At 40.5% G+C, this 70786-nt stretch overlaps 6 protein-coding genes and 1 non-coding gene across 8 annotated transcripts in view; 4 read left to right on the top strand and 3 right to left on the bottom strand.

The window, feature by feature from the left end:
• LOC117820458 (immunoglobulin-like domain-containing receptor 1) overlaps positions 1–8952 on the top strand; it is a 10904-nt gene extending 1952 nt beyond the window's left edge. Inside the window, exons 2-8 of the mRNA XM_034694233.1 lie at positions 268–438; positions 2369–2518; positions 2868–2987; positions 3094–3240; positions 3746–3871; positions 5789–6666; positions 8342–8952. Of these exons, the coding sequence (XP_034550124.1) occupies positions 268–438; positions 2369–2518; positions 2868–2987; positions 3094–3240; positions 3746–3871; positions 5789–6666; positions 8342–8380 (1631 nt within the window). The 3' untranslated portion in view covers positions 8381–8952. The remainder of the gene's footprint in view (positions 1–267; positions 439–2368; positions 2519–2867; positions 2988–3093; positions 3241–3745; positions 3872–5788; positions 6667–8341) is intronic.
• Positions 8953–10647: 1695 nt separating this feature from the next.
• me3 (malic enzyme 3, NADP(+)-dependent, mitochondrial) lies at positions 10648–30381 on the top strand. Its single transcript, XM_034693712.1, is given in 17 exon segments — positions 10648–10844; positions 13666–13895; positions 18031–18164; positions 19341–19490; positions 21191–21266; positions 21357–21518; positions 21704–21807; positions 21881–21990; positions 23094–23191; positions 23333–23446; positions 23537–23642; positions 24247–24389; positions 26473–26497; positions 26500–26541; positions 26544–26644; positions 26769–26867; positions 29212–30381. Coding segments are annotated over 16 exon segments (1851 nt in total). The 5' UTR covers positions 10648–10844; positions 13666–13670; the 3' UTR covers positions 29374–30381.
• Positions 30382–39214: 8833 nt separating this feature from the next.
• Positions 39215–47701, bottom strand: nxpe3 (neurexophilin and PC-esterase domain family, member 3). The gene is given in 13 exon segments (XM_034694685.1): positions 39215–39931; positions 39934–40246; positions 40248–40358; positions 40361–40461; positions 40560–40781; positions 41436–41506; positions 42929–43094; positions 43097–43443; positions 43445–43499; positions 43502–43628; positions 43630–43706; positions 45572–45797; positions 47518–47701. Coding segments are annotated over 12 exon segments (1743 nt in total). The 5' UTR covers positions 45687–45797; positions 47518–47701; the 3' UTR covers positions 39215–39893.
• Positions 47702–50103: 2402 nt separating this feature from the next.
• cep97 (centrosomal protein 97) lies at positions 50104–58847 on the bottom strand. Of its 2 annotated transcripts, none has more exons than XM_034693811.1 (11): positions 58479–58847; positions 55609–55751; positions 55319–55477; positions 55105–55206; positions 54877–54990; positions 54605–54771; positions 54141–54305; positions 53879–54057; positions 53109–53757; positions 52910–52985; positions 50104–50998 (listed from the first exon to the last, which is right to left on the bottom strand). In XM_034693811.1, exons 1-11 carry the CDS (start codon positions 58558–58560, stop codon positions 50525–50527), a joined length of 2310 nt encoding a protein of 769 aa, XP_034549702.1. In that variant the 5' UTR covers positions 58561–58847; the 3' UTR covers positions 50104–50524. The 2 variants fall into 2 exon arrangements, with proteins under 2 accessions (XP_034549702.1, XP_034549703.1); XM_034693812.1 differs by lacking the exon at positions 58479–58847 and adding an exon at positions 57714–58147.
• rpl24 (ribosomal protein L24) lies at positions 58273–61898 on the top strand. The gene is made up of 6 exons (XM_034693813.1): positions 58273–58388; positions 58515–58590; positions 60080–60190; positions 60757–60893; positions 61426–61489; positions 61771–61898. The coding sequence occupies exons 1-6, from the start codon at positions 58384–58386 to the stop codon at positions 61849–61851; spliced, it is 474 nt and encodes a 157-aa protein (XP_034549704.1). The 5' UTR covers positions 58273–58383; the 3' UTR covers positions 61852–61898.
• Positions 60326–60506, top strand: LOC117820835. The gene has a single exon (XR_004632855.1). It is a non-coding gene; the product is annotated as a small nucleolar RNA SNORA23 (small nucleolar RNA).
• A 1417-nt stretch (positions 61899–63315) lies between the features above and the next one.
• On the bottom strand, positions 63316–70581 carry mpc2b (mitochondrial pyruvate carrier 2b). Its single transcript, XM_034694172.1, has 5 exons — positions 70210–70581; positions 67397–67437; positions 67122–67206; positions 66588–66699; positions 63316–64456 (listed from the first exon to the last, which is right to left on the bottom strand). The coding sequence occupies exons 1-5, from the start codon at positions 70301–70303 to the stop codon at positions 64408–64410; spliced, it is 381 nt and encodes a 126-aa protein (XP_034550063.1). The 5' UTR covers positions 70304–70581; the 3' UTR covers positions 63316–64407.
• Between the last annotated feature and the right edge of the window lie 205 nt (positions 70582–70786).

Here is a 70786-nt window from a genome sequence, read left to right as displayed (position 1 = left end):
CAGTGGTTGCCTGTCATCAGCTGCTTCACTGTTGATCATGATTGACAGCTGTTGCCACATGTAATGGTAGAGTACAATATGTGCACACTAAAGGAGTAAACTGCAAACCTGTCTGGTCAGATTCTTGTCAATGCTTCATTGGAAAGTGAAGCCGTGACACAAATACACACGTTTTGTTTGGCTGAGCTTCTTGATTTTGAATATGTGTCAGTAGTGCAGCTGTTTCACATGTTATCTCCTCTGTCATCTGATTCATGTTCCTGTCAGAGCTGCTGTCCATCCAGGTGTCTGTTCCGGAAGTCGAGAGGAGTACGACTCTTTTCGCTTCAGTTATCCTACGCTGTGATTACTCAACCTCAGCGAACCCTCAGGATGTCCTCGTCACTTGGAGGTTCAAGTCCTTCTGTAAGGACCCGGTGCTGGAGTTCTACTCAACAGGTGAGGGAAAGAGACTGTGATTTTAAAGTGCAACAAGGATGCTAGGCCATAGAAACTGATGATTTCAAAGATGGCGACGTACATGATAGATATGCATGGTGGTTACGTTTTTTAACTAGTTTAGTTTAGTGCATATTAGCTTACAAATTTCATGTTGTGTTGTCCATGTGATCAGATGTATGTTAACTTCCATTTACAAGAAGACTTGAACAGTTGCCTTTAACCGGTCATACACAACTTATTTACAACATCAAGTATGTTTTGAGATCAACAGGCAGCCACCAGAAACTATGTCGAGACAATAACCAAAGATCCTTTTAAGGATTAAGCAGACGCTGAGGTGGATCACTTCACCCATCAACCATAAACAAACTTCCTGGGACTCTTATACAATCAACACAATTCAGCCTGCCACCCTCATCAGGTTTCAAACCAGATGATTCAACACACATTGGGTAATGGGCGTGTTCTTTGTGCTGAGTCATGTTTACTTTCTATGGCATTATGTTATTTCCGAACAGAGAAGAGCCCTGCGCCAAACACTGGTTACAACAAAAGCACAATCTAATATTCTGAGCATTTTTTTTTTTTAATTATTGTTTTCAAACCAGACTTTGGAATATTAAATGCAGCAAATGACAAATATAAACATGAAATTTCACAGTCTGAAAAGGCCTGATGAGAAGTCTATTTTTACTGAATATATCCAGGAAACAGGTTTTGAAGATTTTAAACTAAAAAAAAACTAAAGTGCAAGAAAACATAAGCAAACATATGACTGGACTTATGAGACTGTTTAAGTTAGCTGAGTTATTAAAGACAATAAAGTGATGATGATAGTTTTTCAATTAATAATTATCAGATTGATTGTTAGTTCATTTAGCTTCATCATGTGGTAGAGAGGACCCACTGGAGTGAGCGTCTGTGGCTCAGTGGAAGAGTTACTTGTCGACCCTAGTTGAAGTGTTGCTGGGCAAGACGCCAAACCCCAAATTGCTCCTGGTGGCACAGCCAGCAGTGTGTGAATGGTAGTAGTTAATGCTTGTGGGCACTTTACATAGCAGCCTTTGCTGAATGGGTTGGCAATGGGTGAATGTTGCATGTAGGGTAAAGCACTTTTGAGTAGTCTCAAGATTAGAAAATAACTACAGTCCACTGACGGTTAATGACCAGAGTGCAGGAAATTAAACATTGTGTTTTATACATAGACTGTATAAATAATGGACGTAGTATCCGTGACGTCACCCATCTGTTCCTGAGCGCTGTTTTGAAGCCAATCGTTGGTGGGAGCCATATTGGAAATGCTGAACACAACCTAGCTTCTGTCAAACTAGTGTGAGGTATAGAGGTGGGCTTTGAACCTCCTAGCCCAGTGGTTTACAAAGTGGGGGCCACCAGGGAGCGCTAGGGGGGCCTCAGAAAATTGGAGGGACGGGGAAAAAAATAGAATCTATTTATTCTTTTTTAAATTTTGTTTACAACACGTTTGTTAATAATTTCCTATGCTAAACAAATATGATTATTATTGAAAAGTTTATGAAAGTAAGAAAATACATTCTAAAAGTTTATGTGTCTTTACATATTTATACACAAAGCCTGTGGGTTTGCTAATGCAGCTAATGCTGTTTTGGGGCCTTGGCATGGTACAGTTTGGGAACCCCTGTCCTAGTCAACTCCTACAGTGTTCCCGCCTATCAGTCAAGTCAGAAATTAGCTCTTCAGACCGAAGCTGTTTTTTGAACCAGGCTGTAAACATGTTTGTTAATGCTGTAAAGATCATCTTTTTTTAATTGGTGTGTTTATGGTTTCTGGTGTTTCTCAAGTGGACGCTCAACGAACTGTAGTCTATGACACTTCCGCGTAGGCTTCATATTTTGAGACCGGAGGTTGCTGCTTTGTTCTATAACTTGTCTTTCTTCTGATTTTGCAGCCTATCAGGCCGCTCTTCAGCTGGGTCAGGACCCGTCCAACGACTGCAGGGACAGCCAGCGCACAGTCCGCACAGTCGTCCAGAAAAGAGGCATTAATGAGCCCATACTGGGAGCAGAGTACAGAAACCGCAAAATCACCATCCAGAACAGTAAGTTGACATATTCTACATTTCAAGTCTGAACAGTTCCTCTGACTCCACTGATTTGTTGTCTTTTAGTAGTAACTGAATATACGTATCTCAAGTATTTACCAATCAGTGCAGTCCTTTTCCTATTTACTGAGTGTGTTAGCACAACAGGAGAAGTTGTACACCTGGAGTAAGATATTAAACAAACCTGGGGCGTATATAGAGCAAATACAGGGACTGAAACAAGATATTTGAATACCTGATTTTCATGCTGTCTCAAACATCTTATTGTTCCATAATTCCATTTTACTGCAACAGTTTGAACTTATCATTCCAATTTTTTAAGTGATGTGACGTTACTTGTCCACAGATGCTGATCTTGTCATCAATGAGGTAATGTGGTGGGATAATGGCGTCTATTTCTGCTCCATCGACGCTGCTGGTGACACAACAGGGGACTCTGATCGAGAAATCAAACTCATCGTGTACCGTAGGTTTCTTCATTTGATGTATTGGTTCTCAAAGTCACCTTGAGTTTCAGCTGTGTTGAGATGGTATGTAATAGAAATAATCACATATCTCCTGACCTGTTCCAGACTGGCTGACGGTCCTGTTGATCATCCTCGGTGCTCTCCTGCTCATCATGCTCTTTTGCATATGCTGCTGTCAGTGCTGCCCGCAGAAGTGCTGTTGCTACATCCGCTGCCCGTGTTGTCCAAGGACCTGCTGCTGCCCAGAGAAAGGTAAGAAGGAAGCCTTTAAGCCATGCAGTACATTTTACAGTATTAGAGGCATTTATTTTTTATCAATCATTGGGGGATGTAGGGATCTATTTTTACTTTACTTAAACTTGTGATAGCTGTTTCTGCAGGGTGTCTAGCTAATTTTTGAGCAGCTGTTAAGTTGTTCCTTTTAGACAACAGGCCTCTTTTCATGGAAGAAATTTGAACATATCATTGTAGGAAAAATCAGAGGTGTGAGTTTAAAGATTTAATGACGGCTGGATCTGTTTAACTTCCTCAGTTTTAGGGTCACACTGTTACGAGTAACTGGGACATCAGAACAGAAGAGAGCCGTTCTCAATGTTTCTAATAACAGCTTCAAGCTTTCTTCTGTAATGAGTTAGAATTAAATCTAGTACTTTTGTTTGTGGATCTCTACTCGTCAACATCTACCATGTCGAATCCAAAATCACTGAGACCTATCAACGCAAACTCTGACCTCCTCTTTCCTCTGCGCTGGTTTCAGCTGTGATGCAGCACAGGATGATTAAAGAGGCTCAGAAGGCGATGGTTCCGTGGATGAACGGTCAACCCATTTACGCTCCCATCAGCTCTCATCACTCCTCTCAGGGCGTTCCCATACTGTACTCAGGTGAGTGACACAAAGGTACACCAAGGCCTCTCTTTGATGCTTTGTAGTTTATTAATGTGCCCAAAACCAAGAGTGAATGGCGGTGGTTCTCAAAGGACAATGACAGAAAAATACAAAGAGAGCTTTTGAAAACTGGTTCTATATCTTCATTTCATATAAATACTTATAATAAGTGTATTACAAATTGTATTATAAATTACAATACCTATCTTTTTGTCTTTAAAAAATAATGTGCTTGAGGTTGATATTTAATTAAGTTGCATTTGTATTTTTATTTCACCTGCATTATAAGTAGTTTTGTTTCAAGAGCATTGGGTCTTTTATTTTGAAATCACACGTCAGTTGAAGTTCTCACAGTACAGGAGCAAGGAGCAGGGAGCAAGACGCAGGCTTTAAGCATGGAGTTTAGTCTTGAGAGTATTCCCTCTTTTTTTGTGGCATGCAGCCAACAAGTTTGCACGGAGGATTTGTAGAAAAAGCTGCAAATGAACCAGGAGTAAGAAAGCCACTTGTGTCTGTCTGTGCTTGGAGGGAATAACAGTTAGCAAACAGCCCATTATGATAAACCTGTCCTTTTAATAGCCACAACAATAGGCAAGGCAAGGCGAGGCAAGTTTATTTATAAAGAAGCATTCATACAAAGAGCAATTCAAAGTACTTTACAGAGTTAAAACAAAACGAAAACCAGAATAGTAAATATAAACAAAAACATACAGCAAACACCTAAACAACAATCCCTAACACAAGACGAGGCTTCATAAATTCCTACTGTTGATCTTAAAGCTTTTCTAAAAAGTCTTTAACAGCAGTGGAGAATCTTCACTGCTAATAAACATATTAATTTAATATTTTTTGGACTCAAGAACATGCTGATAATAGTTCAGGCAATAGTAGTTTTTTTTAAATCCTTCTGTGGATAGTTTGAGAGGCAAAATCTAGTGTAGAAATTTAAAAAAAAAACCACTAACTGCAGTCTTTTGTGTTGATTTTGTTCAGTAACATATGGGTAACTGAAAACTTGACTTACTTGGAGTCTGACTGCTGGAGAATAAGAGGTTCTTGAAAATACATTTTTAGTCCAACTCAAACTCTGTGACCACGACGAGATAAAAGAAACTATTTTTTGAAACTGTTTTTATATCTTCTTTTATTTGTTGGGGGGCTTTTACACCTTTATTTAGAAAGGATAGGATAGTGGATAGAGCAGGAAACTGGGAGAGACTGGGGGAATGACATTCGGGAAAGGGGCCACAGGCTGGAGTCGAACCCAGGCTGTCTGCTGTGTTGGTGTGCAACTTTACCATTAGGCTAAATCCACACCCACTCTACAATTGTTTTACTGGTCCCTCTAAATAAATATGCACTTTCCTGTATAAAAGCAACGAAAATCAACGCCTTGACACCGACAAGGATCTCATGGGTACTTATTTACATGGTAAATAAGGTGCTCATGGTGATGGAACAACAGAAAAACATTCTCTCAAAAAGTGTTAGTCCCTTTCAGTTCATTGTTATGGTTTTAGTTTAATCTCACTGCTCTCTTGTTATTTTCATTTCATTTCAAAAGGAAAAATACATTCTCAAAAACATACTTGAAGTTACCTGCCTAACATCAGTAAGATGGTTACTTGCTGAGTGAAACATAACATCTTTGAAGGGAGTGAATTTTGGATCTACATATATCAGATTTACACCAACGTGACATAAAATATGTGATCATGCAGATTTATTTCAGTCGATGTGTTGATGTAGAAATTTTGCTAACAAGAAGTTGTGCACTTTCACTTAAAAAAGATGAGAGTGAATAGAAGATGACAATGTATCGAATAACTTGTTTCTGCTGCCCTCCAAAGGCAGAATTAGACCATGCAGTTACACATAATTCATGTCTCACCAAAACACAAACTTGTGTTCCAGGCTCGTACTCTGACTACCCTGTCAAACAAAACTTTGCCATGGCCCCCATGCAGCAGCAGCCCGCTCCTCCTCCTCCTCCTCACCATCATATGAACAATAGTGTACGGAGCAGCATCCAGGGCACCAACCAGGTGCTGGACTACCTAGAGAACCAGGTGAGGGGGCTAGAAGCGGTGCCACCTCAACATGCTCAGTATGCTGTTCAAAATATGCCCCCGTTACAGCCTCAACCTCAGTACCACACAGCTCCTCTCGGGGTCCCCTACTCCCCCGGACCCCCAAGTATGTTGTCAGCCCTGGATGAGATGGGGGTGAGAGGGGTAGAGAGACGGGTAATCACTCTGGCCCCCATTATCCAGAACGCACCCAGTGTGTCTTCACGCAGGGGGCCTGGAGGGAGAGACGGAGCCAGAGGTGGTGCCAGAATATCCAGCCAGTCCAGTGGGAGTACAAACCGGTCTGGAGGAGGAGGTCTCCCCCGCAGCAGTCGAGGCCACAGAGACGTCTCTCCTCCTAGACGGGGGATCCTGCGGGAGTACAGCGATGACTCAGATTGGGATAACAGGCGAGGCAGAGCCCCACACAAGAGCTCCAGGAATGAAAGTAGAAGCTCGCCTCGCAGGGGAGGAAGCGGGTCAAGACCACGCGCTCGTAGTCGGGATGATCTGATCGACGAGCTGTACAGCAGAGCAGCTCGGAGGGAGAGGAGCTACTCGCCTCCTCAGCGCCGCAAAGGATCATGGAGCTCGGATGAGGAGGACAGCAGGAGGAGGAAAGGAGGGAAAGGGAAGGATTGGCCAGAGAAGCCCCCAAGCTACTTCTCCATTGAGAACCAGTCTGGACACAGCAACATCAGGAGGATCTACAACCGTCTCTCTGTAAGATCAACACACAATACTGACCTCTCATCGCTCTCTGTCTCTGATCACTTTCCTTATTTTTAATAGTAGTATTCTTCTTTATCACTTCTTATCTGAGCTAGTGCTAATGTTGGACTGTCCAGTGCTTTAATTTAGACTGAAATATCTTAAAAAAGACTTGATGAATCCTCCCTACCTTTCATTCAGACAGGCATGCTCAGCCATTGATGCTTTTGAAGACTTTTGTTGATCCTCTAAGATTTTTTTGTCATAAGCACCTTAAGGTCATCACAGATGGATTCACTGAATCAACACGTGAGAGGAGATAAGCGCTAGTAGCAAAGACGTTTTAACACGGCTTTAAAATCGTTTTTAAACCAAAAAGTCGTGGCAGAGATCGCCGGTGTTTTGGTTTAAACAGCGACCCTGTTAACTACCGACTTTCAGCCGGATCCATCCCTCATAAACGTCTTTAGACGATCATTAAATACTTATCTGATGAGGATATTGAATCTTAAAACCTCCTATGTTTTTCAACAGCTGTGTAAACTCCACAAACACTGTTACTTTCAGCTGAAGGTCTCCAGTTTACAGGGTCACTTTTAAAACCTTAACACCGGGAGAGACGCATTCACGGTGGGCTGAGAGAAGACTACTGTTACAAGCTGCTAAATCAAGTGAATCACAGCTTCATCTTTTGAAAAGTACACACACATACAAAGAATATAGAACAAAGTAAAGAAAGAGAATTCAAGTGAATCACAGATGTGTGTGATGTTATTGTGGACGACGGCGGAATAAAAAACACTGCTGTTAATCTACCAATCAGACACGTTCAGCAATCTAGGCCCTGCCCCAAAAAAGCCCCAGGGCTTTTTGAAAAGTACTACCCCCCTAGCAGGGTCTTTTTAGGGGGGAGATTATCTACCCCTGAACTAAATTTAGACCCTAGTTCTACCGGTCGAAACGCATGTAGTTCAGGGGTAAAGTCCCTAGTTCCGGGGTAAAGTTCCTCCGGTCGAAATGCCCCTTTACAAGAGGTTGCCTTCTCTAGCTTACAGTTTAAATGTATTTCAGAAAGTATTTCTGCCATGGAATTTGGTTAAGACATTAATTTCTCCCTTAGGATTAACATTTAAATCTGAGTTACTCCTTAGATTTTCATCAAGAGCCACCATCAAGTCAAATTTAACTTCCACCTTTGCTCTGTTTAGTAATGTACCCGTGATAAAAGTTTAATCAGCCTCGGCTGCCAGTTTTGTGTGGTAATTATATTGAATTTATTACAGGATAGCCCCTTGAGATGCAGTATCCCATTTCAAGGGGGTCCCAACAAAACACAAAGCAAAATACATACACAAGAAACAGCAAACCAAAACAAACACAGTTACACAGACAGACAGCTCTCCCGCACCCTTACTCACTCCTGGACCCACCCCAAACAAACCATGACAAGAAACAACATCAACAATAAAAAAGGCAGCAATAAAACACACTAACATACAAAGTCAGAAACAGGTACAGCTTGTTTTTAAATGTGTGAATATGTTTGAGTCATCAGCACATTTTGACCATTTCAAAAGAGGAATCCACATCCCTTTGTCTCTCGTTGCTCTTTTGCTGCATGAATGTTTTGATTCATGATCATTTCCTTTTTAACTAAACCTCATCTCTATCACTTTCTCTCTTTTAGGATAGAAGCTCCCGTAGCGGCACAAGCGTAGTCATCTGAAGCATTTCCATCTTTTTTTTAATTTAAAAAAAACTTTTTTTCCTGAATGTTTCCAGAACGGTGAAGATGAAGAGTAACAGCTGGTTATTTGGTCTGCTCAGTCAGCAAAGATGAAGTCATTGTTGTTGTTCTAATGTGTTTCAATGTGTTGTAATGTTTTGTAATGTACTGTACAGACACCTTTACTCTATATGAACTTTATTTTCTATCTCTTGTTGTTGAGATAACTGTGTGCAATTCTTGTCCTCACTGACTTCACGGTTGTAATTTCATGAATTTTCTCTGGTGATGGATGAAGTGTCTTTGTGTCGGTGTTTATGAAGAAAATATTGTATAGTTTCAACAAGCAAAATGTTGGATACTGAGAGACAGTCACTGTTTTTTTTAATTTAATTTCTTATTTTGTATTGTCAAGTGTTTTTTATATCATTTGAAGACGGTCAGGAAACTGATTGAAGATGGACACAGAGGATAAAGTGGATGTCTTTATTATAACGACAGGAAAAAATGTAATTTTTGATCACGTTTGCGTCTGTAATGTGTTTGTTTGAAATAAACCTTTTTAGATACAATGTGTGGTTTATGTTTTAAAAGATCTGTTCCGACCAGGCAACCATCTTTTAACTAAAAGACATGGATGTCTTGAACAGAAAACATCTTGTCAAAATGTAGTTTTAAAACAAATATAACTTTGGTTAATATTTTGTTTTAGAAGTATCCTAAAAATAGCAGTTCATCCTATAACCACAAACTAATTCACAACAACTGAATGGTAACATCTGTACGGTACCTTTTTGGGGTTTAGGTACTTTGTTTTTTTTTAACACACTTTCCCAGTTATTATATGATTTTATACGTAGTCATTTGAATGGTATATATATTTTAATACTAGTTATTTGACTACTTCAGGGACTAAAAACTAGCTGAAACATGACTGCACTCCCAAAATGCAATCTAGAAGCTTTTCTGTCCACGTTGCATCCAGCAGAGGTAGAGAGAAAGTCACTGTTTTTTTTAAACTTGATTTCTTATTTTGTATTGTCTAAAGTGTTTTTTATATCATTTAAAGACGGTCAGGAAACAGATTGAAGATGGATGAGTTATGCATCTCACACAGCTGTCTTGAAAAGATAACCTTGTGTCTAAATATAGATATGAAGCCACTTTAATTTTGGTTCATATTTTGTTTCATGGCAAGAGCCTGATCCCTGCTGTTATAGCGAGCCTGAACAAAAGGCCTCGCTGAATTATACAACTCTGTTTGAGTGTTGATGTCTTTGTGGACAGTTTGTTGAGCCTACAGTGTATGTTCTTGTGTTTGTCTATGTCTGTGGAATTGCAGAAATGTGCTGTGGAAAAGAATTTCCCTTAGGGGACAATAAAGTCTAAAGTCAAATAAGTATCCTAAATATAATAATAATAATAAAGTTTATTGATAAAGCACTTATCAAAACAGATGTTACAAATGTGCTTTACATCATAAAAACCCATAATAAAGAGAACAAAGCATGGGGGGGGTATATGAGCTGGCAAGACAATTTAAGAGGAACAGCTGAAAAAAAGAGTAAAAGAGAAACTACTGAAGGCAATTAAAATCAGGAAAACAGTGAGTGAATAAAAGAAAACCATGCATAAAAGTAGATTAAAAATAAATGTAACATCGTGGATATAACAATATCACAGGAAGGCCTGTTGATATAAATATATAAATGCTGCGGTTCATCCTAAAACTGAAATTTTTTTCACAAATACTAAATTGTAAAATTTGCAAGGTACTTTTTTTGGCTTTTGATACTTTTTTAACACACTTTCCCAGTTTTCATAATGTACTTTTATATATTTTAATAGTCTTCAAAGTGGCTGAAACATGACTGCACTCCCAAAATGAGAGCTGGAAGCTTTTCTGTCCATGTTGCATCCAGCAGAGGGAGCATAGCATATGAATATGATCCAAAGTGAACAGAATGAGTTTAAATCACTGCAGTGGGTCTGTGCATGACTAAGAGTTCAACAATGTGTGGTTTTTTAGGGGGTTCTTTGTTACTTCAGCTGCTTATGTTTTTAAGAAACAGTGCACCATTAAACTTCAACAGTGCACTGGATGTGTTGCAAGCAAAATGGCAACCTCTGTTTTATTAAGCCCTTTATTTAAGAAGAGTTTTTTTAGCACTTTTATACACATTGTTTGAAGATGGAGCTTGTGCCTATTGAATCAGGGGAGGGGGGTGGAGGGATGTAGGGGGGATGACCCTCCTCTAAACCCGCCATGCTGCAGTCTGATTGGTGGCTCCTCTGACTAGAGAAGCCGACTGACTGGGGGAGAAGTGAAACTGTCAATGTCAAAGGTTCCTGGATCAGCTGTGTGCCGTTGATCCGCCCAGACATCCACTGATAACAGCAGCGATCGTTAACAAGAGGAGAGATTTGAAGTCCGAGCTCTCCAGCAGCTTCTCGTCGGTCTCAGGTGAGGCTAACTGATCTTTAGCTGCATGGCTAGCTAGCTTTAGCAGCTGCGCAGATTGATCCATTAATAAGACAATGATTTTCATTACAGCAGCTAACAGCAGCTAGCTGGGCTGCAGGGGGGTTTCATATGAACACACTGGCTGCTCTGTATTCTCTTCCACTTCATTATCTCTAAAACATCCTTTTGTCAGGTTAATGTATTTGCTTTAAACATTAACGGTCATTTCTCCCGGTGCACCTGTTGTTTATATCACAGTGACTCATGCTGTGTGAAGCTAACGTTGAAGGCTCAGACACTTCAGGTTGTTTACAGCAGGGGTTCCCAAAGTGTGGGTCTGGACCCCCTGGGGGGTCACGAGACACAAATGGGGGGTCGTGAGATGTCTACCAGATTGTTTATTTTTTTAAAATGATCTAAAAATAGTCAATTTTACCCATTAAACTAAAGAATATCAACAAAAATAGACGCTAACCTTGGAAAAAAAAACTTTGAAAATATAAAATGTAATGAGTTTTCTGCCTTTCTTTGTAACCAGATGACTCCTAAGTTTAGGTTTAGTGAACAGTGAATTATCAAAAGCATCAGTAGCAGTAGGTTAATTCATAACGGCACAGGAAACACAGCCATATGCTCATATAGGTAGGCTCATTTTCTGCAGACCAGCTAAATGAAGCCGCATTAAATCACTTCGAGGAACAGTTGGGGTCACAAGTCTTTGGCACCTATATTTTGGGGGTCGCGGGCTGAAAAGTTTGGGAACCCCTGATTTAGACTTGTTCAAAAACCCTGCTTTAACATATGTATGCACCCTATATGGACACAAGTATTAGGACGCCTCACCTCACCTCACCTCTTTTTTACCAGATGACTCCTAGGTTTATGGTAAGTGAACAGTGAATTATCAAAAGCATCAGTAGCAGTAGGTTAGATAGATAGATAGACTTTATTTCAGACTCATAGGTCCATATCAGCACAAGAGTAATGTAAAAGACTAAAAATAAGTAAAATACATGTCCAGCAAGAAATAAAGAGATCATATGACCACAGTTTACACATTCATTTTGATCAGAGTATAAAAAGGTTTTTGTTCCAATGTTTCCAAAAGCAAGAAAAATACCTTGTGTCACTTAATGTGGGCTGATTGAGCTCCCTTAAAATTTCATTTTCTGAATCAGCTAAGCAACACATACATTTATACATCAAATTTCTCGGTACAGTATGAAACGTGGGGACATTGTTTGATACAAACATAAAACTTGCACTGGTCAATCTTAGTAGTTTAAGGAAAATTCGATATTCATCATTATGTGCTACCTGAAGCTTTTTCATTCAGGTTACTTCATAACAGCACAGGAAACACAGCCACATGCTCATATAGGGTAGGCAACTTTTCTGCAGACCAGCTAAATGAAGCCACATTAAATCACTTGGAGGGACAATGGGGGTCACAAAACTTTGGCACCTATATTTTGGGGGTTGCGGGCTGAAATGTTTGGGAACCCCTGGTTTACAGGAGCATAGACATGCTGAACTCATGTTATTCTTGGTATGTGTGGCGTCTCTAGGTTGTGCGTCCTCTCTTTGACCTGGTATTTGACTTCTAACTACGGTTGCCAACTGCCCCTATTATCCCATATATTATCCCGTATATTGGGCTATTTGGTTTGTTTAATACAGGACCTCAATCGTCCCGTATATTGACTATTAACTCTTGTAAATACAGCAGACTGCACTCTACAGATCCTATGTCAAATAAAATGGCAGTGGCAGATCATGTGCCAATCACACTGCCTGTCATCCAATCACAGGTCCCCTCAAATATGCCAAGTCCTGCAAAAAGTGTGGAGAGGATTTTCTCTCTGATGTTCATTAAATGGTCAGACTCAAGAACAGATGCAGCACAGAGCTGATCAAAAATGAACTTCAAATATCTGTTTACTTGTCATGTAAGGACTTCTCTCTGGCTGTGCAAAAGTAAGGATAAAAGGGAATATACATACTTCCTGCATTTCTAGTTGAATCAGAATATGGATATACTCACACCACCATTGCACCGTGCACCTGTCCCTTATTTAGTAGTGAGAAAGTTGGCAACCCTAGTTACAGAGATGTTGCTGTTATGTTCTCAGCAGGAAGTTTGCTTCGTGTTCAAAGAATGTTCTCTTGTAACATTCTCTAGAAACATTAATAAAATGTTTGGTAAACATTCTTAAAATGTTAAGTGACAACAGTGCCCTAATGTTCTTGAAACATTCTCGGCAGGAAGTTGTCTTTATGTTCACAATTCTCAGATAATGTACTCTAAAAACATTCAATAATCTGTGACCTAAAGAATGTTATCAAAACATCCTTTGAATTTTAAAGATGAAACATTCTGTCTTTGTTCTGATTAAATTTCACCAGAATATTCTTGAGGCATCAGAAACATCCTGAAAACAGTTTTTAAATGTTGCTTTGAGAATGTTGCTTCTTTGTTTTTAAGTAACATTATGGGAAAATTTTATAGAAAACATTCAATAATCTGTTCCCTGAAGAATATTTTCAAAACATCGTCTGAATGTTAAAGACAAAATGTTCTTCTGTCATTGATAGTTAACTAAAAAGGAACATTATTTAAATCGATAAACATTCTTAAGATGTTCTTTGAATATTACACTCAAAACCTTACTCGCTCAGAACTTACAGGAATGTTTGCCAGTGTGGTGAGAACATTCCCTGCTAGCTGGGTCCTCTTTGACCTGGTATTTGACTCCTAACACAAGCTGCAGGGTCTGTCAGGGTGCCACTGAAGGTGTTTGTGCCCCCTGGTTGTGTACAGGCAGCATGAACTCCCTCCCAGGAAGGGCCGCTTTGTCTCTGTGCAGGCGCACAGCAGCGGGCGGGATGAGGGTCCTCGCTGGTTCCCCAGGTCACCCTGCCAGTGGCATGCCGGTCGACAGGGCCTGCATCCAGGCAGTGCGGGTCTGCCACTCCGGGACAGGCGGCAAGGGCAGCGTCAGTACCAAGAAGAGGGGCTATGACATCACCAGAAACCCACACCTCAACAAGGTGAGCCCGCTGGCGGAGTCAGGAGGTATCTCTGCGTGTCACTCACATTTCTCAGAAGACAATGTAAACTCAGTATGTGCTCATTTGAATAGCCAAATAATCATTATAATTTATGTTCTGAAAAATCAAACGAAGTGGTGGCAAAGTGTACTCCAGTTAGCATACCCAGGTGTCAAATATCAGTCTAAGGGCGTATCCAGATTTCTGAAATTTGGATAGTTCTTGCCCCTCACACTCCATGGATTTATAGTTTGTGGCCTTGTACTACATGTGCAAGACTAGACTCTCACAGGCCTCATCTTACACCCTGTGGTCACATGACTGTTTCTACAGACAACACAGTGTCCCACATGCAACACATGGAATAGTGGTTGAACTTGTAATGACTATGTGAATACTGACTCTCCTCTCTGAGTCAGATATAGCTGGGTACACCTCTGGAGCTATAATTGGCCTCCCTGTAACATGTCGGTCCTGTCAGTGTCCTTTTTTATATGTCTTAGTAAAGCACAAAAAAATTAAGATAACTTCTAAAGTATTCCAAAGCACAGCATTAGCACTGCATGTAAGATCAATGCTTTTACAGAGCTTTTCCCAAGCCGAACCTGCTGCAGATGCATTGCCTGTGCCAGAGGAGATCTAAAACAAACATCAACTAAATGTGTTATCAGACGTATATCAACATTTTTTCTTCAAACTTAGCTTGAACAAGGACTAACTTCTGCAGCCGTGTTTGCCCTTCGAGGACAACAGGAAAGATTCTGGCACGTTTACTGCGTTTATTGCTTCGATTTCGATTTAATGGGAGGTCAGTCCCTGTTCCTTCCTCTGCTGGTGCTAAGTCAGCAGCTAAATGTTGACTCACAGGTCAGTTTATCTGTAAGAGTCAGCAAGTTCAGCCCTGCTTGAATAAGAAAGAGAAGATTTTTAATCAAAAGTACATCTTTTTTTCTCAAATACTTAAATCCATTTGGATTCCAAGGATTGAATAAATCCATCCACTATTATTCTACCACTTGTGGACTTCCTGCTCACTTCAGTAGCCCTTTATCTTCCATTCACTGATATTTAGCCACAGTGACAGTCTTTGGTGTAAAGCTGGTTGACACTGAGCCACAGTGTATTTCTTGTATTTAAGGAGGAAGATATCAGCACTAGCCTCTGTCTCTCTGAAAACCTGCCAAACTGACTCCAATGACCTCTCAGATATCAGACAATAACTGTTCATATAACCATATAAATGACTCCTCTCTTCCCTGTGTTAGGTCATGTGGCTCACACAGTCCTGTAATCTCATAGTAATCTTTGATAAGGTTGGATTGAAGTCAGTAAAATGTCCTGTTTAGTTTCACTCTCTCTCTGATGACAGAAAGTGTGTATTCCAGTCATTTGAAGCCACACACACAGCTTTGAGTATTACCTTAACAGGTTTACTCTAACCCGCTCTCTCTGATAGGTTTAGCTTAAATCTGTTAACCTGTGACTTTCTCTCTGGCAGGTACATTGTTGGGTCCACGTTATTTGTATTGTTAGACTGTCATGTTTGAAGCTTGCCCTGCACACTGACTCTTCTGTCCTAGTGGAGTGGAAATCTTGTTTGGTATTTAAGACATCAATGTGCGTTAGAGTGTCTCCTTTATATGACCTCTGGCTGGCAGAGCTGTGGTTGTTTGCAGCTGTGAAGTGTGTAGTGAGTACAGTATTCAGTCAATTGGAAAGCATGCAGCGTGTGGAAAAACTGCAGACGTAATGATTGTAAGATGAGAGAGGAGAGTGACAATTAAACCCACTCTAACATTTCACAAACGCCTCCTCATATAGAGAATAACCTTTTGAAATTAAAGACCAGTCCTTTTAGGTTTATTCTTTTTGTCTTCCAGGGTAGAAAACATCTTTCTCTTGATAAGATGTCTTGAAATAAACCAGTGACTACCAAACAGGGGGGCGTGACTCCACGAGGGGGCCTGTAGTTATGACAGTGGGGGCACGGCTAGATAAAAACAATGAACACAGAGTGCAATTTTGCAAAGCATGGCCAAATACTGACAGGTAAAAATAAGGCACAATGAATCTACACCAAATGTCACAGCTCCCAAAATAAAACCAAGACATTAAGATAAGTCATATCTTACTACCAGCTTCACCTCTTCGAACTGTGCAATGCCTACAGGTAAACATTTGGAATTTGAATCTCGAAGAATCCCTTTGAATATCCTCCTTTTGTAAATGTTGCAATTCTGTAGATAGTTTGCAGACAGCTTTTTGAATAATTCTAAGAATACATAAATTTTCTTTAGAAAGGACATGGAAAAAAAATGGGGAATGACTGAAATAAGCGACTTGGTAAAGTGAAGTTACTGAAAAACTGAGATTTCTTGCAAAAAACTGTGGTTCCTTGAAGGCATCAAATTGCTTCAAACAAGAACAGCACATCAAATTTTAAATCAAGATAACTTGATTGTATTGTATTTTATTTTAATTCTTTATTTTCCAAACTTGGGCTGGGGCTTGAGGGAGTGGGGTGTGGGAGGGCAGATGTGTGTGTTTGTTTAAAAACAGAAAAAGACCGTTAACTATTATACTGTATTGGCTGTACTGGAAGGATTTTGCAAAAACAAAAGAAAAAAATTCAACATAAGATGGAAAAAAATCAAGCAATTTAGTAAAGTCTAGTTTATTTTTTATTTTTTTATTTATGTTTTTGGGCATTTTTTGCCTTTGTTGGATTGGAAAGGTGGAGAGAGAGAGAGGAAATGTGAGGAGCAGAGAGCGGGGGAAGACGTGCAGCAAATGGAAGAGGCCATCAGTCAATCCTGCAACCCTGCTACAAGGACTACAGCCTATGTTTATGGGGCACGCACTTAGACCACCAGGCCAATGGTCCCCATGGTAAAGTCTAGTTAATTGAAAATAAGGATACTTTCACACACAACTAGGATGTGCTTTATCATCATGATACCGAATAAGTAGAGTAGAGCAACTAATCTTTAAATCAGAGCAAAATCAAAATTCAAACTATTGAGATGAGTCTAGTTTATTCAAAGGAAAGTCCTAATTCTGAAAAACTGGGAACTTTTGGCGTCAAAATACTGGAAAAAAAACAAAGAATTTGCACTCCAACATAAAAAGGAAACATGAGAACTCTTTGAGAAAAAGTTGTAAAACATGACTCATCAACTCAAAACTCGGGGATAGTTTTCCTCGGTAAGAATGAACTCTCCTACAGTAGATCAAACTGACCCTGGAAGGCCGGTTTATTCCTCATGTAGGTCAGTGTTTCCTCTGGCATGTGAGAATCGAGAGGAAGCGGAGTGAGGGATGAAGCAGGGCCCGATGAAAGAGAAGTTGAGCAGACAGGGGAGTGAGTTCAGGCTCCCATACTATTGGACAGAATAAATAGATTAAACCTCACACTCCCCTCAAATCACTCTATGGTGAGCGTGCCAGCTGAAGAGCAGCAGCAGCTCTAACCTAAACCAGATGGCAGAGGGGTGCAAGGAGGCTGCCTACCAAAATAAAAGCATGGCCTTGCGTTCTATAAGTTACAAAGACATGAATAGAACTGTTCCGTGTCCTCTTGCAGGTAGGTAGGAGTTTTTTGGTGCGAGTGATTCCTCTCTAGAGGACTCAAAATGGCCGCTAGTTCATAACATCTAGGGCAGATCAAAAAGACCACTGTATTTGGGCGCAGGGATGACTCATAACCACCGCTCTGATGACTCACACATGAGTCACTTGGGTTTCTTTTAATGTACTTTCCTGTTTTTGGACTTCACCCTGAGTGAACTCTTTTAGGGATCATCATAGAGCTGTATAACCGCTCCTTCTCTCTCTCTCTCTCTCTCTCTCTCTCTCTCTCTCTCTCTCTCTCTCTCTCTCTCTCTCTCTCTCTCTCTCTCTCTCTCTCTCTCTCTCTCTCTCTCTCTCTCTCTCTCTCTCTCTCTCTCTCTCTCTCTCTCTCTCTCTCTCTCTCTCTCTCTCTCTCTCTCTCTCTCTCTCTCTCTCTCTCTCTCCCCCCTCTCTCTCTCTCTCTCTCTCTCTCTTAAATTATTCAAATTATTCAAATTCAAGTAGCTTTATTGGCATGAAAGTTGAAACAATATTGCCAAATCTCTCACTCTCTCTCACCCTGCAGGGAATGGCATTCACCCTGGAGGAGCGCCTACAACTGGGCATCCACGGTCTGCTTCCCCCCTGCTTTCTCTCCCAGGACGTACAAGTGCTGCGGGTCATGAAGAGCTATGAAACACGCGTCAACCCTCTGGACAAGTGAGAGAACAGAGGGCTGTTCAGAGCTCAGCTGCAGATCTTAAATTAGATTTCAGAGAGATAACAAATTTGCACATCAAGGACTCGTAAAGCATCGCCCAGTGGCCCTGAATTTCATGCACAAGTCAAATGACTGCAGCATCACTGGTTTGACTCTTGCCCATGGCACTTGTTGCATGCCATTCACCTCTCTTATTTTTATGCAAATTTGAACAATGTCTCAAAATTAAAACTGATTAATCTTACAGAGTTCTTCTACATTCATCTCAGCTTGTCATACTGACACTGAACTCTGGACATCAGAACCTATCAACGTGACTCAAGTTATAAAAGTGTCCATGGCTCTGTGAGGCCGTACTTTGAGCTACATGCTAACGTCAGCACACTTTTATGCTCATAATGACTCTGCTATCATCCTGATGATTTATCACGTCTGCAGGATAATATGAAATATTAATATTGACGCAGTTCTTTAGAGAAGACATTTTTACTCTGTGAGGGCAGTGGATGTAATCCAAGCAGATTGAATTGATCATAAGTCATAATCTGAGAGAAGTGAAGTCTGCCATGTCATGAAAACCCATCCAATACTTTTTTAAATGCATTTAGCCTTTCTATAGGTGAATTTCGACCAAGAGTCCCGGGGTCTTTTAGCCCCCAGAACTACTTTCCCCGGAACTAAAAGGTTCCTGTGCCCCCATTGTTGTCTGCGTTTCGACTGCGGGCTGAAGTCCCGGGTAGATTGTGCAAATCAGGCCAGTGACATATGGAGGAAAAAAATTATATTAAATAATATTTTGAAATCTTAATACAAAACTAAACTAGTATGCATTCCCAGGAACTCCCTCTGTGTTTCAACAACTGTGTAAACTCCACAAACACTGTAACATTCAACCAAAAGTCCCTGGACCTTTGAAAAGTACTACCCCTCCAAGCAGGGGCTTTTCAGGGGGGACATCATCTACCCCTGAACCAAATTTAGACCCTGGTTCCTCCGGTCGAAACGCACATAGTTCAGGGGTAGTGTTCCTAGTTCCGGGGTAAAGTTCCTGCGGTCGAAAAACGGCTTAGATGATAGATATGTAAAAGTATTCAAGCTATAGTCACAGTTAACTATAGTAGGAGAGGATGTGGAATTCATGATGTCATGTTTAAAGGTGTCTGTCTCGGTCTCAGGTACATCCTGCTGATGACGCTGCAGGACAGGAACGAGAAGCTGTTCTACCGTTTGTTGACCTCTGACATCGAGGAGTTCATGCCCATCGTGTACACTCCCACCGTCGGCCTGGCCTGCCAACAGTACGGACTTGCCTTCAGAAGACCCAGGTAAGATAAATCACATGCAACCATCATTTTCTTTTAAAAAGCTGCTCTTATATTTTAACATTTAGTCTTACTCTAACATACTGTTGTTCACTCTCTTTCATTAATAACATATAGCTGAAATTTTTGTCCCTCCTCTCAGAGAGTTTTGGTTTTATTTTATTTTATTGTTGACATTTCAGACTCTAAAACCAACTTAACTTAAATCTTCACTGGCGCTTTGGTTAATGTGAACTAATGTTAACTTATACTGAGATAGCTAGACAAGGAAGAGAGTGTAATGTGTGCAGGTATGTTTTATCATATCTGTCCTTTAACTCTTATTAACATCAATGTAGTTCAAAGAACACATTATGTATTGATTGCCATCAGGACATTAAGATAATTTTAACCAGTATAACAAAAAGTGTATCTAAATCTGACTAACAACCCTAGCTTTAATATTTTACTTAGTTTACAAAATGAAGTATGGCATTGATATTTTAAGCAAAAACAGCCAGCATTGGGTGCCATTAGCTTAGCGGCTATAGTCCCTGTTGGAGCGGTTGCTAGTTCGACTCCCGGCCTTGGCCATTTACTGCATGTGTTCCCCCTCTCTCTATTCACTACATTTCCTGTCTCTCTTCAGCTGTCCTATCAAATAAAGACAGAAGTGCCCCATAAAAATAACTTTAAAAAAACATTCAGCATTGAAAGATGAAATCAATCTTCTGCTAAATATTCATAATATAAATTGTACTACTTTACTTTGTACCTGCATTTTAAAAAGCAGATACTTTCTATGTTACAAAACAGAAGCACAGCACTTGACATCCTCCAGGTTGTATGGTTGTAGTATTATTACTATTTAAATCTAATTTTATGTCAGTTTTTTTTTTTTTTGTATATCATTTGGTTTTCATTTATACATTAATTCTTTTTTTGTGTGTGTTAGTTTGAGGCATGGATAATAATGTCTGAGACTTTTGCAATTTGTATTTGGTAAAAGGAAAAACCCCAATAAAGAGATTTAAAAATAAAAAATAAAAAATGCATGCACAGAGCAGCAGCATCATCAGGCAGGATGTCATCCATACCATCGACCTCACTTACATTATACAGTCAATTATAGATTATTGAGAGCTATTATTAAATACTGTAGCTTGTATGCCATTAGGGGCGATAAAAGGGAACCAGCACCACCATAGGTCTTTCTAAATCTCATCTGTGAAGTCCATCCATCTCATGAATCTCTCTGATGGTGTTGAGCCAGTTTTGTGATATAGCTGCAGCAGCCTGTAGCTACATTTGAGTGATTGATATGTTTTCTCCTGCAGTGAATATTTTCAGGATCTGTTCATTCCTGTTCGTCCCTCTGGCAGATCGCCATAATACTCACACTGCCTGTCAATGGTGGCTGAGAATACACTGTATGACTGTTTAAATATTTACCCCCAATATTTGTAAAGTTAGGCAGAGCCAAAAAAGTAGTAGTGATTTGTGAAGTGAACTTTTTCCTGAGGTTTAATGTCATATTCCTACTAACAGTTGTAGTACTGCTTCATATAATCACCATTTCAAGGCTCCTGTGTTTAGTTTTTATGGCTCACTGTAGTTCATGAGAATGAGCAGGAAACTGATCCAGAAACAGACTAAATAATCAAAAGCTTAGTTTTGTTTCCTCACATACTGCTGCTTCATCCCTGGAACCTGTTTCTTTGCAGAGGACTCTTCATCACCATCCATGACCGAGGCCACATCGCCACTGTGCTCAACTCCTGGCCTGAAGAAGACATAAAGGTACCTGTCCCACGGTCACTCACAAAGAGCTGTGTCTGTCTGTGTCTATCACATATGATATATAAATGCTCATGTGTCTCTTCCTTTCAGGCCATAGTGGTGACAGATGGGGAGCGTATCCTCGGCCTGGGAGACCTGGGGGGTTATGGGATGGGGATCCCTGTGGGAAAGTTGGCCCTGTACACAGCCTGTGGTGGGGTTAAACCGCAGCAGTGTCTCCCTGTGCTGCTGGATGTCGGCACAGATAACCAGGTGATCACAGAGCAGCAGAGAGGTCGTCATAAAGTTTTATAAGCTGCTGCAGAACTTTATATCTGCATCTTATCAACCGTCACTACCATGTGTATCAGACTGGTTCAGATTACTGGTGTGCTCTGGTAATCATTAACATTACTGATGATGTCTCCTTATGAAAGTCTGATTGATTTTTTGTCCAGACTCTGCTCGATGACCCCCTTTACATCGGACTGAAACACAAGAGAATCAGAGGAAAGGAGTACGATGACCTGATTGATGAATTCATGCAGGCGGTGACAGACAAGTGAGTGAAAACAAAAAGCAACCAATGACATGAAAGTGATCCTGATGTCTGACTCCGCCTCTTTGTTCTTCAGGTACGGGATGAATTGTCTGATTCAGTTTGAGGATTTCGCCAACAGCAACGCGTTTCGCATCCTCAACAAATACAGGAACCGATACTGCAGCTTTAACGACGACATTCAAGGTACCCAGTTACAGCAGGACATCAATTAAATATTGTACCTCAGGAAAGTGGTAACATAATTGTAGTTTTTTTGAGTTTACTTAGAAATTAAAGACACTTTTTACCATCCATGCCTGTGGCATCACTTCTTCCCAAAACGCAAACATCACAAATTCTCAGAAGACAGACAAAAAAAAAAGAAGCTTCCTGTAAGAACAGATTCTGTGTCAGAATGATTCTCTTTTATTCCTTTAACCACTGATTCTAACTATTAAAACACCTGGGCTATACCATTTTTAAAAGAGCTTGTGTCTTCACAAACATTGATCTGGGTACACATTTGTAGATCTGAGTTCACATTTGAAGATCTGGGTTCACATTTGTAGATCTGGGTTCACATTTGTGGAACTGGGTTCACATTTGTGGATCTAGGTTCACATTTGTAGATCTGGGTTCACATTTGTGGATATGGGTTAACATTTGTAGATCTGGGTACACATTTGTAATTCTGAGTTCACATTTGTAGATCTGGGTTCACATTTGTAGATCTTAGTACACATTTGTGAATCTGGGTTCACATTTGCGGATCTTTGTTCACATTTGTAGATCTTAGTACACATTTGTAGATCTTAGTACACATTTGTAGATGTTAGTACACATTAGATGATATTAGTACACATTTGTAGATCTTAGTACACATTAGATGATATTAGTACACATTTGTAGATCTTAGTACACATTAGATGATATTAGTACACATTTGTAGATCTTAGTACACATTAGATGATATTAGTACACATTTGTAGATCTGAAAACACATTTGTGGATCTGAGTACACATTTGTAGATCTGAAAACACATTTGTAGATCTGAAAACACATTTGTGGATCTGAGTACACATTTGTAGATCTTAGTATACATTTGTTGATCTGGATACACATTTGTAGGTCTAGCTACACATTATTGGATATGAGTACAACCAACAACTTTTCTTTTTTTAGTTATTTCATGATATGAGGCATTCTTGGTTTATTCAGAACAAACCAAGGAGAAGTATATACTTTTTGAGAAGTCAAACATAAAAAAAAACACTAAGTGGTTTTTATTTCACTGTTTTTCTTTCAGGCACTGCATCAGTGGCTGTAGCTGGGGTCTTAGCTGCTCTGAAGCTCACCAAGAACAAGCTGTTAGATCACACTTTTGTTTTCCAAGGAGCTGGCGAGGTGAGAAGGTTTTCTCTTTCAGATTATATTCGTTTTTTTCAATTCGGTTTTATTTTTATTTGAAAACACAAAGTAAAGCAGCTAAGGTAGAAGACTGTGATGTAGAAGGATAAATTAAATTGTTTTTTTTATTTCTGCCAGGCTGCTCTGGGAATTGCTCATCTGCTCATCATGGCCATGGCCAAAGAGGGTCTGAGTAAAGAAGAAGCCGCCAAGAGAATCTGGATGGTGGACTCAAAAGGTCTCATCGTGAAGGTAACACTCTGTCTGTCTGACGAGAGATGCTTTTTGTTTAAAAATCAGCAAACAGCATCATGTAAACAGAGACACTATTCACAAATCTAGGGAAGGGGCAACCTAAACCACGAGAAGCAGGAGTTCGCTCACGATCACCCGCACCTGAAGACTTTGGAGGAGGTGGTGCAAACCATCAAACCCACCGCCATCATAGGTGAGTCTAGCTGGAGGGGTCAGTGCGGTAAAAAGACGGTCTATGGTTCAGTATTTTCTGCTCAGTTGTGGAAAAACAGAGACACATTTTAAAGGTGATCTTTGTTTCCTCTAGCTCTGTTTGTTAGAATCACAAATTTAAATCAGCTAACGCACTCTGTGAATGAAATCTGATTCCTCCGATGTTTAAGAAGTTAATGTTATTGTTGGTGTTAAATTAAGTCATCCAACAGTGAATGAAATGAAAGAAATGTAAAGGTTTTAATCAAAATGTTAATAAGAAGCCTTCACTGTTTGAAGTTAATGTTGTCTCTGTGTTTTATCAAAGATGGAATGATGACCATAAAATGAAAAGTATTGACAGTTGGTGTGTTGACAGTAAGAGTCCTCCAGATGGCATGATTCCACCAATAAGCTCAGAAAACTTGAACCCTGACTGCCAAATGTGATATAGCTTACCCACTTCATTGGGTAAACTCTATACCCCACATGGTATAGTCATTTTTTAGTGATGAAAAAATGAATGACCGCCCTGTTTTAAGTGGATCCTACTGTTTCCTTCCTGATGAAAAACCCTGACCCCGTTCTGTTTCCTGATCATGAAGGTGTGGCTGCTATCGCAGGAGCTTTTACTGAGAAGATTATCAAAGACATGGGGTCCTTCAATGAGAGGCCGATCATCTTTGCCCTGAGTAATCCAACCAGCAAGGCTGAGTGCACCGCAGAGCAGTGTTACCAGCTCACAGAGGTAATAATTCACATCACTGTACTGTGGTGCATGCAGGGAATATGTTTCTAAATGTTTCCAAATCAGGTTTGACGTCCTCTGTGGAGTTATTTAGTTTCTTTTCAGTGTTTCTGAAACAATAAACTCTTGTGAGGGTCTTTGAGACTTTTACATAAATACTAAAAGTAGATTATTTCTCATTTAAAGACATTTAAATGTTGTTCTCTCACACTGCCTATAGGTTTTTATCCTTTTTATGGCACCCTACTAACTAATTTATATATTTAGAAAAATGTTTATCTGATCCATGATTATATTTCATCAGCAGGGTGATGTTAGAATGCCACTTTCAGGTGGTTTCCACATCAGGTCCAATTTGATATTTTTAGGTCTGGCAAGAATTTTCTTCCAAAAAGACATGAAATAAAAAGTTGAGCTTCTCTCTTCAGCAAATCAATCAATCAATCAATCAATCAACCTTTATTTATACTCGAGAGAGCATTGAGGGGCAACCCTCATTTACAATGATATCAAGTCATTTACAGGATCTTTTTTTTATTTGGATATAAAAACAATTAAACGATCAAATAAAATAATACAAATAAAAGGAGGTGTTGGGGATTGACTATAAAAGCACTAAAATAAGAAGGGCCAGTGGTTAAAATGATACAATAAATATACACAGGTTAACCTAGCTAAAACAGTTGCAGAGTGGGGTCCAAAAGTCCAAAAGTGCATTTAATTCAAGACGCTGCTGCAACTTGTTCCAGGAGTCAGGAGCAGAGAAACAAAAAGCAGTTTTTCCCAGTTCTGACCGAACTCGAGGAACATGCTAGAGTAGCTGGTTTGAGGTGCGAGTCTGATATAAACGGTCTGGGTGTTTAAGAAGTTCAGTAAGGTAGGTTGGTAATTTTCCTAAAACAGCTTTATAGATAAAAAAGATTCCTATGGATATTGTGTCTTTCATGGAGAGAGGGCCAGCCAATCTTATTGTAAAGAATGCACCGATGTGTGTGAAAGGGGTCACCTGTGGTAAACCGTAATGCAGAGTGATAAATGGAGTCAAGGCGTTTGAGGGTTGAGGATGGTGCATTTCTGTACATTAGGTCCCCATAATCCAAGACTGACAGAAAAACAGCCTCCACAACCCTCTGTCTACAAAACATTGTAAACATAGATCTGTTTCTATAGAAAAAATTGATACAAATCATGGATTTTCTAGACAATGCCTGTAGCTGTCCATGAATAGAATTTAGTAAATCTGACCTCTTTTCTGGTGACGTCCTCCACATGGTACACTACCGCCCTCTGCTGTTACAAAAATGTTGGGATACTGCACCGATCTGTACAAAAAACAAACACTTTAATAAAACAGAAAGCAATGACTCCACTTTATCCACAGAATATACTCACTGCTTATAGTTTTTTTGGGGGGGGGGATTTGATAAGGTTAATTTGGTCTGTGTCAGCAATCAACACGTCCCTCCACAACATAGGAGCCATGTAAAAATGACATATAAAAGCAAAAAACTAAACAATCACTGAGGGATTCATCAAAAAAATATATATACATTTAGAGTCCAGCATATACATACACACACACACATATATATCTGTACATGCATACGTACACATACACATGCATACATACATCATGCATACATATAAACATATAAACATGCGTACATATCCACATATATTTTGGCCAATTCCATGCTGACCAAAAAAGGTGTAGGCTGAAGCCAAGGCTTATCCTGCCTACCCTTTAACATAACTTGCACCTTTTCGGCAACATTGTGCAGTAATCCTGTTATTTTATAACAAAGCACTCTTCAAACGTTTCATACAGAAACAAACTTACAAACAAAAAACAAATCCAAAAACATTTCAATCTCAACAAGCAGCAGTTCAGAAATCTTAGTGAAACCTAATTAAATTAAAGTTTATATTACATCCATATAATTTATTAATTTTTTTAAATACACATTTTTAATTCCTCATCACAACTGTTCCAAAAGTTACCCCTCTAACCGATACACACCTCTGTTTTATATTTGTCCTTGTTTAAAACAAATGTAATGTTTTTTCTCCTCTCTGTATTCAGGGCCGGGGTATCTTTGCGAGTGGAAGTCGTTCACAAAAGTCACACTGGCTGATGGACGCACTTTCTACCCGGTCAGGGCAACAATGCCTATGTCTTCCCCGGAGTTGCTTTGGGTGTCATAGCCTGCGGAGTGCGGCACATATCTGATGACGTTTTCCTCACAACAGCAGAGGTATTCACTGCAATTATCACACATTATTATTATTATTATTATTAGTATTATTATTATACTTATTAATCAACTTCTTTTTGAACTTCAAATCAACTCTCTTCTTCTCTCTCTCTGTTTCTCTCAGGCGATAGCTGACATGGTGACAGAGGAAAACCTAGCTGAAGGGAGACTTTATCCTCCTTTGAACTCCATCAGAGAGGTGTCGTTCAAGATCGCAGTGAAGGTGGGTTATCTTATCTTCACTTCTGTTTCAAATGTTGTGGATACTTTGCATATGGACATGTCTGACTCGGCTGCTACACCTACTACTATCCATCTCACCACTATTATCTCCCTCTATCCCTCCTACCAACCCCAACTCGGTGAAGGCAGATGGCTGTCTAACATGTGTCTGTGTCTGCTTCAAAGTGCTGGATTACAATGAGATCAGACTGAGTCCTGTCTGTAAGATGGGACTGGATCATATCCTGTCTTGATGTTGAGTCTTTATTAATTATATAACAGAGTATAATCTAGGCCTACTCTGTTTTTAAAGCATCTTGAGATATCATTTGTTGTGATTTGGCGCTACATTAATAAAGATGATTGATTGATTTCGTGAAAAAGTAGATACAAAGATTGAAAATGAAAACATGTTGATTGTGTCATAATCATTTACTCACTTTAAACTATACTTAGTATGCTTCCAGCTTAACTGAAAGTATTTATGTATTTTTTTTCTGGTAAATTCTGGTTTGTTTAAATGAATACAGATGTTAATAAGATATTAAAGTTGGTTATGTTTTCCACCAATCACATTGTGCTCAGAAGAATTTATTCTTTTTTTCAAACGTTCTCAAAGCTCCTGAATACCCTGTTATCCCTCTTCAAGTCAGAGTTAAATACACATGACTGAACAAATAAGAATAATTTCCATGTCAATCAATCATCTTTATTTATATAGCTCCAAATCACAACAAATGTTATCTCAAGATGCTTCACAAACAGAGGAGGTCTAGACCGCACTCTTACGTTATTATATTAACAAAGACCCAACATCAAGACCGGATAAGATCCAGTCCCATCTTACAGACAGGACTCAGTCTGATCTCATCTTAATCACCATGAGCAGAGCACTTAGAAAGTTACAGTGGCGAGGAAAAAACAGACTCATATTAGACAGCCATCTGCCTCGAGCGTGTTGTGGTTAGAGAGAGGGATAGAGAGAGATGATGGTTAGACGGATAGCAGTAGTCCAAATGTTTACTCTCATGTTTTATTCCTCAGCGGAGCAGTTGTGTAGTTGTTGATAAGATTTAACTCATGTTACCCAAATAGAACCACAGACTACATCATGTCTTGAGTCAGTTGTTGCTCATCTGATTGATGCACAGAAGTTCATGAAATCAATTCTTTATAACAGTCCACGCCTGGTGGAAAATGTAAATTTCTCTGGGGTCAATAGTCCTAAAAACAAACAAAAAAAGAGTTATTAAGGCCTTTGTAATGGCAATTTCTCATTCGGTTATGATGTCAGCATGATGGATGAAATAATCTTATGGGGAAACAAATGGTCGTCTTTAGTCAAGTCTTTATTATCAACACTCTTTGCAAGGAGGGAGAAAACAAGTGTAGTTCTCTCAGTCGAAGTCAGATGTGTTCTGCCCCAAAATGTGAGCTCAAACAGCATATATCAGAAGAAAACAGGTGTGGTACATTGACAGGAAGGGAATATTCTATGGTCTAACAACCATCATTGGTTAAGTTAAAAAACAGGACATATGAGAGCATAACAGGATACGTAAGCAAGCAACATGAGAAAGCTAACACTGAACTTCCACCAGATCCATGTCCGGTCCATCTCCGATCCGCTGCGGTACCGGCTCCGTGCGCTCTTGACCGTCAACGCCCACCGGTTGCGTCTTCGGAACGGAGCATGGAGCAGGACCGCCAGACAGCTGGAGTCATGTGACTGAGGTTTTCCCACGGCAATCACTGAATCAAGGATTCTCCTCCTCCACTCCTCGTCCATATTGTCTTTATCAGCCTCTGAAAACCTCTGACCTGTTGACTCCAGGCCTGCCTCCGCTCTAAATGACATTTTTTTAGTCATAGTTTAATTAAAACGACCTGGTGATAACACAGAGTGTTTTATTCTGAAAATTAACCGGGTTTTATTTGGTTTTGGTGCCTGACTTCCTGTTCACTCCATCTGCTCTGGGCTGAATTGATGCGTTGTGCTCCGGCATCTGGCAAAAATAGAAGTCACCAACATAGCTGATCCGTTGCGTTCCGACCTGCCAGATCAGAGATGCAGCTGGAGTGCAACGGAGTGGATCCAGTGGGGGTTAACACGTGACTAGAATAGAAACCTATCAGATCTGGTGCCGTGACGGATCAGAGACGGACCGGACACAGATCTGGTGGAATTTGGCCTTTACACAAACTTGAGAAAACATCTAACTCAGTAATTTTCCACCACAGCTTTAACAATTGAATTGTGTTGAATTCTTAGTATTTTGCTGTTCTACTTTTTTACTTTTCATCAACCCTTTTAACTCTCTCACTTCCTGTTTTCTCCTCTCCAGCTTGTCGACTATGCATACAAACACAACATTGCGTCACTGTACCCAGAGCCTAAAGACAAGGAGGCGTTTGTGCTGTCTCACATCTACAGTCCGGACTACGACTCGTTCACTCTGGACTCGTACAACTGGCCTCAGGAGGCCATGAACGTCCAGGATGTGTGATCCAGCACGCCTTGGTCACTAAACGAAATGATGCTGCTGTGGCTTCACGTATGACTTCTGCTTGGCCTCCTTTCAGAATGACATCTGTCGCCTTGTTCCTCTTTCTTTAGCTCATTTTCTGTCTTTGATATAGATTTGTCCCACGTCAAATTGACGGTTATGATATGATTACACGTCAAGCATACATTTCTGACTCTCCGTGTTAAACTGTTTATTTCACTCTTTCATGGCTGTATCAGATTTATCATTTTCATCATTTCTCAGTTCCCTGATTTAAAGTCTCAATGTTTTATAGCAACGCAACAGCATATCAGATATCATAAGGGCGACTTGTGTAATGTAAACAACACTCCTATAGTAAGCTAAGCTGCCTCAGTATTCAGCATCCGCAGTGACTCATCATTTTTTTGAGAGCTGAATCAAATTATATAAAATTACAAAAGAAGTCGCTCACAGGAACGCACAATGCTTCCTCTTGTCTCCACACAGACAAACAGGAAACATTTGACTCTCAGTGCCTCTTGCTGTGTGACCTCTTGACAGCACTGCTCCCATGTTCTGTACTTAAGTCTCTTCTGTTTGCCCCATGGGAAAAAAAAGCAGTCACAAAGGCCACATCTGGCTCCTCTTCTTCATATTTGACACTCCTTTCAGTCTGCACATGTTAAAAACATGCACACAGGACAGAAAACACTCCAGGATCCGTCATGTTTCTGTTGTTGTGAGTCTAATGCGAGGCACGCTGTGTCTTGAATGTGTTAAGAGTTTTGTTTGTTGGGGATTTAGTTTCAACATCAGGAGGTTTTTTGTATACGATGGGTGTGTTTCTCCTTCAGTTTTGTATAGAGCTCTGCCTGTTGTTGTATTTTTGCAAAGTACTGATGATGAACTGTATCTTATCTTTGACTCCTAGAGAACATGATGCTCTACCAGCTTTAGTACAGAGAGATATGCCTGAAGTTTTCAAAGGGAACATAAAGCTTTTTAAATAAAATGTATTAAAAATTATGAGAGTTTCTGGTTTTCTTTTGGTGTGTGACCATTGCTTTGTGTTAAAGTCACAGTATGCAACTCCTGAAAAACAATTATGCCAGGCATCAGAAAATACAGAGTATTTGTTGAAGAAAAAATTCCAATAATGTAATTTGAAATTTCGGGATCCACTTTTAAAATTCCATTTTAATTCCCCCCAATTTTTAGTACTCCAAACTTCCCATTAAAAATTCTTAGATGTTTTTATTAAAAGTCTTAAATTGTTTCCTAAACATTAACTTTAAAAGTCCAAGAAATTCTTTGAAGTATTACAAAAATTATGTTGAAATTCTCTCAAAGTATTTCATTGAAAAACCCCAAAATTGTCTCAGTCTTCAGATTACCATTATTTAGGCCAGGGGTTCCCAAAGTGTGGGTTGGGACACCCTGAGGGGTTGGGAGACACAAATGGGGGGTCGTGAGACGTCTTCCAGAATGTTTTTTTTTTTTTTTTGTAAGCTATCTAAAAAAAAGTTCATTTTACTGATTATAGTAAAAATATCTAATAAATAGTACCTAAACATGAAATAAAACCTTTGAAAATAGAAAATGTAACAAGTTTCTGCCTGTCTTTTTGCCAGATGACTCCTACGTTTAGGTTTAGTGAACAGTTGATTATCAAAAGTAGCCTAGTAGCAGTCGGTTTTAATTTCATATCGGCACAGGAAACACAGCCACATGCTCATACAGGTAGGCTCATTTCTGCAGACCAGCAACTGAAGCCACATTAAATCACTTTAAGGAACAGTTAAAAAACTGAAAAGGTTCAGAACCCCTGATTTAGACTGTTCAAAAACTCTGCTTTAGCACACTATATAGACACAGGTATTAGGAAGCTCTCATCATTCACTAACATTCACATACATATACTTTTACTATGGAGTGGTCCTCCTTTTGCAGCTATAACAGCTTCCACTCTTCTTGAACAGGCTTTCTTTCTGGCAGCTTGGACATGTTTCTGTGGGAATGTTTTACACCCTTCATGTTCTGCAGAGCATTTCGAGGTCAGGCACTTATGTCGGACAAGAAGGCTGGCTTAATATCTCCATTTCAGTCATCCCAAAGATGCTCAATGAACTTGAGGTCATGGAATGGACTTGTACTTATATAGCGGTTTCTAGTCGGTCTGACCACTCAAGCACTTTTACACGACATTCACCCATCATACCCATTCACTCACTGATGGTATAGGCTCTGATGGTATAGGCTGCTAATGTAAGGAACCATCAGTATTAAGCTAATCGCATTCGCACACATTCACACACCACTGACAACAGCGGGAGCAATTTGGGTTCAGTGTCTTGCTCAAGGGGACACTTCGGCATGGACTACTGGAGCTGGGATCGAACCACCAACCAAAGACGACTGACTCTACCCACTGAGCCCCACAGCCCCCAAATGCTCTTTGTGGGCCAGTCGAATTCTTCCACACTAAACTCATCAAACCATGTCTTTACAGTCCTTGCTTTGTGCACTGGAGCCTTTTACAGTCTATGACTGGAGCACAGTAATGTTGGAATAGAAAGGGGCTTTCCACAATCTGTCGCCCCAAAGTTGGAAGCGTTGCATTGTCCAGAGGGTCTTGGTTTGCTGCATTAAGATTGCCCTTCACTGGAGATACAGGGCTTGATTGAAACACCTGACTTCAATGATTAACAGGTGTGGCCAAATTCTTTTGTCTCTCTAGTGTGGGGCTCAGTGGGTAGGGTCGGTCATCTATCAATTGGAGGGTTGGCGGTTCGATCCCAGCTCCGGCAGTCACATGCCAAAGTGTCCTTGAGCAAGATACTAGACCCAAAATTGCTCCCTCTGTTGTTCAGAGGTGTGTGAATGTGTACAAATGAGATCAGCTAATACTGATGGTCCCTTACATTAGCAGCCTCTACCATAAGTGAGTGAATGGGTATGAATGGGTGTAAAATAATAATAATAATAATAATAATAATAATAATAATAATAATAATAATACATTTTAGTTATAAAAGTTCTTTAGAATTTTCTCTAAGACGCTTGAAAAAAAATACAATATATAAGCAAGGGAAAGCAAACCAAAAAAAAAACAGAAACAAACAGAAACAAAAAAGAAATGTATGTTAAAGGTCTTTGTAAATAGGTGGGTTTTGGGCCTGGATTTGAAGTTGTTGAGTGAGGGAGAGCGTCTGAGTTGCTGGGGGGAGAGTTCTAGAGGTTGGGGGCAGCGACAGAGAAGGCCCTGTCCCCCCAGGTTTGGTGCTTGGGTTTGGTGAGAGGGGGGAGGTTGGCATTGGTGGAATGGAGGTTGCGGGAGGAATTGTATGGCTGCAGAAGGTCGGTGAGGTAGGAGGGAGCTAGATTATGGAGGGCTTTGTAGGTGATGAGGAGGATCTTATACTGTATTCTGGAGGTGATGGGAAGCCAACGGAGGTTCTGGAGGAATGGGGTGATGTAGTCTCTGGAGCGGGAGTGAGTGAGGAGGCGTGCAGCTGAGTTTTGTATGTATTGTAATTTGTTGAGGAGGGTGTTGGGTGAACCGTAGAAGATGCTGTTGCAATAATCGAATGCGATGAGTAGTGTTTAAAAAATGCTTTGAGTAGTCAGACACACTAGAAAAGCGCTATATGAGCACAAGTCCATATACCATTTTACCATTTAGTGTATCTAAAATGTGAAATTACTTTGCATGTATATTTTCTCTCTTTTTTCTGCCATCAGGAATCTTCAGAAGAAAATGCTTATATACAGAAACATGAAAAAACAACTCCACAAACAAGAGAGCCATGTTTACTGAGCATGAATCCTTATGCCACCATCCTCACAGTTTATTGAACTTGCATCAAATATTTTCAGGTCACAAAAAGAGCATGATCAAAATCTTGATTAAATCTTACTGATTTAATCGATTTAATCTGTCGAAATTACAAAGCTTTAACATACAGCCATGATGCTCATCTTACAAGTTTTTAAAAAAGCAAACACTGGAGAAGAACAAGTACTGGCAAATATGACAGCAGCTCTTCTCTTATTAGTTATGACAGCCTCGTTGTAGTGAGCCTCTGATCACTCACAGTGACTAACACAGAAATAGGCACATTTTCTCTGACTTTAGACCACTCTCTCCTCCCCGGTCTTCCTCATCTTCCTACATTGAAAATTGGATGACACACTATTGATGCTCATGTTAAAATGAATGCCTGTAAAACGCATCTAGAATAAAATGTAACAATTACCTATACACATGATGGCAATGTCCATGCAAGATACACATATGCTAGCATTTAACAGCATCAGTGAGTGTTAAGCAGGGCTGAAAGGCAGAGAGGCGGATGACATAGTTAAAAAAAAAAGTAGTGCTGAAGAGACCTGGAATTTTTAGAGATAGAGTAAAACTGATACTTAAAGGGATATTTAATTTTTTTTTAAGTTGTATGAGTTACATGTAACTGTCAAGCAGCAAACCCCTGTCCACGAGAATTGAAGCCAATGCGGAAGTGTTAAAAACTGCAGTTCATCGAGTGTCCACTTGAGTCTGGCTTTGAAAGTACCAGAAACCACATACACACAAATTTGAAAAAGACAAACTTTACAGCAGAAATAAACATGTTTACAGCCTGGTACAAAAGACAAGTGTAGTCTGGATAGCTCATTTCTCGATCGGCACACACTGTGAGGGGGTGAATTTCTTCATAACGCTGCAATTTTGAAGATATTAAGATTACGATGATTAAGATGAGAGGCACAGCTGACTTGATTGACGGGCGGGAACACTGTAGCTGCTGGTTAGGAGGCTCAAACCCCACCTCTTTACCTCACGCCAGCTCGACAGAAGTCAGGTTGAGTTCAGCATTTCCAATATGGCAATATGAAGTCACAGATACTACGTCCGTTATTTATACAATCTATGGTCCCTGTACTAGCAATGCCACTCAGCTCGGCCTACCAAATGAGAAACTGCCAGGAGAAAGACAAAGCATGCAAGCTAGGCCACAGTTATCTGTACACAAGGCAGATTCTTCTACATTATTTAGCGAATTTTGAGAAGCTCTAATCCAAGTACTCATTCGGCTTTAGGTGTGCGCTCCACTGAGAATTTTTTCAGCACTTCACTCTGCCACTAGAAAGCCTATTTGTTTTGGCACTATATGCGTACGCAACACAGATGTGCTCTTCGGCCTGCAGCAGCATCCATTGTAGCTAGTACAATTATAAGCTTCATGTAGGCTAACTATGCTTAAAAAAACTGAAATATCCCTTTAAAGCGGTGTGTGAGGGTAAAATGTAGAAAAATGTCACTCAAAAGGTTTGATTAGTAGCCAAAAGAGCTTGAAGTCTTTAGTTGCAGGTTTTGCCTTTAAACATTCCTTAAGACACACGTGAAAAAGTACATTTAAATCTCTCCTGCTACCCAGGTATTGAAAAGTACTGACACCCCTAAGTCTCCAGAGCACACTTATTGCATGGGTTGAACTAGAAGCAAGTTGTTGAATAATGGGATACACATAGGCAGCCTTGTCACTATTTAAATGTTAAAATGGGATTCAGTGGTAATCATAATATCCCTGAAACAAAATCTAAGATTTGAAAAATGATGGATGTTGTATGGATACCTTTAACAAGTTGTATGGATACCTTTAACAAGAATGTACATTGAATCCAAAGAAAGCTACATTTCATTTGACATTTTAAATAATCTGACAGAAAAAAAGGTCAAGTAGAGATGGATCATGTGCTGATCATAAGAACACATTCTAAACATAACACAGCCTGAGAAACAAGAACTGAGTGTGCAGCTTTGGCAAAAAAAATTTCACATAATTAAAGAAATAAACTACAACTTTGAAAGAAAACCGTCAGTAAGCATGAACAAATAAAGCAGAGAAACTTCACTTATAAACACACTTTGGTAACAGAAACAGATGGGCAGTAACAGTCTGCCAAACTCTTTGGCATGTTGAAAATGAAACGTGTTCTTTGGGATTAAAATGGAAAATAACAGGAACGTAAGATGAGAGCCTGGAATTTATTGCAAAATGGCTTGAAACTCAAGAAACTGGTGTGTTATGTTTTAAATCTAAAATGAAAGACCTTTAAGCTGAATCTTTAGAATGTCAAACTTCCTCCTAGGTAACGGCTCTTTCTGCGACAAATGTGCTTGTAAAGTGTACTTCGCTTCTCTGTGTCTTTGTCTGTAACTTTGTGTTTTCTTGCTGCTGACTGTCTTGGCCAGGTCTCCCTTGAAAAAGAGATCTTTGATCTCAATGGGACCAAACAGGTTTCACCTTTTATTTTGTTGAGTTAAATTGAGTTATGTTACGTTGACCTCTTTTATAGGCATAGAATTTGGTTTGCAGCGGTAGGATCATTCAGTTGAGGACACAGGCTTTTTTTTTTTTTTTTTTTTTTTTTTTTTTCCCTCATTGGAAACTCAAAAGAAAAAGAAGGAATAAAATGCATCGAGGGGGAAAAAGTGGACTGAGTCGAGGAGGATCTGCAGCCCTACTGATTGCTCAGGGGAAGCAAGCCAGTGGTGACGAGGAGGAGGACAGTGGAGCTTCTGGAGTAGTTGAAAGCACTGAGGGTGAAGGTAAAGAACCATCTCTGTCGGACCTGATGTCCATTCTAAAAGGCCAACCCCGGCCCAGCACGGGCCCAAGAGGCCCGGGAAGCCAGGCAGATTGAGGTTTGCTGCAAGACAAGATCAACGTTTTAAAGCACTTCCACACCAGTTTCAGCTTTTGCAGTTAGAGATTCATACCAGGACAACTCCAATGCCAGAGCCTCAGTTTTCAGACTCTGACCCTTTAAATGTAGAGCCCCCAACACCAAATGTACAATATCCTCAGGCCTAGAGGCTAGAGGGGCATATGTGGACATGGATGTTGATGACTCTCTTGATTATGACCTGGTTAAGTCTGCCATTTCTGCTAAATATGACATTAACCCTGAGACCTACAGACGAAAGTTTCGCTCCCTTGAGGTGGACCCGGAGGAAAGCCCAAAGGAATTGTATGCAAGGCTCAAGGAGCTTTATGGCAAGTGGATCTGGCCTTAAGTTAAAACTATTCAAGAAATTGGTGGAATTATTATTTTGAAGCAATATTTGAGAATGCTGTCCCTTGTGCTTCGGGTCTGGATCAGGGAGCATACCCTGTTTCCTGCATTATAAGGCTACTAAACTAGCTGATGTCTTTGTGGTGGCCCGGAAAAAGGGGCAACCATGGAGCTACAACACATGGAAACGAGGGGCAGCCACAAACCAGTCCAACAGTGCCAGCAGGAGGCAACCAGTTTGGGTAAGCCTCCATGACAGAGAACAGCCCACCTGGCAGGTCGTCAAGCACACTAGTAAAAGGCCAGTTTGTTTTCTTGTGGACTTGAAGGCCACACTAAATCCATGTGCCCTAAAAACTCAGTTAAAATGACCCAGATGTGCTTGTACCACACCCTCATGCTGAACCTGATGTTAAGAATGACCGGTCTATTAAAATGACAAACATTGAAGTTATGGAACAACTTCAAGGGCCCTGCTTGACTCTGGGATCAGACTCTAGTGCACAGAACGTTTGCACCACCCATCATTATCAGCACCATGGAAACCATTCCTATCTGTTGTGTTCATGGAGATGAGAAGAGTTATGTAACAGCTGATATGTAAATAAAGGTATCAGGACAAACCTCTTGAATATTGGAGTTGCTGATAACTTACCCTTTGATACTGTGCTAGATGAGATCTCCCAGTTCTTTTGATTTGTTAGGAACCGCAGCAGAGCCGGAGCTGTAGTGCTGCTGTCACTAGATTGCAGGCTAAAACATGTGACAAACCCTCTGAGAGTCTCAGTGCCCTGTCCTTTTTCGAGGAAGAGTTGGAAGCCACACCTGGGAAGTCTCGCAAAACTCAAAGCAAGTCTGAGAAGGCTGGAGAAGTTCCAACAAACAGTGGTAACATCCCTGTGTGATACTGAGCTAGAATTGCATTTGGAGTTTCAAGTCCCACCCAATATCACTGAGATGCAGAAAACTGATCCATGTCTTGTGTCTTTTTTTCCAGAAAGCAAAAGAAAAGCAGCAAGGAGCCGAGAAGGACTCCGACAGAGATGAGTATATCCTGCGGAATGGCATTCTCTACCATCAGCAGGGGTCATTGTTGCAGCTATTGGTTCCCAAGCAGCTAGAAACACCATACTCAGCTTGGGGCATTCTGTTCCCTAGGCTGGCCACCTAGGTAAGCACAAAACTACAGCCTGCAGCAAACATCACTTCTACTGGCCTGGCCTTCACAGGGATGTTGCCCAATTCTGCAAAGTTGCCCTCAGTGCTAAATAACAGCTGCTAAGATACCCTCCAGAGCTCCCCTGCAGCCGCTACCCATAATTGGCACCCCATTTGAACGGCTCGGAATGGATATTGGTTGGTCCTGTAGAAAGAAGCAAGGCTGGAAATCGTTACATGCTGGTTATAAACGGACTATGCTACCAAGTACCCAGAGGTTTTTCCACTAAGTCTATCAAAGCAAAATCGGTTTGCATTCTGTCTGGTACAGTTTTCCCTCCAGAATAGTTATCCCCTGTTAAATATTAACTGATCATGGAAATAACTTCATTGTCAACTCTGCTGAAACAGGTGTACCAGTTACTCAGTATCAGGAGCCTGAGGCTACACCATATCATCCTCAAACTGATGGATTGACAGAGGGCTCTAACCAGACTTTGAAACAAATGCTCCAGAATTTGGTGAACAACACCGGAACAGACTGGATCAATGGCTGCCATACCTCCTATTTGCATACAGGAAGTACCCAGCCTCAACAGTTTCTCTCCTTTTGAACTTTTGTATGGGCATGAAGTCCGGAGGGCCCTTGCACTGCTGAGAGAGATCTGGGAGGGAGACAGGGGAGTGTTGGTCTATTAATGCTGTTTCCTATGTCGTCCAGATGAGGGATCTCTGGAGAAAATGAGTGAGCTTGCCCAGTCCACACATGGCGGAGGACCAGCATCAGCAGAAAACCTGGTCTGACAAGGTCGGCTAGACAGAGATCTACTTGTGCTACTCACAGCAATGACAACAAGTTGCTGGCAAAGTGGCAGAGAACGTTTGAAGTCCCAAGAAAACTTGGGCCAACTACGTACCAGGTATCAACCCAAGGGCAGCCACGCTCCAACAAGGTTCTGCACATAAATATTTTAAAAAGAGTTGGTGCAGTGGCCTGAAAAGAAAGTAGAAGTGGTGCTCATAAGAAGTGTGCTGGGAGGAGGAAGAAGTGAATGAACAATACTTTTTTCCTGCTAGTGACCTTCATCATTGGGAATGGAGTGATACATCCTCAGGTCAGCATGTCGTGTCCATTGCCACAAACAAGGAAGTGGCTCAGATCCTTTTTGGGCATGGCAGGCTTCAACCATCGCTTCATTCCCCAATTCTCTGCCAGGGCAGCCCTACTAACTGATCTGACTTGATCCCAGAGTACAACCAGATCCAGTGGACAGAGGAGGCTGTGGCAGCCTGCCTGACCTCCAGAAGTCATTAAGTAAGCAGCCTGTTTATACAGTCCAGATTTTGATGAACATTTCGAGGAGCTGTGCTAATTTAGAGACCACCAAATGATCAGCATCCAGTTGCCTACATCAGGTATTCTGTACCCTCAGCCTGGAATTTATTGCAGAATGGCTTGAAACCAAGCGGCAACCTCCGGTCTAAAAATATGATTCCAATGCCGAAGTGCTTAAAGCAGCAGTTCATCGAGAATCCGCTTGAGGCTGGCTCCGGAAGTACCGGAAGTCACATACACATGAATGGGAAAAAGCTGATCTTACAGCAGAAATAAACATGTTACATCCTGTACAAAAGACGAGTGTAGTCTGGATATCTCACACACTGTACAGGGGGTGAATTTTTTCTAACGCGGCAATTTGAAGATATTGAGAAATCAAAGGCCTTGAAGCTGAATCTTTAGAATATTGTTGTTTTAGTGTATCTTGTTACAACTTCCTCCTAGTGACAGCTCTATCTGCAACAAATGTGCTTGTTAAGTGTACTTCGGTTCTCTGTGTGTCTATGTCTGTTACTTTGAGTTTTGTTGCTGCTGACTGTCTTGGCCGGTCTCCCTTGAAAAAGAAAACTTTGATCTCAATGGGACAGCCTGGTTAAATAAAGTTTGGTCTGTTTGTTAGTTCACAACCTTTTTTATTGTGTTAATTGAGTTATGTTACATTGACCTCCGTTATAGGCCTAGTTCTTATAATTTTGGCTTGTGAATTGGTTCGCCTAATTTTGGGTAAAATAAAACCCACTTTTCTTTAAAAATGACACCTGTGTCTTGTGCTTTGCTGCTTGCTCCATAACAGTTTGGCACGTCTCTCAGTACAGATGGTATTTAAAGGGTTTGGCAGCTTGAGAGCATACTTCCATTTTTAACACAGCTTTACCTGTGCTGGTATTGTGAACAGAGGAACTAAAAGGTTAGCTCAATGAGGACATTTCTGTAACATTAGGGTCCACTTCACATCACTGCTCTTCTATGTCTTTTGGCTTTTTTTCTTCTCAGGGCAAATATTGACAAAAGCACATCTATCATGTTCTTAACAATACTAGGAGGTGGGTGGAGGGCGTGTGGGAGTGGTGGGGCTGCACTCATCTGCCAAGCATCCACCAGCATAACGTTCAGTCCCTTGAACATGGCCCTGAGCACCTCGTCCAGCTGCAGGGAGAACCAGTCGCTGTTGTACAGGCTCACCTCCTGATCCAGAGCCTGCAGGTTAGCAGATCGGATCACAACCGTTGTGCCTGGTGCTCTGTCCAGAAGTCTTAACACAGCCCGTCTGATGTGACGGAGCCGCCGTATGTACACCTCCACGGGAAAGGTGCTGAAAATGGGCCCAAATGCTGAGGACCACAACGGTGTCAGGACCCCCGGCAAGGCCGTCCAGCTCGTTTGAAATGTACCGCAACTCGCTGGCTATGACGGTGGAGAATCGGATTGGGTGGGCCCGTGGCATCGGTACTTCAAGAGAATATTGTGGGTTGCTGTCAACCGCCAAGAAGGCCCAACATTCTTAGGACTGTGCAGGTTGAATTCACTTAATTCTAAAGAGGAGAGAATAAACAGATGTTAAAGTGGGATGAACACATGAGGCAAAATGTAGAGTGTTAAAGTAAAGCTGAGGCCAAAAGCCAACACTGACCTGGCACTGAAGTGATGAGGTACTCAAACCACTGCCTCACAGTCGAGTCTCCGTACATGTTGATGACTTTGTTCTTTAAACAATGAGTGATGGCAGATGATTCATTGAACCGACGCATCGGCAGGCCCCCTAATGGCCGCCATGAATCCTCGTAGTAATATCCAGAAGCTCCTGGCTTGAAGAGATCTGGCTTTGCACTGCTGCTTTCTTCAAACATTGTGTCTGATAGAAAGAAACAAATGTTACATTATTGGAACACCAAGTCAGTGAGTGCATCAACCCTATCTGATCTGCTCATGACCCCCATGGCCCCAGTTCTCTCTGACACCTCGCTGGATGCCCAGGTTGACTGTTACAATGCTGCCTTATCCCTCAGCTTGGACTCTCTGGCTCCCCTTAAGAGCTGGATTGTGTCCTTTTCCTGCCCCGCCCCATGGTTCACCTCCGACCTTTGTACCATGAAGGCCACAGGTTGTCGCCTGGAGCGGCTCTCCAAGCAAACTGGCCTCACTGTTCACAGTCTGGCCTTTGCTGACAATGTGAGGTCCTACAAGGAGGCACTCTCCAAGACCAAAACCTCCTATTACTCCACCCTCATTGCCTCACAACAAATCAATCTCAACATCCGCAGTGCCCCACCCTGGACAGTTTTAAGAAAGCAATCAAAATGCACATTTTCCTCAAGGCCTTTCCCCATTAGATATCCCCACTTACCCCCCAGGCCCCCTACCTGACCCTGTGAAGCGACCTCGGGTTTCTTGAAAGGCGCTATATAAATATCAGTTATTGTATCTATATATGTATGTATATAATGAAAGCAAGCTTACAGTTCTGCATGATGCACAAACTATAAATGTCACAGCAGGTGTACTGTACCTTCCCTGGGAGGCAGCACCTTGATTCTGTCAGCTCCTGAAGCGTGTATAGGAACTTTGATGTTTACACCACTGAAATGAAAAAAATGAACACCATTAATCACATTTTTAATCACATGTTGAACTCCAGTTTTAACAAAAAAATAGTTATTTTTTTATAATAATCTTGATCTAATAATCAAATGAATGCAATACAATCTACTGTATGATCTAACATATATATATCAAACCAGCGACCTCTGCGAGGAGGACTAAGCCTTTGTATATGGGATACGCTCAGACCGCTAGGCCACCGGCGCCCCTGACTCATTCACATACCACTATTATCTAATTGATTGCTATGACACTATCTGGTCCTCAGATGATGAATCCTCATTATCAAGTCAACATCTTTATTTCCTGCAAATAACCAACAGTATCCCCATCAGTGATAGCTGTAATTTGTGTAATTTAAACAACAGAGATTTCCAATCATTACCTGCAAGTTTAACTTTTTAATGTTTGTAACAACAGGCAGACTATTGTCATAATTTAGCTCTAAGCATTGTTTCGGTAAACAGCCTACAGAGCTCCAAACAGGGCGTGAGCTCGTAATTTTTAAAAAAAGGTTCCCTACTGCAGATGGGAACTGTAGTTCTTAGAAACGACTCAAACAGGAGAAAATATTTTGGTTTTTGGACATAATTGTTGATGTGAAATGGTTGAACTCATGAATATTTACTGTAGAAGCTACAGTGGCCAAAGGAAACTTCAAACTGCGCTATTATCGATTTGTTTCCTGTTTAGTTCTTGGAGGTCTTGGCACCGATGAAGAGCATGCAGCAGGCTAAATGGACAATACTTCTTAACCCTCCTGTTATGTTGCGGGTCAAATTGACCCATTTTATAATTCATAATCTAAAAAAAGTGTTAAAGTATTATTTTGCATTTCTAATGCCACAGTGAATGAAGGCTAGAGGCATTCAAAAGTTCCTTCCATCTTAGGTAATATATGCCTTCCAAACCAGCTAAATACAGCATAAAAATCTGAGCAGCATGTGACTGAAGAGGTGTCTCGGGTTCATATATCAACATCACTACATAAAAAAAAAAATGAAAAATGAAAATAAAATAAACAAAAAGCTATGTCATGTAAACTGTTTATTTATATTTAGGGCTTTTCAATGTACATTTAAAAATGTTTTAAACGTGAATTTAATAAAACGAGTGAGTTATCCTCATTGAACCATGATCTGTGAGGATTAAAGAACACCATTGCACTAAATATTGAGTTAAATGGTTAGTAATGAAGTAAAAATGAGAGTAAAAACACGTTTTTGGATCAATGAATATGCCCCGAGTCAAGTTGACCCAGGACATTATTGCTGTCCCTAAGAAACGAACATACAGGAGGGTTAATCAAGTTGATCGATTGCTTTTGGGTGAAATGAAGAACAATGACTCGCTTCACTATAGCACAAACCCTCCCACACCCTGTTACAGTTTAGCACAAACCTCTGAAAGAGCAGCGCTTCCCTGTTGGTGATGAGGTGTTTCAGATAGCCTCCTTTGGCATGGTTAATTCTGGTGTCACAGCTGAGCATCTTCGGCTTGTAGCAGTACCATGGCTCCCCCGTGTAAAGGTCTGTGTAGTTGCACAGAGGTTGCTGGTCAGGGGGAGACACATGTTGCACAAAGTAGTTTCAGACAGGAAACCGAGGCGGAACAGGCTCTTAAAATACACTCGGTCGGGCCGTTCTTCTCTCAACCGTCGCAGCACACCCACAGCCTCGCTCGAATGCACCAGGGTTATCTCCACTTGTGCAGACCCCACCCAGAGGAGCGGGAACAGAGCAGAGTAGAATCCATTCTTGTGGTCCAGCACCTGACCTGCTACACCTGCTTCAAGCTCTGGGGTGTGAAGCCTGGCCAATATGAAATCCCCGCCGTAGTGCTTGGGTCGACCCTGGTAGTCGTGCATTTGGACGAGGACCTCCAGCTGCTCACCCACATGCCATTCTCTCCCTCCTTAGATGGAAGATGGCAAACAAGCTGTGCACGGGGTCACTGGTCAACCGCAGGGCGGGTGGTGTGAGCGAGGCAGGGGGCCAGGCCACGAAATAGAGTCCAACAGGTAACGCTCCTCCAGCTCATCTTCAGGGGAGGGTTTCTGGCCCAGCTGGGCGCAGAAGGTGCTGTTGTGATTAAATGTGGGGGAGATTGGTAGGGATAAAGGATGACTGGATCCTGCTCTGGAGCTGGTAGAGGGCTGAAGCAGTGCGGCAGTTCAGTTCTGGAGAGAAAGGGAGCAGAGTTTAGGGAAGAGACGGAAGAGAGAAGCACTTGTCAACATTTGGCAACAGTTGTGAGAAAAATGCTTCCATGGACAGGTAGAGACCTCAAGCAGAACCAGACTCACTGGTGGAACAGCTGACTGAGTGGGCAGATAAAAATATATGATAAGAGGACTGTGAAAGTCATCCAATACTGAGAATGACTCAGGCTTATTTTGGAAGCCAATTAAACCTCAAATCACGACGTTATGGTTTGCCTGCACAAAGTAGCTGTGTCTGAATGCATCTCTCTCTGTCTCTCTCTCTCTCTGCATCTCTGTCTTTATGTCCCCTGCAGAGCAGTGAGCACATAGGCGCTCCTCTCCGGGCAGCCATGTCTGTCTGTGTCTCCATGTCTCTACAGCTAGCTGGTGGTCACTCAGTCTGTATTTGGTCAGGATACGTCTTTGTTTTGTATCTCTGACACTGTACAGATATTCAGATAATTTATAATCACGGTTTAGGGTCAAATTCTACTTGGGTCTTTGTTTGGTTTTCTCCAGTGTTCTAAATACAGATCTTTGGAGTGCTTCATGATGAGTTTAATTTGGTTGTGTTTTGGATCAGTGCTGACTGGAGTCTGGCTGATAAGCTTCCTCACCAGCTGACTAAGGGGACAGTTTTCAGGGTTCAGCTCTTGGGTTTTTAGTGCTTTATATTAAAGTGAGTCTTTTGGGCTCTCTCTCTCTTCCTCTCTATCTCTCTCCTTCTCTCCTGGCGTTTCACTAAGCTTGGCAATCTGACAGGCAACAGGAATGTCCCTCCCTCGTCTGTTGTTGACCTATAACAGATGTTTGATTCTGTTTTTTTTTTTTTTTTTACTCCGGAGGAACTTGTGTCTCTGACTCTCATTTAATGCTTTTGAACTTACGGGGTTAAGATTTTACTCTTCCTCTTGTGAATCTGTGTAGTCTCTCCTATTCCAGGTCTCTATAATATGTTACAGTTTTGGTTGAAGTTGTTTATTGTCTAACTGAAACCTTTCAACCTAGATGTTGCACCTTAATACTGCTCTATTCTATACTTCCTGGAATGTGTTATGGGGTGCTGCTCTGTTGTCATTCCTTGTGTTTTCTCCATTTTTCCCATAAATTGGAGCTGTACCTAGTCGGAGTTGAAAGTCTGGGAATGTTGACCGACTGTAGAGACCCTTGAGACAACTTTTTGATTTGTGACATGAGAATACATTTCCTTTCATGTGTTTACATGATTGTGATATTTATTGATAGAGTAGTGATAATAGAAGCTGTGCTGGTAGCTGGTAGAAAACATTTCAGACACAGGTGTTGCAACATTCTGTACATCTTTAACGTGGCATCACAGATGATCTAAAAGCTGTATCAATGTCATCACCTCTGCCTCAGATCAAATCTGAAATACAGCCTGTATCATCTCCTCTGGCAAAAAAACAGAGTTTTCCCACGTCATTAGTGATGTAAAGAGTAAACTTGACCTCTGACTTTTTGTCCTTTTATAATGCTTTAAATCTGGCCCTGATATGAATGTGAGCTCTTCAGTTAGGAAGAAAGAAATTCCCACAAGGCTCCTTATGAATATGGCATTAATGAGAACGGGAGAACAGACCGACACAAAACAGAAAACATGATACCTCGAGCCATGAGTGTTGTGTAATACTAAGAAACACAATCTCTCTGTACAGAAAAGCTCTATATAAGCTCTTTGTGCTTTATGCAGACTCAGTACAGAAAAGCTCCATACTGTTACTGTTCTCACAAGCCATAGTATAATTTCAAAAGCTCCAACAGTAAAACATAAGGTCTATGATTGATGTATTAATTTACATTTCAATGTAACAGAGAAAAACACCAACCAACATCTTTCCTTACCTCCACAGTGAGGATGTTGCGCAGCAGGAAGATGAGGCCAGAGAGGGCTAGGAAGAAGAAGATGAGGGCATAATTGGGGAGATTTCGGCACATGGTGACCTCCTTCTGTCTCCCATGATCAGACCCTGTTCCTCTCTGTGTGGTCACCACAGGGATGATGGCATCACTTTGTCCTCAGCACATGATGCTACCGAATGAATGCTGCTATTCAAAGGGAAAAAGTCACACAAAAAGACATTTTTATTTAAAAACACAGCAAAACAAAACAAAAATAAAGAAGTGAATAAGGATTAATAATAATATTTCCCTTATAAATAAATTGGGACACTGCAAAATGTTGATAAGAACAGATTTTGCTGGTTTAAATCCTAGATTTAATTGACAATTGAGCAAAGACAACATGTTATATGTTGAAACTGTCCAACTACATTATTTTATGAAAAATATTTGCTCATGTGAAATTGGATGCTAGTAACATTTTTTTTAAGTTGGGATTTGGACAAGATAACACTGAAAAAGTTCTATAAATAAAAGAATAGTACAACAATGTCAGAATATTGTTCTTGTGCTTAAAATGCCAAATAATATGGGGATTTCATCATCTGCAGTACACATTACAATATCATTAAAAAGATTGTAGTCCAAAGACAAGGCCCAAAACCATTACTGAATGGCTGTGATCTCCAGGCACTTCGGCAGTACTGCATTAAAAACAGACATGACTCTGTAGTGGAAATCACTGCATTTGGAAGGTTTTATTTGAAATTTAATTAATATTTATGTTGATATTTTGGCAATAATAAGTAAAGTAAAATATCAAATTTTAGATTACTTGGAAAAAAAAGAAAACCTGACAGACAACTCGGGACCCCCACTTTGGGAACCCCTGATCTAAAAAACCACTGAAGAAATCAACTCGAAATCTCTTGGAAAAAAACACTTAATGCTGCTGTTGGTCGTCACACAGTAAACATCTGTTCAGAGAGAGGGACTTCAAATGTCAAAACTATTCCTCCCAACCAGATTTCCCCTTAGCCCCCAACACAGATCCGCGTGTGCAGTCATGATAGTGCCGGACTCATAACCAAATCGGAGGACGTAGTATGGGCCGCCCCTTAACCAATCAGGACAGAGGACTGGAGATTAGCTATGATTGGCCCATCATAACGGGAACGGGGGAATAATGACGTTGCTTGATACAAAGGCATTGGAAAACGCAGAGATTTCGTAATAGTCTCAAATTACTCCACTTATCGATGAGTACCGATAGGTATTATGAGCTTTTCTCCAAACCCAGCAGAAAAAAAAGCACCGTTTTTTTACACCATTCCTACCAACAGCAGCTTTAATTCACTTATTAGTCTTTTGTTTTATTAACACATCCAGTCATACACACATACATGCATCACATTACCAATAAGTTATTTAAAAAGAAATGCATCACTGTATCATAATAAGCAGCCATTTTATTATAATTGTTCTCAAACAATGTTCTGTCTACAAACTGACCAAATGAAGGTCTTTCTGCCTCCTGTCTTACCTCGAGGCTTCATTCAATCAGATTCAGTCGTTTCTACAACGACAGATGAGACATCCATCATCTATGCACTACACAGCTACTTTTAGAAATGGCTCTGGTGACAAGTATACGTCCTATACGTTCACACACTCAGACCTCAGACAAGCCTTCCATCTTGAGAAGTCACGTGAATAAGGTTAGTTTAATGGTCCGGTGCCAGTCATCATTAAAACAACAACTATCCAGCATTCGCAGACATGAATGACATGAGAATACGACATTAATGTTCAATGCATAGGAGGAAATAATCATGCATTTCTTACATATGGTCAAATATAATGCACTCCCGGTTAGCTAACAAACCGGGTTTCAGGCGTTTTAGTGCAGAATTGCTCCCCTACTTACACATTCCGACGACGGAGGAACATCCAAGAGAGCTGCGGGAGGAGAGCAGCGGGTCTGGGGTGGAAACAGCGGCGGCTACAGAGACATATCGGCGGATTCAGTGATGTTAATATGACGAGCCGCCTGGCTCTACAGAGCTCAGAATAATCATGATGGGGGCAAAATAAGACCGGGGTGGGGGCGGGTTGTAGGGGGGTTTGTAGGGGGGGACAGCCTTACTGCGACCTCTGGTGGTCAGTTATTTATGAACAAGTTGAGGACCATAGACTGTATAAAATAGGTTGAGGACACACAAATGTATATGTACGGAAGAGGATTAAGGCCACTGCAAAAAAAATGAAGGCCAATTTTTTTTTTAATTATTAGTATTTTTATGATGAGAAAAAGGTATAATTCTGTGATTAAAGTAAGAATTCTGAGAAATAAATCAGAATTCTGAGATTAAAGTCAGAATTCTGAGATTAATTCTGATATTAAAGTCAGTATTCTGAGAAAAAGTCAGAATTCTGAGATTAAAGTCAGAATTCTGAGAAATAAATCATAATTCTGACATTAATTCTGTGATTAAAATCATAATTCTGACTTTTTTTCTTATAATAATAATAATTTTTTTAAAAATGTACCTTAATTGTATTTTTTTTCAGTGGCCCTAATCCTCTTCTGTATATATGGAAGCAAGACATTCTCGAAACGAAAGAGCGGTCATTAAAATTACAATATATGAGTAGTAGGATTAAAATGACAAAAATAAATGTTGTGCTTTCAATACAGTAGGCTACAGCCACCCTTCTGTACTATGAACATTAATCAGGTCGTTCAGATCTTAGAGATGAAAACAGGTGTGCCGTTTTCTTAAAGGTATACTTACTTAAATTTGCTACCACTATGAAATCCATTACTTAGTTAAAGCTGCTGTTGGTAGGAATGGTGTAAAAAAACGTTACTTTTTTTCTGCTGGGTTTGGAGAAAAGGACATAATACCCATCGGTACTCATCGGTAAATGGAGTAATTTGAGAGTATTGCGAAATCTCTGTTTTTTCCAACGCCTTTGTATCAAGCAATGTTATTATTCCCCCTGTTCCCGTTATGACGGACCAATCATAGCTAATCTCCAATCCTCTGTCCTGATTGGTTATGGGGCGGCCCCTACTACGTCCTCCGATTGGTTATGAGTCCGGCACTATCATGACTGCACACGCCGATGCTGTTGAACTGCAGGTGCTGGTTTCGGTGGGTGTCATCTTCATCCGGAACCAACACCTGCAGTTCAACAGCATCAACCTCACACTTCACAACCAGACAATAAACATCACCAAGCAGGCAACTTTTCTCGGCATCACCTTCCAAAACAACATGACCTGGACCAAACACATCAATAACCTGGAACACAAAGCACACACCCGTCTGAACCACCTCAAAGCCCTCTGTGCAAAGCATGGTGCATCAGCCTCACAATAACAAAAGTTTACCTTGCATACATCTGTCCACTGTTTGAATACTCCATCCCAGCTTGGATCACCCTCTCAGACCACCTACATCACCATTTACAGTTAATACAAAACAAAGCACCCAAACTGGCTCACAGACTCCCACCCTTCATCAGCAACCACTACATCCACTCCATATCAGGCATCCAGACCATCAAACAACGACACCAAGCAATAGCCCTGAAATTCCCATCATCTGCCACCAATAACCCTGCCCTCCGGAAAACAAGCACACACCACAGTCAACATCCCCCATCATTCATCATTCAACTCCAAATAGACCTCCACTCACTGAACCCTCCATAACACAGAAACCTCTGCCCGTCCACTGCTGCCTGAGCTCATACCACACATCATGCACACACACACATGCACGCATATACACAATACATTTAATACATGAAACATACATACATTAAGAAACACTTTTATTTCACTACTTCAGTTTGTTTTATTCTTTCTTTTTCCTTTCTTTTCTATCTTTTCCCCCTACTTTCTCCTTATTTATTCTTTACCTTTTTATTCATTTACCTCTTTATTTCTCTACTTCCTTATTTCTTATTATTTATTTTGGTGCCTTGGTCCACAGTATACTGTAGTCTCTTGAGTCCTTTTCCTCCCTCCACCTCCTTCCACCAGAGATAACAATGGACAGAAAAGGGTTAAAACACCCTGAGCTGTCCCACCAAGCTCAAGAACTACCTTAGCCTGCACACGTCGATCTGTGTTGGGGGGGCTAAGAGGAAATCTTGTTGGGAGGGGTAGTGTTGACATTTGAAGTTGCTCTCTCAGAACAGATGTTCTTTATAATTATTTTTAAAAAAATAAAGAAAATAGTAGAAATATAAACCAATTTCAAAAATGCCAGTAATAATAATTGGAAAATTTAATTCAGCATTTATTTACATTTTTTAAAGATGATGTTACAGCATTTCCAGGTGATGAGATCCCAAGTCTATAAAAAAAACTCTGTAAGTAGTAATAGATATAATACTTAATGACTTCTATTGTATACTAACTGGTTTGAATCACACTAAGTTTAACACATAAACCTAGCTAATATTATGGGTTCAATGCAATGAATATAAATAAAGAGAATAAGTTATACCATGCCTGGTCTTTTAATCAGCAGAGGTACCAACCTCTTCACTGCAGCTGCGTCTATTTTCCAAAGCTACTACATTACAATCATTATCCACACAGCGGGGAGACGGTTCATTGAATTACACGATGAATCCAAGTTTCAAAAACAGTTGAATGTCATTCACAGTAAGGTAGTATTTTCATGTCTGCCCTTTGTTTAGTCTTAGACAACAAAGGAAAGTAAGTGCACATGTCATAAGAGAACTGGGTCAGTAATGTGGACAAGAGCACCTGACAGACATTACAAAAGTCTAAACAGGGAACAATGCATCTGATGATGCAGTCAGTGCCCCATTTACAGACAATCAGTAGTTTGTACAAAGTGCTCATAAGCTGCAGACTCTCAGTCCGGACCAGGAGTGCTTTCCTCCCTTCTCTACTCTTCTGATTGGTTGTCTGCTGCCTTCTCCGGGGAGGATACCGACTGTGCTTCCTTGCATGGCGACACTGGTGAGGAGGGCTGTGGTGTCTCTGTTCTATCGCTCACTGCTTCCTCAGCCTCCTGTTCCCTCTGCTGCACAGAGGAGAGGTACTGCTCCAGCAGGCTGCAGTCTGCGCTGTCCACAGCAAAGGCATTATGAACAGGACTCAGTGCTCGAACCGTCTTCAGAGAGTCTGTTGCCCCGCTGCTCAAAAAGCTGTCGTCCTGCGCTGCCTGCTGATCGCCTGTTGATGGGAAGCCCGAGTCTGGGAAGGAGACGTCCGTGCTGGGTGGGTTCTCTGTGCTGGATGCAACAGGCGGGGCAGGTTCACATAGTCTAGGAGCTGAGATCTGAGGTGGGGTGACGGCCTGAGTTATGCTAGCCATCTGCTGTTCCATGGACTGTTTCCACTGCTGCATTGACTGGAGCTTTAAGAGGAGCACATGGAAGGTGTAAGTAATGAGGCAAAGATAATGACATATATTCAGGGGTGATTTAAAATGTACTTCAAACCCATAGATCAATATCATCATATAAAGAGCTTATCGTCGCATGAAAGCCATTTCTAGCCACACTTGACATTTACTCTTGCCTCAAGGACAGCTCTCTAAGTTTTTTTTGTGTTTTGGTTACCAAATACATGTTTAGACTCAGCAGCACTTTAAACTGAGTGCTAACTGGCAAATGATGCTGGCTACTTATCGTGATGTTGTCAGAATACCTCAGGGCCAGTGGCTCCTACTGAGACTTAAGAATCCTAAAAGTTCTATATGAAATATCTATTTAATTAGCTAAAGTTGTGGCAGGATGATTACATATGTTCCCTAGTGATCTAGGAAGAACATGTTGATGATTGATAACACGATGTCCTTCTTTGTTTTTACTATTGATATTGTTTGTTTCTGTATTATTATTATTTTTATTTTATATTATTTTTTGTTAGGTTCACTCTCTGTTGTACACTTTGCATAAATGTATTCATTTGCTTGTCTCTGTTTGTTTTACTGCATTTATCAAATGTTAAAATGAATAAAATTTGTCTTAAAAAAAATATATATCTATTTAATAACATTTTATTTTTTTTCTAAATAAAACAGTAAATAGGAACACCTCAGTTCTCCACAAGCCACATAAACATTATCAAACATAAACATACACATAAAACGTTGTTTTTCAATAGGTTCTGGCAATGTGGGAAAAATATTGTATCATTATTTTCCTATGGCAGGATCCCGAACTGGATTTCCTCACACTTCTTTTTCATGTTGTTTTTAAGACTATTCTGACCAGCAGACGACATTTTAAGAACAAAATAATTATTTTCCTGAGTTCAGAACATTTCTATGCACCACATTTTTCCCTTTTCTGCACAATTTCATAATTTTGATCTTGTCTTGTGTCCTCTTTTGTGTCTTCTGAACTTTTAGAGTTCATCAAGAAAATTTTCACATTATGATAAAAACATTAATTTGAAAACCTGTCAACTTTAAGAGTTCTTGTGTTGCCATCTTGCAGAATTCCCAGTAATTTGGCTTTTATCCCTCCTGTTATTTTGTGGGTCAATTTGACCCTTTTTTAAAGTCTATTTTAGGCAATATATGCCTTCCAAACCAGCTAAATACAACATAAAAATATGTGCAGCATGTGACAGAAGAGGAGTCGTGTTAATTTATCAACATCACTTCATAAAAAAAATAATAATAATAAAAATGTGAAATGAAATAAACAAAAATCTATGTCATGTAAAACTATTGTATTTATATCTAGGGCTTTCCAATGTATACAAAAAGTTTTAACATTAATTTTACTGAAAAATTAATGAGTTATCCTCATTGAGCCATGATCTGTGAGAATTAAAGAACTCCAATGGACTAAATCTTGATTTAAATGGTTAGTAATGGATTAATAATCAGTTTCAAAAAAATATGTATTGGGATTTTTTGGGGTTCTCACACTTTTGGATAATTGAATATGCCCTGGGTCAAATTGGGCCAGGAACATTATTGCTGTTACAGAGAAACAAACATATCAGGAGGGTTAAACAAGTAGTCCATATGAAGCTTTTTGAGATGTTTCTGGATTGACTTTAGTTTTTGTTTGTGCGCTTGAAAGAAACTGCAAATGTACAGATGATTCAAAAGGTGATTAATTTCTTTGCTATAAATAACACAATTTAATATGGAAGCTTGGGGCCATAAATTAATCAACCTTGGGCCGCAATTGGCCCTCGGGCCGTACTTTGGACATGACTGCATTAAATTGTTGGAAGTGTAGTCTTATTTAAGTGCTAGTATGGCTGAGTCTTGTTTATCGTCATGACTGAGTCAGGGTGAACAGACCTGTTTCCACAGAAACTTTACAGCCTCCTCTTGAACCAGCCTCTGTAACCGCTCCTCTTCATAATGCTGCTGCACCCTGTCAAACAGTCACATTACATGAGTCGTATGAATCCATGTGAAAGCTGGTAAACACATGTACATTCATATATAAAATCAGTGGTGAACTACAGCACAAATAATGCAAGAAGTTTTGAGGTACCTGTCCAATTTGTCAGACAAGAAGATGATGTGTTCTTGCATCCTACGCAGGCGGATTTCACTGCGCACCTCTCTGGCCATCGGGTGACAACAACGAATGTGCTGTCCCCTCCACCATGACTGTATTTTCACTGCTGCCCTTTCTGCCTCTGTCGTAGCTGACTGACTTGCTCCTGCAACATGTTTTTCCTGCTTTGGGGATTCTTTTACCTCTACTTTACAAAAGTCAGAGGATGTTTCATGATCACTTTGCAGTGTGCTAACTCTGAGCGCCAGAGATTCAGCTGTTTCAGCTGCACCACAAATAACTTCTCCTTCAGGACATCTCTCTTGCTTGTCAACTGGTGATTGATGTGCCTTTCTAGTGTTGTGCTTTTTGGGCTGTGCTGGCCTCTTTGGAGCCAGGGAGTCAGGTTCAAATGTCTCAGTCTCATCCTCGCTGTCAGAGTGGGTCGTTCGTGGATCCAGCTCGGATGTGAAGGGGAGAAAGGTGGACTGTGAGGAAAGCATGCTGCCATTTAGTTTGTCCTCATCCGTTAGCAGATCCTCCAAATACATGTGCTCCTCTCCGAGCCGGGGGCTGCGAGGTACCGGCAATGATGGGTGGGAAGAATCACAGCTAACCCAGGTATTAAACTGCACCACTGGCTCTGTGCAGAAGCAGAGAATGCAAACAGTTGAGATTATGAAAAGGAAAGCTCTGCAACACAGCTGTTATCTAGGAGATAAAATAAGCAAAACTGCCTCAGGGTGACAAAGCAGCCTCCTTACCCGTTTCCTGTACTGATGGCGTAGCCGCTGGTGCAGGTGAACTGATTTCCTTAAGCTCTCTGGCTCCACCCTGTGGCCCCTCATGTGATGGACTGTGCCTCTCCACATCCAGCTGAGTTGGGCGTGGTGGGCTGGGACATCCTCCTCTTGTCTCCTCTAACAGCTGCTTCTGGTGAAACCTTTGAAGACAAAAATGTCCATTAACACACCCCCCAGATGTTACACATCTTCTGCGGCAGCACTGCTAACTTTATGTGCATACCTCTGCTTGCTGAGGATCTTCTCCAGTTTGGCATCTTCTGCAGTCTCCAGGGCCGGTGATGACGTCAGAGGGCAAACAGTAGCCAGGTACTGAACTAGCTGAACATGCTGACCCGGTCGATATGATCGTCCTTTTCCTTGACTGTAGAGCCACTCTGCTTTGAGACTGTATCAATGACAATACATGAGAAGATCAATCGTCATGGTAGTAGCTAAACGATGTTTTAATTCTGCTAAAATTGGAAAAGATAAATTTCATGATCAGGGGCTCATCAGATGAATTTTATACCCACTGGAGGCCTGTACTTGATTATGTAGACTGCCTCCCTCCCAAGAAGCTGGCTCCATAGGCGATGGCCTGAATTCTGGCCCCCTTTTTACTCTTTACTTGTGTGCTGCTCGTCCCCCCCCCCCCCCCCCCCCCCCCCCCCCCCAATTAAAAAATTAAAAAAGAAATAAACTCACCCTTCTTTCTGCGACACAACGTAGCCATCCAGGACCTTTAAGCTCAGGCACCAACTCATGATGTAAGGCCGATAATCAAAACCCGGCAGCGAGGGGGTCGACATAACGCAAGGGTTGCTCATGATGGACAGCTGCTCCAGGTCATGCAGAGGTGCAAGGTACGACACCTACAGGGTGATCAGAAGTGAATCAAGCAATCATCATTAGTCTCTCCCTCGATTTGATTAAATGAATACCAGAGTTGCTTTATTAAGTGAGAGCAGGGAAATTACCTCATTAAGATCTCTAATTTCATTCTCTGCCAGGGAGAGGATGGATAAACGGGCAGGGAGGTGAGCAGGAACAGTACGGAGGGTTGTAATGCTGTTTCCATGAAGCAACAGTGTCTGCAAAATTGATTTTCAAAAATGAAACACAAAAACATTAAAGACACCCTCACACTGTGACTATACAGTCTTTCTGAAATTCACTATTTTTACCTCAGAGAATCCAGCACTCACCTTTAATGCCACTAGTTTAGTGAGATCACCGATAGTAGATATGTTATTGTCAGACAGATCCAGGTGTTGAAGGGAGACACAGTTGTTGAGTTGCTCAATGACCTGAGTTAAAAGTGTGTACATGCAACATATTAATCAACTGTACTGAGTTTTATCTGGGACATTTTTATTCATCCATGACTTGTGATGTGCCAGTAGAGAGCATGAGACTCACCTTGATATTGTTCCCAGATAGGTTGAGCCATTCAAGGTGTGGGAGGTCTCTCAGCCCTTCGATGTATCCAATACTATTATTGGGAAGATTGAGGACACTCAACTCTGTTAATCGAGACACGCCCATCATCCTCACCAGGCGGTTACTGGCAACAGAGAGCTATAGAGGAGAAGTCAAAATAAAAAAATGTGCTAAATAAAGGGATGTACAAGATGTAAGCACAGAGTTTGTGTAACTGTGCCTGCAAATAAGTGGATTGAAGAGGGACATGGTTTTAAAGGTTAACCTACCTGCTTAAGACCTGGGCTCCGTTCCAGATGGTCCAACTTCATTATGTGGTTACGGTCCAGGATGAGGGTGTGAGTGTCCTCAGAGCAAATGAAATTAGGATCCAGCTTCTGCATACCTTGGGCTGAAAGATCCATCACAGGACCTGTAGGAGCAAATCAAGTGGAGATTAAGATTTCTGAATTGCTGCTTGTTGAGATTGAAATGTGAGATTTACTCCTTTTGTGAGATTTTCTTTTTTGTTTGTAAGTTTGTTTCTGAATTAAACATTAAAATATTGCTTTGTTATAAAATAACATAATTACTTGCACAATGTTGACTATACGGTATAAATGAAGTAAAAGGGTAGGCAGGATAACCCTTGGCTTCAGCCTACACCTTTTTTGGTCAGCATGTGATTGACTAAAATATATGTGGATGTGTATGCATGTTTATATGTATGCATGAATGTACTTGTGTATGTATGCATGTGTATGTGTATGTATGCATGTCTATATATATTTTCTTGATGAATCCCTCAGTGATTGTTTTGTTTTTGCTTTATTTGTGCTCCTTTGTTGTGGAGGGAAGTATTTGTTATTGATGCAGACCAAAATAAACCTAATCTAATCTAAACAAACTATATCCCTAACAACTAACATTTTGCTAATCACTGTGGCTACATAAAACAGAAGATCTTAGGCCTATTTGGGGTAACTCATCCACTGCCACACTGATTTGTTTAAATTGGTCTTTCCAAGCCCTTCAAGTTCATTTAAGTGGGATGTCTATGAAGGTTCTCAGTCTTCCAGGTCATGGTATTTCAAAGCTTGATCCGAAAAGGTAACTGGACATTTGCCATTTCTACCAAGTCCAGCTGCCTTTTTTAGATTAGATTAGATTAGATTACATCCTACAATTAAGGTCATAAAAATTAGGAAAACCCCTATAAAGGGGGGTTGCTACAGTTTGTTATTTTAAGAGCTTACTAAAATTAAAAAGTTAGGTTTGATTTTGCAATCTACGAATTAATTGAATTGCTCTTACAACAAAAGAGTTCTTGGAGACATTCTTTGAGGCTCGTGGCTGTCTAAAACGTTGACCTGATGGGAGCAGTTCAAAATGGCAGTGCAAAGGTCACCTGTGATGTTCAGGACCTTCTTCCTACTGCTCTGTGCATATTTATCACTGAGTGGAACCTGTGGTTGCCCTATAATCTTGCTGGCTGTATTAACCACTCTAGTCAATTTACCTTTACATTTGACATCCAAATGCCCTTACCATGCGATCATATTAAAAAACTAAATCCTTTCCACCAGATTTTTGTACACCATTTCAAGGATTTTTTTGACAGATACCAAAGTCATTTAGCTTCCTGAGCAGGTGTAGCCTCTTCATTGCAATTTTAAAAACATAATCTGTGTTGTCTGTGAATTTAAGGTACCTGTCACTGTAGGTGCCTAAATATTTAAAACAACTGATCCTTTCCACAAGTTGTCCCATGATTGTAAGGGCATGAATCAAGAATATTATGTTTACATGTTATGACCATTTCTTTAGTTTTTTTTAATGTTTATGTCAAGAGCACTCAACAGACACCAATACTGGAGGGAAGTCACATTGGATCAAGCTTTCAATTAAAGTGAGATACTACTAAATTACCACCTTAAACCATTTGAGAAAGGAGGACTTTATAGAATAAGAGGAGGTAAAAGCAATGACTTTGACAAAGTAGGTGGTGTGAGCAACTTCTGGATCATTAGATTGAAATGTCTCCAACAATACAAAATAATCTAGTTTCGTTATTTTGAGTCTTTTTCCAGTTTCGTGCATTGGTTTAAGCTTTATACTCGACATGGTCTCAGGGAATCATTGCTGCGAACACTATTAAATCGAATGGTTCGCAGCCTGTGCATCAAAAGGGATATAACAAATACGGATAGAAACATTTTATGAGGAAAACCGTGGGATGTTAATATCCTTTATGTTAGTAATGCAAGCTAATAGCGGTACTCTGATGTGATGCATGCTAAGTTAGCTAGCAGTTAACTAGTAATACACACACTACCACTACTACAAACACAACCCCACACTGTCTCTCACACCATAACAAACCAGAGCCACGTACCATCATGTTTATCAGACTGTAGATCTGATACTCCCATCCTGACGCCTCAGACTGATCGGCACGCTAGCTTGTAACTATATTAGCTGCAGACTGTAGTGTGAAAGATAAGAAGTGTCCGTCGCTTGTCAAACGGCTGAGACGACGAGTTTCTGGGAAATGTAGTCCAAACAGTTTGTCTCGTTCATTGCGATAGCTGGTGCTTGAGGGTGGAAAAACTACACTTCTCTTTGTTGATTTTCTCTAAACAGGTTGCTGTATTATGGAATCAAATGAGCTAATAATAAGAAACTAAAACATTTAAAAATGTTGATTATCTTAAAATGTATATTTCGGTTTTCTCAGCCATCCACACTTCTTCGTCGTTGTATTAATAAAACAGAGAGCGTTACTTTGCCGCTTTTTAGTATGCTCACTAGGCAACCACCCGGCTCCTACGCATAGCACCTACGTCATCCGTGTAGTGATTCGGCAAAGCATTCATTTGATATATATTTTTGGAAGAAGCAAAAATAACTTTAAAATTTCATTTGTTCGTCAAACCTCGAAGAAAAATTCAAGCGACCAAAAAAAAAAAAAGTTTAATGATTAATAAATTACGATTTCTTCTCCCCCATTTCAGCTTCCGCTTCCGACATCGTTCTTTCCGGTTTTGTGCCCTCTCGTAGCCATCATGAAGTGAGTGTACAGAAAATCATCAAATGCCATCTAAACACTTAAATAACTGTTCTTACAATATTTATCACATGAGGAGTAAATGTGTATTACCTTCTTTTAGTGATGCCTTGTATTTGTCATTTTCAGGGTCGAGTTGTGCAGTTTCAGTGGGTATAAAATATACCCCGGCCATGGCCGCCGATACGCCAGGATAGACGGAAAGGTAAAAGAGAATCCACCTCAAACCGGCTGCCGGTTGCCCTTTCTCCTACACGACACAGATAACATTACCCGGTTGGGTGTTTTTAGTTGTCATTCCATTAAATACGTGTCTGCTTCTTAATCACTCAGGTGTAGGCCTAGCTACTTCAGCTGAACCGTTGGAACCGGCTAACGCTAGCCTCTAGCTTTGACTACTAGCATCTCTGTAGCAATCAAACAAAATACAATCCTTTAAGTGTTCTGCCCCTTAGAGGCACCGCTGTGTTCTGCTGTCACTCGTGTATCTGTTAAGTAGGCAGACATTGTTGTCATAAACTCTGGCAGGTTTCCCTGGATTAACTTTGACTGTTTACAAACTTGTTCTACATGTATATTGTGATACTTAGTCCTGAACCATGCTGTTGACAAATGGTCTCAAATTGCAAAGTGACAATGTAAGGTTATGAGTGACTGATACCACAATTTATCTCGCACAAGATAGTATACATGTGTTAAAGTGTTTATCATTGATTAGTATATTGGTACAAGAAACTTAATTGTTTAAATCTTGACAGCAAAATTCTGCACACTACTCTTGCTTAGTATCACCATTTATTCGGAAAAATGTATTATGCAGATCAAGAGTAGTGTGCAGGATTTCAAGACACGTGTTTTACATCCTGTGTACGTACATTATGAGAAAGTTGGATGTGTAACTACCATTAAACAATGACACAGATAAGATATGTTCTAAATCAGAGGCGTCAAACTATTTTCAGTTCGGGGGCATAATAACCTATAAATGTTGATAAGTCGAAATGTTTTCTTTGTTTTAGTTCAAAAAAGTACATGTACATTCTGTAAATGTTCACATTTAATGAACCATCTATCTACAAAAACAGCTGTTGTATTTTTTGCCATGATGAGTCTCATAGTGGGGCAGAGTATTTTACTCTTTAAGCCCTGAAACCTGCTGCGTGCACACCAAACACACAGTTTACCCATTCACCTGACACAGAGTGTAATGTTAACAGCAAAAGAACAGATAGATTATTATAATAAAGAATGTAAAGTTGATTATTTTGGACCCCTCAGCTCCATCAGGAACTGTTTACTTGCTGGACAGTGTTGTATGCAGAGGTGTAGTGTTAGTAGTTAGTGGATCATCTTATAGTGCTCTAAAAAGTATTTATGAATCTCAACCGGATTATGCAATAAGCAAGTAATCTATTTTCTTACTTTGAGAGAAAAAAAAGTCTGGAATAAAAGTGCCGTTCAGGTGCGCTCCGCCAGCACTATGATTATATGTGACCCCCAGAGGACAAATTTGAAATAGTAGTTACTTTTATTTAAAAAAAATTTAATGTCTTCTCTGTCATTTTTTCGCTTTGCAAAGTTGTTCCATGGGCCGGATTGGAACCTCTGGCGGGCCGGTTTTGGCCCGCAACCGCATTTTTGACACCCCTGTTCTATGCCCTTGCCAACCAGCTTTCTCTTGATGTCCTCTCCAGGTGTTTCAGTTTTTGAACGCCAAATGCGAGTCTGCCTTCCTGGCCAAGAGAAATCCCAGACAGATCAACTGGACCGTGCTGTACAGGCGTAAGCACAAGAAGGGCCAGTCTGTAAGTACACAGCTTTTTGTCTTTGCCCACACTGATCAGTCCACTTGAGTCCTCTGTACGAAACCTTTTCATTTGTTTATCATGAATATTTTTTTTTTGATGTCCCCATCTATTCCATGTATTAATTTGGCTGCAAGTGAATGGTGTGCACAGTGTTAGTCTGTGTTATGTGTTGTTGCTGGTCTACGTTTTGCAGACACAGCAGCAGCACTCACTCCACACCTGCAGCCATAGAACAATAGGAGATCATAGTACTGGCTCTTGACGTCTTTGTTGACATCTCACCATTGGCCAGCCTCCAAATTCTCCGACAATACAGCATTTTCAATTTGAGTTCCACAAGGCTAACAAATGTAAAAAGGAACGACAAATGTGTGAAGGGATAGTGCCGAGCGATGTAACACCCAAAGTCTTTTGCATATGACTTTTACCACAATGATTATGATGTGAATGTCTCCGTGCTTCTTTTACATCCTTCTGATCTAAACATGTTATAGGAAATGTGACCATGTTGTGATTTTTGGCTTTCAACTAACTGAGCTCTTTTCTGTGTATGGTCCTAACAGGAAGAGGTGACAAAGAAGCGTACCCGCCGTGCAGTTAAGTTCCAGAGGGCCATCACTGGGGCCTCCCTGGCTGAGATCATGGCCAAGAGGAACCAGAAGCCTGAGGTCCGTAAGGCCCAGAGGGAGCAGGCCATCAGGTGAGGATACAAACTGTTCTTTAAGTTTTTGGTCTCACTGTCAGGTTCTTTACATGCTTACATCAGGCTGATTAACATTGTATGTTAATGAGTTGTAGCTGTAGTGGGAAAGACATTTGGCACTTAGGATTAGAATTTTGAGTGTTGAATTTAGCTGCGATCTCGTTTGTAATAGGGGACAACTAACTTGCAAAGAGTCCAACCATGCAATCTTATTTCAACAAGAAATGTGGTCTAGATTTAACTGCTTGCAAGTCTTCCTACATCAAAGTGATGATGAGGGCTTCAGTGGTTTTAGAACCTTTGAATATCTCTAACAGCTTTCTGAAATGTGCACCACTTTAAATCTGCATGTATCCCGATTCTTTCAATAAATAAAAAATGTATGGAAATTACATTTTCAGCAAAACTGCGTCTTCCCCTGCAGACAATTTGATTCCACAATATAAGACTTGAGATTGCAACAAAATTAATAAGTTCTTCAATCATTGGTCTGAGTTGTGCTGATTTTCTTTTCTAACTTCATCCTCAGAGCCGCCAAGGAGGCCAAGAAGGCGAAGCAGGCAGCCAAGAAGCCAGCTGCCCCAAGTGCAAAGGTGAGGTTTCCAGTTGTGCAGAAATCACTGTTGATATTATTTCCTTGCATTGGTAGAAAATATGACATATTTAGTAAGTATGTTAACAAGAATATTATATTTGAATGTTACTTTTGATGCTGTTTGGCAATGCAAACATTTTTTTTCCCCAAATACAAAAGACGGAATTGTCAACGTCAACGCAGCTAATTTTGTAGCAACTGTTATGCCTAATTATTTAAGAGGCTTCAATGTAAATATGAATCTAATTTGGTGTGTTCTTTTGTTTCTCCCTTTTATAGTCTGCCACCAAGACTGCACAGAAACCCAAAATCGCCAAGCCCATGAAAATCAGCGCACCCCGCGTTGGTGGAAAACGCTAAACCTGACTCGTTTATGGTTGTGAATAAAATTTTGTGGCTAAACGTAATTTTTCTTTCTTTCACTTATTTTTGTGTTTTTATCCAGATTTACAATTTTAGCTGGAGTCGTACAGCCATTCTATTTAAGTCATTCAGAATCTTCTGAATCTTCAAAAGCTGTATGTTGACCAGTATGTTCCAGCAAAGTCAGATTTTTAATACAAAGGCATACAAAAATCGGAAGTTCAAGACATGATTTGGGATTATGACTGGTCAGTTTTTCAACTTTGTTTGGCATCAGGAACACTTCAGTCGGTTAGGGCAAACCATACAGTCAATGGGATGTACTAACAGAAAATAATTGATAGACTGTCAGGATGTTATTTTGTTCAATCGGCCATATGGAGTCTGAGATGATGTGAGTGTTTTGACTGCTGTCCAAGCGTTTCTGTGGAAGTTGGAAACTGGAATTCTTAGCACTTAGGTGCAGACTGCGAGCAGCAAGAGGAAAAGTTTCAGGATGTCTGATCTCTCCTGACCAAAGACGGTGTTGATGATAGCAACAGTGGCTCTTACTGTGATGTAACCAGAGGCATAATTTGAACTTTCCAAATCCTCCTGCATTACTGTTGACTCTTGAAACTTCAAAGTGACAGCGGGCACAATGTTGAACTGACACCTAAACTGTGGTGGAATGACAAATGGGCACACATTTTGGTTCCGGAAGTACCAGAAGTCACATACACATGAATGGGGAAAAAGCCGATCTTTACAGCAGAAATAAACATGTTTACAGCCTGGTACAAAAGACGAGTGTAGTCTGGATAGCTCATTTCTTGATCGGCTCACACTGTGAAGGGGGTGAATTTTTTTCATAACGCAGCAATTTTGATGATATTAAGATTACAAGTTTTCCATTATGAGAGGCACAGCTGACTTGATTGACAGGCGGGAACACTTTAGCTGTTGGCTAGGAGGCTCAAAGCCCACCTCCTTACATCACACTACCTCAACTGAAATTAGGTTGAGTTCAGCATATCCAATATTGCTCCTGCCAACGATTGGCTTCAAAACAGCGCTTCAGAAACAGATGGGTGACCTCACAGATACTACGTCTATTATTTATACAGTCTATGATGAAAACAGAAGAAAAACAAAGGCCTTTGGGACTTTTAATTAGAAATGGATTGCAGTTTTCATTTGAAAGATTGGATTAAAGAAGAACAAAGTGTCAAAATGATCATTTATTAAATTGGTCTTGATCGCTACAAAAGGGACATCTTGCTGATTTGGTTATACACTGATATAGCTGACGGTCTTAGAAAGGAGATATTTAAATTTTCAGGTACAACAGGCTAACACATCTCTTCTACAACTACTAGTACTGTCTCATTTGGGTGAGGCTCCCAGAACAGAAGCAGCATCACATTTATCTCCTACTGCTTTTTATCTGTAAAAAACAAGATTTCCATTCTTAAAACGAACTGTAGGTGTCAAACAGGATTTATTAGTTTAACATGTCCATTACATAGCCACAGAGCCATAATGATCAACCTTAAAAGTGCCATTTGTACAAACAGTCAGCAGATCAAGAAACATTTTGCAGTGATGACACCATTTATTGCTAAAACAGTCTGGGGATTATGACGTCTAAGTGGAGCAGGAATAATAAAGAAGTACTCTAATCTGGAGTAAATATAAAACACCTTCCTAGGAACAAAGAGGTGAAATGTTGATGATGATGAACTGTTAGCATGTCACTACCAGTGTAACAATCAATAAAATACTGCACACATTAATAAGTGATATCTGAGTAAGTGAACCTGATAAGAGCAAAGAATTTATATTTGAATAAAGTTTTCACTACATGAGATTTTTTTTTTTTTAACCACATGGTTCATAAATTATGGTTTGCACTCACACACGTTAAAAAGAATTAAAGCCTTAGGATGGAAGGAATCATTACATGGTAATCAATAATGATTTAATAATCACTGAGGTACAGATGTCGTGACTGATACCAAATTATAAATAAGTAAAAATAAATGTGATGACATCCTTTCTATATTTCATTTGGAAACATTCCTCAAACCACGTTCAACACAAGTCAGAGCGTTACATGGATGTATGATTTTGGAAGATTATAGCATGAGGTATTGATTGCTACACCTGAAAATGATGATGGAAAAAGCAACAAAACTTTCCCAACTAGTGCACGAGATATAAAGCATGAACTTAAATTAAAGAATGTACAATCATACAGCTCGTTAAACAAGTTGTACTTGTGCGTTGATGACCTCCATTCGTGACTATGTGTTGACTACAGTTAAAAAAAATGTCCTCTCTTCTTCTTCTTCTTTTTTGAAACGCCCTGAGGAAATTTGAAACTTAAGGGAAAGTGCACATTTCCAACAGGGACGACAGGCTTAATGTGGTAGAGTAATGGTTATGGCATGGATGTTATGGAGACAGCATGGGATGATGTGGAGATGACAAGAGGGGGCAGGTTTGCGTGCCCAGAGTGAAGTCTCCCTTTCAGTCCACTGCAGGAAGTGGAGCGTTGGCAACAGAGGGTTCTCACGATTCTGCGGCCGCTTTGGCCAGAGCCTTCTGATCCTGTTGGTGCCTGGAAGAGAAGAGAAGATGATAAAGAAGATGTTACTAAAGTTAGAGTGAAATAAAAAATACACTCCACATGAGCTGCACAAGTATTTTGATCATTTTAATCAAACCCACTTCAGGAACAGAAGCTCATATTCTAAAGAACCGACCCCACAGGCCACCTAGGGTTTAAATGTGACCGTTTACATTTTTGGTAAACTTAAAGCTCCTGTGAGGATTTTTTTAGCTCATTATGAAACAGACTGAAATAAATACTGATGTTTCTTTATGAGCTACAAAACTAAAAAACGACCAGCAACACAGAGATTGATTATTTCTGTACAACTGTTTTAAATGCCTGATAACGCTGCTGGGGGTAGGTGTCAGACCAAGTATTCAACGGCACACCACTTTAACTGCCTTTTCTTTAGTACGTTCCATGGCAAAGATTCTTAAAGGGTGATATATTTGGCTATTTAAAGTAGGAATGGGTACGAGTACTCGGGTACTCGCCATTGACCCCATTATTCGAGTAGCATTCTGTTACTTGCGCACCTGGCAATTTTACTTGAACTCATACAGCGTTACATGTGTGAACATGTGCTTTTTCTTTTTCACCTAACTGAATATACTAGGTAGGAAAATAATTAACGGGATATAAACGTAGGACAAGCTTCAGCTTGTTTAGAACACACCAAACCAGATTTCAGCAAAAACAACTGGTTTACGGCAGCTACGGCAACTCTCTAGGAACATATTATTACACCGAAAGCAAAAGCACAACAAATACAGAACCGCCTGTGACACCTGCGGCATGTCAGTTAAAAAAAGTGATGACTGGAAGTACTTAGAAAAAAACGATGTAGTTAATGTGCAGTGCAAGATATGTGGCGTTACACTTACATACCATAGAGATACTAGTTCAATGCTTTACACATGCGCTTAAAGCACAGGGAGAAAACAGCGGAGACAGATAACAGGCAGTCTCGCATCACGTCTTTTGCTCGCCCTGTTAGCACACGTCGTTGTGATGAAACCAGAGTGGAAAAGATTAGCCTGCTAATAACCAAAATTGACTTTTATTTATGTATTTTTGTTTAAAGTTAAAAAAAATAATAATTGCGAGTACTCGAGTAGTCGTTCATTAGGTAATTTGAGTAATCGAGTACAATGATTACTGTAAATTCCCATCCCTAATTTAAAGAATTATGACTATTTAAAAGAACAATTTTCAAACGTACGGGACAAAATCAGTAAAGAAACAACATTGTCAACAGGGAGCGGCAAATCAGACATCAACCGAAAGTTACTAACAGGAGCTTTAATAAAGAACCAGGACAATTCAATAGTTTCTTCTCTAGTCTTTCACGGTCTCATTTTACAGTTAAATCCATCCAACCATAGGATACAGTTTATGTGAACATTTATATATAAAAATAAGAGGTATAAAACTTTGCAAATGAAATAACACTTATAATTTCTAATGTCAGTCGATAGAAAGTCATCCAATCAGGTCAAAGTGTAAGGGTTGACATCAGCTGTAGTAGCAGATAATGCTAATCATTGCCGGATTTTGTCGCACTATAAAAGCGCTAAATGAAACAAAATGGTAACAAGAACCAATATGTATCACCAATCATAAATAACAAACATTTTATTTCTTATTTTTGGTGTGTTAAAAAATTATCTTGTACCCATTTGTGTTTCAGTTGTTAAAGTGTGAGTCACATCCCTGGGTTTTGTCTCGCAGGCTGCATTCAGGTTTTATCACAGCGTGGTCAAAAGTTTGGTTTGGCAAACATCCATCTGCTCATTCATTCACTGACAGCTGCTTTGTTTGTGTCCCATGTAACAGTGTCAAAGTCAGTCATTGACTTTTACTCTTTGGTCAGTCAGTCATTGACATTCAAGAAAAAAAAAAGGTGCACATGAAAACTACTGTATATCAAACATTTACTACCACCCTCACTGTCTCACCTACGATGAGTTTAGTTTAACATTAACCTCCAGCTATAATTCCTAATCAGTAATGAGACAGAAAATCACATTTATCAGAAATCACTTATTCTAATGAATCAATTAGATGATCCTCATTGAGATAATGAGACATTCATTGAATGGCAATCGTTAAGTGATCCTGTTAATTAACTACAAACCTCCAGATCCTGTAGAGCTGTGAGGCTCCTGCGCCACCCAGAAAGAAATTGACACAAAACAGGTTCCAGTTCTTTGGGATGATGACCAACGAGTATCTGGACCAGATCAGACCTGGTGTGAAAAGACAGAAGATTAGAGAGTGAAGGTTATGGCTAGTGATGGTAAACAAACTGCTGATGATCATGAGAACAGAGTCTATGTTTTGGCAGAAGAGACACAGATAAGATTTGTTTAGAGACACACACTGCGACTTCAAACAGCGAAACATCAGACCACCTTTCACACAGATTGCTGAGACTCTCTCTGAACATGCTGGACTTTAATAATTATTTAGATGGCGCCGAGAATTCAGGGCCGATATAAGACATAAATTACCAACACGATTCGAAAAAAGACAAGTCAAATCAGACAACAGTTTTTGAATCCAGTTCTATTTTCCGGAGTCTCTGTTTAAAAATGAAGTAACAGTGTAGAATAAACTGAGATAATTTCCCTAATTAACACTCCCTATAGAGTCCATATTGAAATCTCACCTGTGGCTGTCAGCACTGCAGACTGGGAGGTACTGAGTTTTTCTGCTGGACGAGTCATATCAGCCAAACCAGCTCCAACCAGACCCTGTAGAGCAAAAGAGGTCATGTTTACTGTAACTGCAGTTCATTTTTATACTGTATTTACTGTATGAAAAAGTTGCAGGAAAGGGGCTGCATGGAGATTGTAATAAAGGTCACAGCAAAGAAAAAAGGGTAGAAACACTAACACTTGGTATGACTTAAGAAAAGAATGAACTGTTAGAAAAAACACTCACCCATTTGAACATGGGGGCCCAGAAGAAAACTGTTTTGGGACCTGGAAGAAAAGCAGCAGAGAAAGTATTAGACAGTGTTTTATAATTAGGGTGTCAAAGTTTCTCATTCAGAAGAAGTAATATGTCTGCTGGGATTTCCTAACGGGAGCAAAGATGAAACCTCAATCCAAACGATCGAGTCTGAGGAGCTGTGTCGCAAAGTGTGTCCAAATGTGCTGCAACCAGACTCACAGAACTTCAGTGGCTCTGTATGGTTTGATTTAAAAAAACAAACATGCACATTTTAATGTTTTTGTTGACATTAAAGCTCCTGGGGTGCCAGTTTGGCCTGGCGTTCAAGTCATGCGCCTATGTACAGACTACAGAGGCTATAGTGATCGAAGCACAGCCCAACCTGTCTCCCCCACTCTCTTTCAGTTTCCAACTCCATCCACTTTCCCTTCATCTAAAGCCCAGTTTCCACCAAGCGGTTCAGTTCAGTTTCGGTACGTCTCGGTACGGCACGCATTTTGTGGCATTTCCATTGACTAAAACTGGGACAAGTCCCCAAATTACCTAGCTGTACCGTCCCACTTTTTGGTAACCCTCTGTTGGGGTGCCAGACATACCGATCCGACCCCAGAAGGTGGAGCCAGAAACACTGCAGTCCATTGATTGGTTGAAAGAATCATCACTTCCCGTGCGACAGTGGTAATAAAGAACAACACATAACCCCGCCATGTTTAAATCTCCAGTGGACTTCGGGAAGTCGACCGCGGAGGTGCAGACTTTGCTTGTGTTTTTCTTCTTCGTTGCATTTATTAGCGGGGTACACTGTGTCGCACTGCCATGGCGTCACGCTATTACGTAGCTGACGCGGCTATTAACATCCGGTTTACACGCTGCCCACCAAGTAGGGCACTGTTGGCTGTGGAAAGGCAAACAAGATCAGGCGTTACCGATCCGAACCGTACCAAACTGTACTGGGGCAGCTGTGGCTCAGTGGGTCGAGTCGGTTGTCTCTCAATCGGATGGTTGGCGGTTCGATCCCAGCTCCGGCAGTCACGTGCCGTGTGATTTTTTCTGTTGTTCAGAGGTGTGTGAATGTGAACGAATGAGATTAGCTAACACTATTGGTCCCTTACTGTAGCAGCCTCTACCATCAGTGAATGAATGGGTATGAATGGGTAATTATGACGAGTAGTGTAAAAGCGCTTTGAGTTGTCCGAAAGACTAGAAAAGCACTATACAAGTACAAGTCCATTTACCATTTACTGATCCATACCAGACCGCTTGGTGGAAACGAGCCATGAGTAAAGACATAAAAAGACAACAAAACAACATTAAAGCTCCTGTGAAGAACTTTCTGTTTGTTTGAAATGTGGTTTGGATGTTTTTTCTTTTAAAAAGCTGCAAAGCAATGACACTGAATATATTATCTATGTCACTGATGTTTTAAAACCAGACCTTGACAACATGAGCATGTTTTATCAGTTCATATGACATATTCTAGCTCGTCTTTACTGATGCTCTCTCACACAGACAGTGTATCTGCTGACCCGACTTATCTAGTTCGTAAAAAGATAAGATGTAAAACCAGACCATCCAGCAGGAGCCTCACTTTGACTTGTGCAAAGGGAAGAAACATGTGCAGGTCAGGCTCATAACAAAGCTGCTGATCTGGAACCAGCTTTCCTCACAATCCCGCCCAGTGCTGTAGGCCAAACTAAGAGTGGGACTTCAGTCACTGCAAATCATCATGGAGGGAGTTGCCTTTTTGTTACCTCCCCCTTCATACCTGGTCAGAAAGTTGTCCTTGACAAACAGAGTTCCAGTTTTCTCACACAGACAAAACATGAGATCAGACTGTCCCTGGTGACGCCAAAGACTCTTTAATCTCAGTCCCCTCTAGTTAATATCAGCGTCAAAGAGAGCACAGTGTGTGCAAGATGTACTTATTCAACAGGAGACACATGTTCAGCTTATGAGGTGATCTGATCTGAGAATAACACTGTTGTATTTAATGCGGTTGGTTTGGATTATAATGGAAGGTTGTTTCTGCTTTATATGGTCTGCCATCTTTTAGAGAGGGTGAGTTGCCAAAATAAGCCTTCATGAAGGCAGGTGTGTAGCAGAGATGTTGAAGTGCACTGACCTCGCAGTAGAACTAGAGTTTACACCAGTGCTCAACCTAAACTGTGACAAATTCAACAATGTTGTTTTGAACACAAATAAGTAAGTATAGACACCAGACCAGACATTGGCTTTAACCAGACTACGATTTTAGACAATTTCCTCCTTACCTCCATTTTTCATTACAAAGTCAGAGCTTGTAATTAGTTGATTATTTTTGGTGCTTTTCAACGAGTAGAAATATTAAAAACAGACTACTAAAATTCATATGAATAATTAAAGGATGCAGTCCTCATAATGTATATCATTTTCCATCCACTGCGTGGTTTCAAGTTATTTAAGGAATTATGATTTGGACTTGATTATTGCTCGTGCCTGAAAAGTTAAGATGTTTTATGGCAGTACCTTTGAACTCCTCTGAAACAGAGCTTTTAACCGTTTTTAGCACTTTTCCTGTCATACTCTCAGCTCTTCTTCATAGTCTGCACGGCTTAGCAGGTGTGATCCCAGCAGATCAGGGTCTCCCACAGCAACACTGGCAACAATAAAGCCATGACTTACCTCTCAGAAACCAAAGAACAGATGGGAGCACTAGAGGTTAGTGCATCTACCTCACTCCAACCTCGTCTAACAGCTGACAAATCCCAAACAAACCCCACTCCGATAACTAGAACCCTGTTGGTGAGCTGTGCATTCATTACCTGCCGGGTGGTTGTACAGAGGTTTCAGCTTGGCGGGCAGCAGATGCTCGATCTTGTCCAGGATCCTGTGGTAGGACGCTCTCAGCGCAGCCATGACTGTAAAGTCTCAGATGGAAAATAAGACACTGAGCAGAACTTGAAGCTAGCTCGCTGAATGCTTAGCTAGCTGTGGGAGTTTGAAAAGTCAGAGAATATATAAAGCCTAAATGATCAAACAAATACAGCACAGGAAGTTAAAGCGATATGAGAGGATGCTGCCGTCCTACTGTCGACCTTCCACCGGTACCGATATGACCATGCTAGCTCTGCTAGCTTTACAGTAGCATCTGTATGACCGACTCGACGAGGTGACTTTCCGTGCAGTGCAACCTACCGTGTGATGGGCGGGGTTACAGCCTTTCTCAAACCCTATTGGCTCTCCTGGTCAGAACTGCGTTACGATTGGTCAAGATAAGACTTTTACTTTTTCTGTCCGGCGTATCCGAACTGGGCGGAGATGTATCGTTCTATCTTTAAAACTTATACTAATACTGGAAACATTCAGGTTTTATTAGTTTTCAACACAAAAGAAACATAA

Source organism: Notolabrus celidotus, chromosome 10, assembly GCF_009762535.1.
Source record: "Notolabrus celidotus isolate fNotCel1 chromosome 10, fNotCel1.pri, whole genome shotgun sequence".
Classification (NCBI taxonomy): Eukaryota; Metazoa; Chordata; class Actinopteri; order Labriformes; family Labridae; genus Notolabrus; species Notolabrus celidotus.
This window is presented reverse-complemented; position numbering and strand designations above follow the sequence as displayed.

Excerpts from the sequence above, each read along its gene's own strand:
- rpl24 (XM_034693813.1), top strand. Across the intron at positions 60,191-60,756 it reads AGCACAAGAAGGGCCAGTCT|GAAGAGGTGACAAAGAAGCG; the intron begins GTAAGTACACAG and ends TGGTCCTAACAG. Across the intron at positions 61,490-61,770 it reads CAGCTGCCCCAAGTGCAAAG|TCTGCCACCAAGACTGCACA; the intron begins GTGAGGTTTCCA and ends TCCCTTTTATAG.
- cep97 (XM_034693811.1), bottom strand. The coding sequence starts at position 58,560 with ATGGCCGGGGTATATTTTATACCCACTGAAACTGCACAACTCGACCCT. Across the intron at positions 54,306-54,604 it reads GTTGTGTCGCAGAAAGAAGG|TCTCAAAGCAGAGTGGCTCT; the intron begins GTGAGTTTATTT and ends TCATTGATACAG. Across the intron at positions 52,986-53,108 it reads TTGTCTGACAAATTGGACAG|GGTGCAGCAGCATTATGAAG; the intron begins GTACCTCAAAAC and ends ACTGTTTGACAG.
- mpc2b (XM_034694172.1), bottom strand. The coding sequence starts at position 70,303 with ATGGCTGCGCTGAGAGCGTCCTACCACAGGATCCTGGACAAGATCGAG. Across the intron at positions 66,700-67,121 it reads TGCAGTGCTGACAGCCACAG|GTCTGATCTGGTCCAGATAC; the intron begins GTGAGATTTCAA and ends TTTTCACACCAG. Across the intron at positions 64,457-66,587 it reads CAGCTCTACAGGATCTGGAG|GCACCAACAGGATCAGAAGG; the intron begins GTTTGTAGTTAA and ends CTTCTCTTCCAG.